General features: G+C 37.2%; 3 protein-coding genes and 1 non-coding gene across 6 annotated transcripts; 2 read left to right on the forward strand and 2 right to left on the reverse strand.

Moving 5' to 3' along the window:
• Positions 1–19,015: 19,015 nt before the first annotated feature.
• On the reverse strand, positions 19,016–19,903 carry LOC111898250 (uncharacterized). The gene is made up of 2 exons (XR_008226940.1): positions 19,570–19,903; positions 19,016–19,477 (listed from the first exon to the last, which is right to left on the reverse strand). It is a non-coding gene; the product is annotated as an uncharacterized LOC111898250 (transcript).
• Positions 19,904–23,687: 3,784 nt separating this feature from the next.
• Positions 23,688–27,125, forward strand: LOC111898217 (serine/threonine-protein kinase STY13). 3 transcript variants are annotated; one of them, XM_023894146.3, is made up of 7 exons: positions 23,703–24,053; positions 24,221–24,813; positions 25,263–25,395; positions 25,465–25,660; positions 25,753–25,877; positions 26,014–26,172; positions 26,441–27,125. In XM_023894146.3, the coding sequence occupies exons 2-7, from the start codon at positions 24,557–24,559 to the stop codon at positions 26,735–26,737; spliced, it is 1,167 nt and encodes a 388-aa protein (XP_023749914.1). In that variant the 5' UTR covers positions 23,703–24,053; positions 24,221–24,556; the 3' UTR covers positions 26,738–27,125. The 3 variants fall into 3 exon arrangements, with proteins under 3 accessions (XP_023749913.1, XP_023749912.1, XP_023749914.1); XM_023894145.3 differs by having other exon boundaries at positions 23,688–24,082; positions 25,263–25,660; XM_023894144.3 differs by having other exon boundaries at positions 23,688–24,053; positions 25,263–25,660.
• Positions 27,126–56,836: 29,711 nt separating this feature from the next.
• LOC111898215 (MACPF domain-containing protein CAD1) lies at positions 56,837–60,978 on the forward strand. Its single transcript, XM_023894141.2, has 7 exons — positions 56,837–57,810; positions 58,135–58,373; positions 58,465–58,660; positions 59,199–59,282; positions 59,649–59,832; positions 60,005–60,168; positions 60,269–60,978. Exons 1-7 carry the CDS (start codon positions 57,553–57,555, stop codon positions 60,875–60,877), a joined length of 1,734 nt encoding a protein of 577 aa, XP_023749909.1. The 5' UTR covers positions 56,837–57,552; the 3' UTR covers positions 60,878–60,978.
• Positions 60,979–62,795: 1,817 nt separating this feature from the next.
• On the reverse strand, positions 62,796–64,561 carry LOC111898216 (expansin-A4). Its single transcript, XM_023894142.2, has 3 exons — positions 64,392–64,561; positions 63,359–63,671; positions 62,796–63,271 (listed from the first exon to the last, which is right to left on the reverse strand). Exons 1-3 carry the CDS (start codon positions 64,522–64,524, stop codon positions 62,959–62,961), a joined length of 759 nt encoding a protein of 252 aa, XP_023749910.1. The 5' UTR covers positions 64,525–64,561; the 3' UTR covers positions 62,796–62,958.
• Between the last annotated feature and the right edge of the window lie 7,528 nt (positions 64,562–72,089).

Consider the following 72,089-nt stretch of genomic DNA (forward strand, 5'->3'; position numbering starts at 1 on the left):
CGAAAGTTGTAGAGTACGTCTTCACCTACGCGTGGATATAAAGAACGTCAAAAACGGAGTTCGTATGAACGAGTTACAAATTATAATAGCATATTTACGTATTAAAATAAAGTATAAATCATGTATACGTACACATATATATATATACATATGTATATATCATTAGAAAGGTATCGACGATGCGGTCATTATAAGACTAATGTTGAGTTCTTTCGACATTAGTTTAGTACAAATATCATTAAATCCATTTATAATAGTATTATAGAGGGGTGTTTAGTTGTTTATATAACTAAAAGGTCATTAAGTAATTATGGAGGGTAGTTTTTGAAAATTCAATTAGTATAAATAAGAGCCTTGGGCTCTCATATTTCTTGCACCATTCTCTTGATTCAAGAGTCTTTCTCTCCTTATCCCCCGAGCATTTCGGTCCCTCGTGATTCGACTTCTCTTTCTGTAGCTTAGTATAGTAAGGTGAGCGCTGAAGCGCTGCACGAATCTTTCTTAGAAAGATTCAGCGACGAAGTTCTGCCCCTGCAGAGCCCGACTCCTAGCTAAAACCCCCTTGTAAGTAAGTTATGCTTACCTTATTTTAATATAGCTTATATTTAAAATTAGTATTGTTATTATGAACTTATAATAAATATTTGAGCTATTATTATAACTTATATAAGTGTCGTTATAATATTTTTTTTAACTACTCGCGGTACGGGGAATCTGGTTTAAAGGGCCGCATAGGGTTGTTGGATTTCAGAAGTGCTATATGCCAAAATGTTCCTGCCCTCCGGTGTTTTATGTCTGGCCCCTGTCTGTACATAGTGGTTGGAAAATATTGTTTAACGCTTATATAATAATAATAATACTAATACTAATAGTTGGTCACGGTAAATATTAGACTAAAATTTAGCGATAATAATGCTAGGTTTCGTCGAAGGAAAATAGAATCGTTAGAAGCAAGCGCTGCCCGATTTTGGAATCATCACCTTAACAAGTGAGTGCATAGTTACTTTCAACTTACACATAGATATGAAGTATTTTATATAAATTACGTGCTATGTTTGCATATTATCTGAATACTTGCTATCTATGCTAGATGAACGTTGTTATACATGTTTTCAATGATTTAAACTGTATATGTATTTTATATCTACGAAAATGTTGGGGTAAAACATGGGTAGATGCAATTGGTGATGTGTGATAAAATGATGAGAGGCCTCGATGTTGATGTTGTTGATTCTGTCATCTAGCGGAGTATGGATGACGACCACGGACTCTTCTAGACAGTCCAGTGGAACACTAGCAGACTCGCAACCTGTAGGTGTTTGTGAACGATATATTCACCGGTGTACTCCATCCCCCACATGGTTGCCTTTAGGACATTTATTGCTGAGGAATCCCCTTAGCAGTAGTGTCCGTCCTGATGATGATCCTTAGGCTAGGTCCCTTATGATAGGTGTTTAGGGACGTAAAGTGAGGATAACGGGAACGGGTAATCGGGTTATTGTTGATCAATGAAATTAATAAACTTATTTATTGTGGGTTGAAAACCCTATGTGCTCACCAGGCTCCCAAGCCTGACCCACTAAGTTTTATGTATTACAGGTAGTGGCGCATGAGCATAGGTGTGATGTTTTGGACGAGGGATTACGGATATAGGCCTGTAGATATGAAATAATGTAGTAAGGCTTATATTGTACAGTTTATGCTTTTGATCTGTACGAACATGACATCCCGAGTCTTTTAATGAAATAAATTTCTATGGAAATGCTTTTGATAAATCTTTATCATATTTTTGTTTTGGGACAAATTCCGCAACACTTTCATTTAAAATGTAACTCTGATTTTTAAACAAAGCATAAACAAACCGATCTTTTCTGGCCGTGATTTTGGGGATGTCACACATTTTCACCAACTTTCACAGTTTGATTCTCTTTAAGCTTTTTCTTAGATGTGCAAAGTTCCTTGAGGAACTTAGAATATCTAGGAATATGTGTAATAGCATCTAAAAGAGGGATATTGATTTCAACCTTTCGAAACATGGCCATGATTTCATCATCTTCCCGCTCTCTTTTGGTGCTTGCTAACCTTGAAGGAAATGGAGCTGGTGTGACTTTCACTTCGGTCTCTATGGGCTTCTTTGACTTGGGAGTACTTTTCCTTTCCTCTTCTTTGATAGCTTCTTCCACCTCTATCTCTTTCTCTTCCTCTCCTTCATCCGACATCTTTGGACCTTCATAGCTTTTCCTACCTCTTAAAGTAATGGCACAAGCATTGTGTTTTGGGTTTTTCTTTGTTTGAGATGGTAGTTTGCCTTGTGACTCCATCTTACTTACGGATTGAGCAAGTTGTGACACTTGTCGCTCCAAGCTTTTTATGTTTGCCTTGGTTTCTTGTTGGAAGCTTTGAGTGCTTGTGGCAAGGCTTTTCACTTTGTCCTCTAAGGACATACTTGATGAACCCGCTTGTTGAGGAGGGTGCTGTGGTTGCCTTGGCTGGTAATTTTGAGGTTGGAAGGGTGGTCTTTGTTAATTTTGAGGAAATGGTGGTCTTCGCTGTTATTGATGTGATTGATTTGACTGATACTTTCCTTGTTGGTTTCGTCCCCAATCCTGATTATTGTTCCATCTCTGATCACCTCGTGGTTGCTCATAACCCCTCTGATGTGACCCGGAATAGCCTCCCATGACTTTTGTTCTTCGTAGTCTTCCTTTTGGAGTTATGGACACATATCGGTTGGATGCCCTACTTGAGTGGAAATACTACATGGGCGGGGTGTGGGTTGCACACCTTTATCTTTGGATAGCATCATAACCACTTTCGTAAGCTCGGACAATTGAGCTTCAATTTGAGGAGTCTGAACTTCTTTTACACCTCGGGGTGCATCCGTGTACCATTCTTCATCATGGCTTGAGTGTTTGGAATCTTCAACCATGTTCTTGATTAGATTGCGGATTTCAGTAGGAGTCTTGTCGGGTAAAGATCCACCACTGGAGGCATTAAGAAGCCTTCCTTCCATTGGATTCATTCCTTCAATGAAATATTGCAGAAGCTAATATTTGGTAATTCCATGCTTTGGGCATCGAGCACAAAGTTTCTTGAACCGCTCCCAATATGTGTGAAAAGCTTCTCTCTTGTGCTACTTGATTCCAATGATTTCCCTCCGCAGGGCTGAAGCTTTCATCTCATGAAAGTACTTATCCAAAAACAACCTTGCAAGATCTACCCAAGTAGTTACCGTCCCCGGTGGGAGGTCATAAAGCCAGTCTTTGGCTGCATCTTGCACCGCAAAGGGGAATGCCCTAAGCTTGATTTGGTCCTCCATGACATTGTGTGGTTTCATAACCACACATACTACATGGAACTCAACGAGGAACTTGTAAGGATCTTCATTCTCTAAACCTCTAAAAGTTGGGAGTAAGTGGATAAGCCCGGATTTTAGTTCAAGGTTTGTGGCAGCAAGATATGTGATACAAAGAGGTTGTTGGGTAACCTCTTGTCTTGACCATTGGCGGAGGTTTTGTTCAAGTGGTGGGTTTGGAGGTGGATTCCCTCCGTGGTTATCACTCGTGGTATGAGTAGTAGTTGATATTTATATGGGTGTAGTGTTTGGGATATGATGATTAGGTGAAGAGGGTGGAGTGGTATTTTTGGGTGAGGATGGTTGTGATGAGAGTGGGAGACTTTCTGTTTCTGATGCGGAGACACTTGAGAGGGGTATGTCCTCCCAAATGTTGATTACCGGGGGAGAAGATGACGAAGAAGTCCCGGAACCCGGTTGCTTCTTACGAAGCTTGGCTTGCTTCCTTTGCTTCTTTGCAGTCTTCTTTATCTCCGAGTCAATTGGCAATGTCGTACCTGTACGAAAAGATCTAGGCATAAACAATTAGTAGCACCGTGTCCCTGGCAACGGCGCCAATTTGTTAGGCATGTCAGACCCAACAACTAATGGGGTACGATATACTCCAAAGTAATCCCACTATGTTGCACTAAAAGGTAGTACAAGGCAAGCAGGGTCGATCCACAGAGACACGGGATAATTAGTCTATACCTCTTTGCACAAGGTACTATGGTCACCAACAGTAACAAGGGGGTTTTAGAATGCAATGACTAAACAAACAAACTAAAAACACACGCAAGCAGATAAATGAGTGAATTAGATTCAGATTTTGTAAGGACTCCAACTTCATGTATGACAACTTAGCAATGTGACTCAAAGATGACATAATATTCATTCAATTCTATCTAAGTTGGTACTTGAAAGTGCTAATAAGCTCTAACACTTCCCATTCACCATATTAATTAACCAAAACAAGCTCTTTGATTAACCCTAGCCTTATTAACCTAATCTAAACAAGCTCTTGGAATTAGATTATAAGATTGCATGAGGCTTTATGTGAATGTTCCCAACAACACCCAATACTCCTCATAAGCTCGGGAGTGTAAAAGTGTACGAATAAGATTTACACTAAATTCATTCAATGGAGATCAATTTAATGCTTGTTACTTGTTCAATTTCACAAACCAATTACGGATTTTGTAAAAGAGATAACTTGAATGACCTAACCCTAATTCAAATGGCCAATAAGAATCACAATTAGAATCAAACATTCGATTGAAGCAAAATCAAATTCATTAGATAGAAATTAAGAACAAACATCATGTCATATGATTGAAGTCACTACCAAGAAGTCAAAACATGAAATTGGATAAACTAGGGTTCTAGCCACACATGGCTAGATCAAGATCACAAGAATAAAAGATGGAATTAAAGTGCAATTACAACTTACAAATACTAGAAACAATGTTTCCAAATGATTTCTAATCAAACCCTGGCAAAAACGTTTGAAAATCCTCCTCCAAATGTGCTCTGATATGTTGTGTGTCCGCCAAAATGACCCAATTTCCCGTAATATGAAAAATAGAAAAACTGCCAAAAGTTAGTTTTCTTGGGTCAAACATGGCCCGTGTTCAGCATAGGGCAAAAAGGGCACGGCCCGTGTTCAACTTAGTCAACAGCTTTCATTTTTGGTCAACACGGCCCGTGTTGATTTTGCAATGTAAATCCAACACAGCCCGTGTACCTCTCTGACTCCAATTCCAAACTTGATTTTTCCGACTTTTTTCGTTCTTCGCCTGATCGTCCTGAAATCTTTACGAATGCTTCCCGGCATCTCCCAATGTGCATTCCAAGCTCCGGTTTACCTGAAAAAGACATGAAAGTGTGCAAATAAGGTTGTTCTAGAGACTAACATGAATATGATGAAATGCAAGAAAAAGGAAAGAACAATTATGCTAAATATATGCATGAAATAGGACTAAAAGGTGTGCAAAAGGTGCACAAAATGCACCTAACACTGTTCTTTTAATGTTTCTGGTTGTTGGTTCCGATAGTTTAGTAACTAGATCTGAACCTCAATTTTTATGAATAAAATGATGTATTATATTACTTTTATTAATTTCGAAGTCCTTTGTTGGTGCTAGGGTAATATTATTCTAGTATTCTTTTATCGTATTGCGTGTACTACTTTTTTTCGTTGAGGCGTTTCTTAAGAGTAGAGGATTAAGTTTAATAAGGATAATCTGAACTTGTTTCCTCCGGTTTGAGTATACTATCACTACTTGTTTAATTAGTAGTCTTTGATAGTTAGTTTTAGTTTTAACAAAGTTACTATGAGTTCCTATAATCGAACTATGATTGTTGAATTCCCCAAAAAACCACGACGCTTAATCGGACGTCGCAAATGTGTTTAGAAAGTTATGTCTGCTTCTACTTGCCATTAGGTTGTAGCTAGCAACCATAGTTGGGAGTGTCAATCACATATAGATCTATACATATCTCTCCTTCTTACTTAAGATTTACAATTATAGACTGGGGGTTAGCTGAAAATCTTTCATCATGTTGATGAATCGTGTCTCATCTAACTTTTGTCCCCCTAGTCCGTCGTGTTGTTATTCCTTGTAATATTTATACGAGTTACTTATTATATATATATATATATATATATATATATATATATATATATATTGTTCATCTTATACTTATATATAATTAGTGTGTTTTGCGTAGCCGAGTATTTGGGCAGAGTAACCATTAGGTACTAAGCTTATCCAAAGGGTGACTATAATAATGACTAGAGTATCGGTGTTTCCTGGCAACCGGCCAGCATAACAACTACGTATGATAATTATCTATCATTGTGAATCTGTATAAAAACTAGGCATATTATTAAGTTTTAAAAGTTGGGCAGATTATCTACCGGGTATAATATCATCCTAATGTTATGATCATAATTATCTGACTACAATTAGTAATAACTATGTAATATTGTGAATTTTAACATGTATCCCACCCTCCCCCGAAAAGGTTTGGAAAATATGGCTTTGAACTCACCTGTGAAGCATGAAACCGTTAATGTAGGGTTGAATTCAAGAATCTAGGATTCAAAAGGCGTTTCGGGAGTTAGTGGCACAAAGAGAGAGAGAGAGATAGAGAGAGAGGGGGTGAAGTGTGTGTTGAGGTGAGAAGAAAGATTAACCTGAGCTTGTTATTTATAGGAACTTTTAGGGTGCACGCCGCACAGTGATCATGAACCACCCAGGTGTTGACACATGTCCTCATCTCATGGTGCAATGTCATCCATATCCCGACGAATTTAGGTTTCAAATAGCACGTCTCACGCTATGTGTGGGTGCACGCGAGGTTATTCTATAAACATTGAAAATTCGTGTCTCTTACATACGAACTCCGTTTTTAACGACTTTTATATATCTTCGTAGGTCTCGATGTATACTACAACTTTCCTTTTGGTCCTTTTGGCTAATTCTTACTATCATTTTCAATACGTATTTTATAACTTTTATGATTTAAAAAAAATCATAACTCTCTCATACAAGTTTTATTTTAGGCATTATTCATTTTATAATTCCTACTTTGAGTAGTACTACAATTTTCCTCTTGGTGACTTTTTCCAAAGTCAACCATTCTCCTTGTAGTTTTCGTCATTGTAAATTCTTGCGTATGGTGGATAATTATTTACTACAAACGTTATATCACACCCATACTACGTCGAATTTTCCCCGGATATTTATATTTACGGGATCACGGTAGCTTATATAATCTAAAAATGTTAACCTTCTCCCAAAGTGACGCGACTTTTCGTGCACCTATTTTTGAACCTAAAGGTTGATGAAAATTTTGAATATGTTGAAATATATTGGGTGGTTATAAGATTTTCCTTATTATATTTTCGTGTTTTATTGTTAAATACTAACGGCGGTCGAATACTTGTTTTCCGGGTTATCACATCCTCCCCATGTTGAAGGAAATTTCCTCCTTGAATTTAACTTGTAGTACATGACGCGGAGGCACTCATTGGGAGGAGTTTGGTGGATTTTTGAACTTTTGAAACTTCCCATATGGCATAATGACCGGTTTATTTTTGCATTGAGATTTGGAATTGTTTCAGGTTCTGTTGTGTGACATCCCCAAAATCACGGCCAGAAAAGACCGGTTTAATTTATGTTTTTAAAATAATTTCAAAGTAATCCTTTGATTAAAACAATTGCGGAATTTGTTCCCAAAATGAAATATGATAAAGATAAGATTTACCAGAGCATTTCTTAAAGAAATGTATTTTTCATTATATTACAATACTCGGGATGTCATGTTCCGATAAACAGACCAAAAGCATAAACATTTCAATACAGACCTTACAACAGTTATATAAAACAACAGGTCTTTAATCCAAAAATAACTTGACAAGTCATCCAACTTATGCTCTGGCGCCACTACCTATAATACAAAGAAACTGAGTGGGTCAGACTTGGGAGCCTGGTGAACATATACCGTTTTCAACCCACAATAAATAATTATATTTAATTCCACCAACCAACAATAACCCAATTACCCATTCCCATTATTCTCACTTTACATCCCTAAAACAACTAACACAAGGGACCTAGTCTTAGAATATTTCATCGGGGCGACAACACATGCATTCGGGGGTTTCCCAGCAATATATGTCAAATAAGGCAACCATGAGGGGGATGGAGTACAGCGAATGAACACTCAAGTTCATTAACACCTACAAGTAGCGAGCCTGCTAGCGTTCCACAAGACTGCCTAGAAAAGTCTGTGGTCATCATCTAAACTCCGCTAGATGACTGAATCAAAAACATCAAGGCCTCTCATCTTTTTATCACAAGACAACTATCTATCCATGTTCTACCCAACATTTTAGTAGATAAAATATACATTTTTATACATAGTTTAAAACCTGTATAGTATGTTCATTCAAAACACATTCCAGATAAAAGATGAGACACATACACATAACACGTATTTCATAGAGAATAAATCATATCTATAAGATAGAAGAACGTGAATATACATTCACACATATAACAACAAATTATACATATAACACGTATTTCGTATAAAATACTTCATAATTATGCGTTAGAATAAAGTAACTACACACTCACTTGATCAGAAGATGATCGCACAACACTACGACTTGTAGAAGTAGTATTCTTCGGTGAAATTGGGTTTACTTCACTCACCGGGCTTCTCGCGGGCAGAGCTTCGGCTCGGAAACTCTTTTCTTCGTGGGATCTTCGAGCTCCGGGTCTCGGGATGAACAACAGGGATTCGGGGGGTTAAAATAGGGCTTAGAGAGAGTATCGAGAGTGGGAGACTAAGAGATGAGCAACCTAAATCGGCTGACCCTTGATTTCTATTAATAAGGTAAAAATGCTAAACTCACCTCGTGAGTTTTTAATTCTCACCTCGTGAGTTTCTAATATTCACCTCGTGAGCTCGATTCGTCATTGCGTTCGTCATGGCCACTTGCCCTGGAAGACGTCCATCATCTGCTCACCTCGTGAGCTCTGACACAACCTTGGGGTTCACGCCCCGAACTTCATAAATTCATAACTTTCGCATAAGAGCTCCGTTTTTTACGTTCTTTATATCCACGCGTAGGTGAGATTATGCTCTACAACTCTTGTTTAGACTCCATTGGCTAATTTTGACTTTAATTTTAATATATTATTTTTAATAGGCCGGGACAGGAAAACTCTGTTAGAAATTCATAACTTCTTCATCCGACGTTCGTTTTCGCCTATCTTTTTATCGTTTCGCTAATATCGATGAGATATTCGATTCTCATTTACATTGTTTTGGCTAAAAATCACTCGTCTCAAATCGAGGATTCGGGCTGCATACTGCTAAGTCGAAACTTCGGAAAATCATAACTTCCTCATACGAAGTCGGATTTGGGCGTTCTTTTTATGCACGCTCTCGGTTTAACGAAATCTACAACTTCCATTTAGATCACTAAGGCTAGATATCACTCTATCTTAAATTCATATTTTACGTCATTCAGCGTTGTGCCGGTTCTGTCGCGAAACTTCGACAGGTCATAACTTCTTCGTTATAACTCGGATTTCGACGTTCTTTATATCTCCGGAATCCTTGTTTCAACCACTACAACTTTATGTAAAGATATCAGGCTTATCTCACACTTTAATTTTGATGCTTATTTTTATCCTTTATTAATTATATCTTTATAATTAAGTAATAAGCACACAAATACACATAATTCACATAATACTCAAATATTTCATCATTAATACTTCAAAAAGAGTTACAAGGGTTAACCTAGGCTATTACATCAATGAAAATGCCTAGCCTGAAAAGGCGGGCGTTACATGTTGTGAGGGCAATTGGCAATTTCCATAAGTGTTTTGTAATTTTTCTTAGTGGTATCGATAATGATTAAATTTCCCCTTCGAAATTTAATTTTTTGGGTGCTTGTTGACTAGTGTGGTGTTGCTTCGGGAGGCAGTTTAAAGTGTGTTTCTACTTCTAATCCTACAACTGAGGTGTTTTTTATGCTATTTTTATTCTTTTCAGTCTGTTAGAGTTTAGCCTCATTTTTCATTTGTGAGGAGTTTCATTTTACATTAATAGGAAACCTGAAATTTCTATTGGTTAATTGTGCTAACGTTTTATTGATCCTCTACCTTTTTGTTCCATGATCTTGTCATTTTAATTTCATGGATGCTTATGAATTTTGTTCGTGTCATAGGAGGGCATATAAATCCTATTCTCTAGATCGTCACTAGTTCCCTGTCTTTTTTCCGGTGTCTTAAACGTTTCACACTAGATATGTTGGTCTTTCTAACAGGTTACCTATGTTTACATTACTTTTTGGATACTTGACTTATTTTAATTCCCATTTCATTTTTTAAAGTTGTTTGGAGCTCTATTTTAACAAGACGTGAGAAGAGGTTTGGAAAGAAATGGGTATGTTGTGGATTTAATTAACCTAGCGGCTTGTTGTGAATTTCTTAGCTTGCATTGTTTCAAAATGACTAATCCAAAACACTTTTTGACTAAGTCTCCGGGTAATTTCTCTTGAGGTGGTCTGGCTTATCACAATTGAAGCACTTTCTATTGGTTTCTGGTGTGAGTCGGGTTTCTATGCCTATTAGTTGTGTGGCCCTTCATGGCATAGTCTTTACGACTTAGTTTCCTATCACTTTGGCTTGGTGGTAAAAGTACGGATTGTAAAGTGGGAGGTTCCTTTAAGGTTCACAATGTGGCTTACTCTAGTTGGCATGTTTTAATATAAAAGGCTTGGGGCTTGCTATCCTAGTGAGGGTCGGATTGATTCATTAGAGTTTTACCGCTCAACGTATTTACTGAATTCCTGATTCTCTGCTCTTCACATTCCCCCCAAGGGGTTGAGTATGCAGTATCTATACTTTCTTGGCGTGGTTGTGGGTTTTCAAGGTCGTTCCCTTTTTCTTTGCCTGGTGGTTTGGACTAGTTGCTCCTTCGTCTTTGTAGAAGGCTCTTGGCACTGTTTATCCTGGGGATTGTGGTCGATGCTCCTTTGTTGGTTTCCATCATGCTAGAGGCATCAGGCTCTTTTGTAGATTTTGAGATTACTTGTGATCCCCGTGACTTGCTTTCTCCTTCTGACTTGATGGTGGTAAGGTTACTAAAGTCGGCCTTCAAGTTGTCATCATATCTCCCAAAGATAGTAAGTATATTGTTACTACGTTTAGTTCTTTTATGAGTTTCTTAATTTATCTTAACACTTAATGTTTGGTTGTTTCTTATATTTTCTTGACGGTTCATGGTTTATTTCTAGGCAATGCTTGCATAAATCTAATTCCTTAGCAACATGTCTGTGTATCAGCTTCTAGGTAGTTTTGTTGATTTATGTTGCTTTTATTGTTCCGCTAATTGTTTATTGTTTTGTTTGAACATTATTCTAGTTTATAGCTTATTGGTGCATCTAAAGCTCAATTAACCTAAGTAATGGGTACTCTAGGTAAATTTTATAGGGGTTCAGATTGAAAAGGTTCGTGTAAAATAGTTCAGGGTTTAAATATAGATTTTCAGATTTTTGGGGATGCACGCCGAGCAAGCAGGTGCGTCGTGCGTGCTGGGCCAGTCCTATAAAACGCATGTTGGTCCCCCCACTGTCGATCTACACCTCTGTTTTTCTTCCATTTTTCGTGATTTTGGGCCCACACGAAGCTTTCACGTTGTGCTTTCTAGGTTTTGTAGTTTTCTTCCTTTTGATTCCCTCCTCTATTCATGTACACATGTCTTAATCCTTATTACCTTTTTACTAGTAATGAATCTTAAATTCTTGTTTTTAGGTTTTTGGGACTTTTGGGATTTTGCTAATTTTTGTCGAAAAATATGAAATTGAATGGTTATTTTGTTAGTATATTGGCTGATTAACACGGTTCTGTAGTCAATTTCTCAAAAAATCCGACAATAAGCCTTCAATTTCGAGATTTCCTAGTTTGGGTGAAAAGCTAGGGTTTTGCTTAAATTCGTATTTCTATTGTTTTTTAAGCCAAATTGGTGATGTATTATGCTTATAAATATGTTGATTATCGAACCCTAAGACTTTTTAGGTTGAAATTTGGACATAATTGGGCACCAAGCTTGATTTGTCTCCGATTGTTCTTAGCACACGCGACGCATATGAAAATGCGTGCGGTGCATCTTCATCTGCAGGCGGGGCACTTTGATCTGCATGCAAGGGCCAAAAATTCCAGATTTTGTTTTTAAATTTTATTTAATATTTTCTGACATTTCCTTTGTCTTTTCCTCAGGTTCCATGTCGAATAGAAGACAACGTGTCGGGCCGTTTCATAACGATTGCCCGACACATCCGTTCTTGTCGTTCCTGGATACTCTTCCTGACCGGGTGTCTTATATTAGGAGGGGTTCAAATCTGCTGACTAAGCATATTAGTATTTCGTAGTCTCTAGACTGGCAGGTTGCAAAAGGTTTGGGTTTCACTGCTCTCTTGGAGCATTTCCTTGCTCGGATATTTCGTGATGAGGCGGGTCTCGTGATTTTTTTCAGTCACGCGTGGCACCATGTTCTGGGTTTTCAAGTGGTCGTCTACAAAGAGCTTTTTATAGACTTTCTTTCTACTGTCCGGTTCATCCGGGAGTCTAGGATTTGGTCAGACGATTTAGCCTTTTCTTTTAGGCTGGGTAAGGTTCTTCGTTCCGGTAGTTTGGTAGAGTTGGGGCAGCGATTTAGGATCTATCTCGCCGAGGATGCAGATCATCCTTTTCTGGAGTCATATTTAGATAGTTGTATTCTCTCGGAGTAGAGGGAGTACAACCACTTGGATATCTAGGCTTTAGCCAATGGGGAGTATGTATCTAGGACGGTGAAGGAGAGTAGTTTTAGCTCTCCTTTGCATAGGTTGATTCACCGCCAAATCTCATTTACCATTCATCTTCGTGAGGAGCACGATAAGGTTCCCATAGGCAATCTTTTTCCAATGTAGCTTCTTCTTCTCACCGATGTCCACCTCCACATTCCCTACATCATCGCTTCCTTCCTTTCCTCCAGTTTAGCTTCGGGTGCTCAACCATGGAGCAAGATTTGTGATAGCCACTTTATTAGTCATTTGGCTCGATCATATGGGGTTGATACTTATAGCATGATGCATTATTCCATCAGGGAACTAGACGAGACGACTTTGAGGAGGATACGGGCGATTGCATGTGGTGCAAATCAGATTTACATGATCCCTACTGACGATGTTGTCGTGCCTATTCTCCAAGTAGAGCCAGAGCACGGGGTGGGGAAGGATTTTACATCGGGTCCTTGCTAGCAGCGAGTTCGACGTGATCCATTGACTGCTCAGCAAGATACGATGCCCGATATGACTATATCTTTTCTTTTCTAGGTGCATGGATGAGTTGGGTAGGTAGGTTCATGAAATTCATCACTTTCAGTAGTGGATGGTGGGGGCTATGAGTGGCTGGTTTGTTTATCCTCTTTATCATGGACTGGGTGATGGGGTTGGTACGCGGGGGACGCACCATGACGATGATGATGACGAGGATGTTGATGATGTATAGGGGGAGTATGATGATATGAATCTTTAGTTATTTTTCTTTGTTGCTATAATGTATGTAGGTTATTTTAATACCCTACCTTTTGTATATGTAGGCTATGTGGTATGGTTACTAGTACTCCTTTTCATAGATTACCTTGTAATTATGTTTTTTGTCTCTTTTCTTATTATGGTTGTTTTGTTTATGCTTTTTGAATTTCACAAGTGTTTAGTTTATCAATTATTATATTTAGGTTTTATAGTGCATTAGATCCATCCAAATAAAACATAGTTGAGCAGTTCTATGTCTCGTCTTGGCGTGACCAATGCACTTTAAAAATTATTTAGGGTACTTGAGCTAAAATTTTGAATCCAAGGTAATTCTAATGTGTGTTTATATATTTTCGGTTTGTACTTTCAAGATTATCAAATAAGGATCAGCCAGGCGAGAAGTATCGGAGGGAATAACCATTTTAGCATATAGTTATTCTAAAATCCAGCAACCCAAACGATAGTTCAAACTAGTCACTTCTCCCGCAAGCAGTTTATCGATAATGTGATTAATAATAATACTTTTATTTGTAGATCTAATGATAGATATTTATAGAGTATATGTCCCTAGGTGACATTTTTATTTCTTAAAGAATTACTAATTCGCTATAACCTTTAGCTTTGATACCAATCTGTCACACCTTGGGCCTGGCGGCAGAAACGTTGGGCGGCACGATGTTAGGATGTTGTATCACCGATAAGGTTTTCAACTGTCATTCATGACATAAATATCATTTCCATTTCACAATTAACAACTTACAAAAAAAACTTTAGTTTTATTACATTGATTTTTGTCATGACAACCACACTTTTTGGTAGACTGCGATTCATTTCATAATCTTTTGCCGAAAGATTTTCTGTCTCTATTGGTGACCTCGGAATACATATGATTTTTGAAAGGTTAAAGTTCACGGGTTTTTCATATTTGAAAAAACTTTGTCGAGTTTTGTTATGTCAGCTCTTGTTGTGTTCTCAACTCACGTTAGTAGATCTGTTTGTATCAAACTATTATTTTAATGTTTCTGGTTGTAGGTTCCGATAGTTTAGTAACTAGATTTGAACTTGGATTTTTATGAATAGAAGGATGTATTATATTACTTTTATTAATTTCAAAGTCCATTGTTGGTTCTAGGGTAACATTATGCTAGTATTCTTTTATTGTATTGTGTGTACTATTTCTTTCGTTGAGGCATTTCTTAAGAGTAGCAGATTAAGTTTAATACGGATAATCTGAACTCGTTTCCTCGAGTTTGAGTATACTACCACTAATTGTTTAATTAGTAGTCTTTGATAGTTAGTTTTAGTTTTAGCAAAGTTACAATGAGTTCCTATAATCAAGCTATGACTGTTGAATTCCCCGAAAAACCACGACACTTCATCGGACGTCGCAGTTGTGTTTAGAAAGTTATGCATGCTTCGACTTGCTATCAGGTTGTAGCTAGAAACCACATGTGGGAGTGTCAATCTCATATATATATATATATATATATATATATATATATATATATATATATATATATATACATATCTTGAATTTTAAGAGGTATAAGTTACAAAACATTTTATACAAATCAATTATGTATAAATAATTCATTAATACTTGCCAAAAGTTTGAAGACTTGAATTAAGGAAAGTAATTAAGAAATTCAATTTGGAGAAAAATGAAAAATTTAAAGTAATAAATTCATATGTATAAATTAATTTTCATTTCTTAAACTAAACACCAATATTAATTAATTTACATCAATAGTATAAATATGTAATATAAACATAAGGTTTGAACATAAATATTTTATTTAAAACCGGTAATTTTTTATTACATAATAACCAATAATAAATTCTAATCATTATTTCCCCTAAGAAGTTATTTGTCAAAAAAACGAATAATCACTACCGCTTTGCGTGGGTGCATATCTAGTGTGTGTGTATATATATATATATATATATATATATATATATATATATATATATATATATATATATATATCCCGATTACTTAAGATTTAATGATTATAAGTCGACAGCTAGCTTAAAATCTTCCAACGTGTTGATGAATGGTGTCTCATCTAAGTTTTGTTGTGGTGGCCTCGCCTGGTCGGTTGTATTGTTATTCCTTGTTGTATTTATACAAGTTACTTATTGTATATATTATTCATCTTATATATATATATATATATATATATATATATATATATATATATATATATATATATTGTGTTTTACATAGCCGGGTATTTGGACAGAGTAACTAATAGGTACTAAGCTTATCCAAATGGTGGTTATAATAACGACTAGAGTATCGGTGTTTCCTAGTAACTGGCCAGCGTAACAACTAGGTACAATAATTATTTATCATTTTGAATCGGTATAACAACTAGACATATTATTAACTTCTAAAAGTTGGGCAGAGTATCTACCAGACATAATATCATCATAATCTTATGAGCATAATTATCTAACTACAATTAGTAATAACTATGTAATACTTTGCATTTTTAAAGATGTATCCCCCCCCCCCCCCCCCCCCCCCCCCGGAAAAGGTTTGGAAAACGGGGCTATTAACTCACTTGTGAATCGTGAAACTGTTGATGTATGGTTGAATTCAGGAGTCCGAGATTTGAGAGGCGTTTTGGTAGTTAGTGGCATGTAAATCGAGAGAGAGTGAGGTATGTGTTGAGGAGTGAGGGGAAATCAGCCTGAGCTTGCTATTTATAGGAAGTTTTTTAGGTGCACATCATGCAGTGCGCTTGAGCTACCCAGGTGTTGATACATGTTCTCTTCTCATGGTTCCATATCATCTATATCCCTATGAATCAGGGTGTCAGAATGCACGCCGCGCACAGGTGCACACGAGTTTATTGTATAAACTTCAAAAATATGTGTATGTCGCATACGAACTCTGTTTTCAACGACCCTTATATATATATATATATATATATATATATATATATATATATATATATATATATATATATATATATATATATATATATAGGTCTCGACGGATACTACAACTTTCCTTTGGTCGTTTTGGCTAGTTCTGACTTTCATTTTTAGTCTGTATTTTTTAACTTTTATCATTTTATAAGAAAATCAAAACTCTATCATATTGGTTTTGTTTTAGGCGTTCTCTGTCTCATAATTCATACTTTGAGTAGTACTACGATTGTCCTCTTGGTGTCTTTTTCCAAAAGTCAACTATTCTCCTTGTAGTTTTTGTCATTGTAAATTCTTACGTATGGTGGGTAATTATTTACTACAAAGGTCATATCACACCTATACTAGGTCAGATTTTCCCTAGAAATTTATATTTTCGGGATCGCGGTAGCTTATATAATCTAAAAATGCTAAATTTTGGTTTTTGATACGATATAAAAATTTGTTTTTTCATAAAAAAAATCGGCAACAGGAGATTTTAAAAATAATAAGTTTATTTTTAGTCCATAACAAAACTGAAACATCATGGATCCATTTATAGAGGTTAGAATGAAATAAAACCAACCGTAGGATGTTTTATAGTAACCTTTGAAGCCTTTGAACCCACTTGGTTTTGGGTTGTTGATGAAGATAACAAAAGATCAAAGTGTACGATCTTCTCTACAAGTATCCACCATCAAGAGTAAGACACTTGGAATGCTAGTTACTTCTTGTATACTTGAGTGTCTAAAGCCTTTAAACTCAATTAAGCACTAAAGGGAACAACTCAAGAGGTCTTCTAAACACCAAACTAACTTCAAAAGAGAGAGATGAGGAAGAGAAGAAGAACCCACAGTTCTAGAGAAAAAAGAGAGGAAGAAGAAGAAGAGTTTCACTCTTGCAAAATTGCAAGCCTCACGTATCTCTTATTTAGCCATGAAAAGTAAGGCCTAACCATTAAAATAATCTAAATTAATGGTAGTCTTTAGAAGCATGAGAGACAAAAGTTGGAAGGTTGAAAAAGCAACCTCCTACACCATCATTATGCGTTTTAAAAAGTAAGATTCTTTATTTTTTATAAACTCAAAGTTTATAAAATATAAACTTTGTCTTTAGGTAAAAGACAAAAGAATCCAACAGTCCAAAATGTTGTGCATGACTTATTAATTCATACCATATGAAATAATAACTACTAATACTCTCTTATAATTATTATTTTCACAAAACAATAATTATTCTCTAATTAAAATACAAGAACCGATATTATTTATTAATAATCGTATTAATAATAAATATACAAAATGTGTCAACTTAATAAAGGTGTGACCCTACAGGATCATATATTTTTAGCAATATCACTCCATAATGATTCTTGGGCATATAGATCCAACATTAAATTACTCCTAAAGTGACGCTACTTTTCGTGCACCTATTTTTAAACCTAAAGGTTGACGAAAAATTCGAATATGTTGAAATATATTGGGTGGTTATAAGATTTTCCTTATTACATTTTTGTGTTTTATTTTTAAATACTAACGGTGGTCGATGACGTGTTCTATGGGTTTTTACATATTAAATCTCCTACGTTTTAATGTATCCCCATAAATCAGGGATACATTCTCCTAATTACCTTCTTTACCTGATCCTCCATTTAAATTCATATCAAATACACGACGAACCCTTGCTTTTAATTCATAATAGGTTTTTTTTGGTTTCATAACTTCCATCAATACGAAATCCGCAATAGAGACCATCAAAAAACCAAGTAGTTCACCACTAATGATCACATGTTTCTAAACGTATTATTATGTCATTATATTGTGTTTGAACGATTGATAGATAGGTTTGAACTACTGTGATTGATTCCAAAAATAAAATAATTTTTTCTTTAAATTTGTCAAAATAAGTTTCATATATCACCATCTCAAATTATGTTGTTATTTTCACTGGTTTTCCAACTTCATGAATATGTCAAAATAGCAACCTACTTTGAAATATCTCTAAGGGTGCGTTTGGTACAGAGAAATGGAATTGTTGCAGAGAATGGAAATGCAGGGAAAGAGAATTAAGTTGGAGAAAGAGAATTGTCTCCCCTGTTTGGTAGAACTGAGAATCTACTAGAGAAATGTTTTTGAGAATCATTTCTCTTGTTTGGTTGTATTAATCAATGAAATGGAAATGATTTTTTTTACAATGTTAATTCATTTTCAAACAACATTTTTTATAAACATGCATTATAATGTACATCTTAATTAGTCAAAATATGCATCTTTTATGTCTTTAACTTTTTTTTATTTTAATATTAATTTTTACTAAATAATTTAATTTCTAATCAATTAATATTATTTTTTATACATCTTGTATGGGAAAACATATGCCTAATATAAAAGAATAACTTATAAAGAGATTTTATAGAAATATGCAAATCATACTATTCAAAAACTACGTGCAATGTAAGATATATGCAAAAAAATATAATTCAATATTCCTAACAACTAAAAAACATAACTATATCTAATACATAATGTGCAAAGAGTCAACTTCAATATTCGTAAAAGCTAAAAAAAACATAACTTAAAATAAGCTAATCATGATATTGATCCATCCCCAATCATTTCCATGTAACAAATCTTTTCTTCTTCTGTCATCTTAAATTACACTCAGGCACGAAATTGATCTTTGCTAAACATGTCAATCGCCTTAATTCGTTGTTTGACATTGATATTTGGCATGCTTTGTATATCTTCGATAACTTTATCTATCATATCACATGCCTCCTTATTTTCATGCTTTCTTATATTGTATATTGTTTCATTAAGTTTTTCACCAACCTCCTTGAAAGTCTCTTTCATTTCTTTCGCTACTTCCTTATAAGAGCTTTCCGTGTCATCCGTTGGAGGCCTTTTGCGTTTACTATTGACATGAGCAGTTTTTTGTGTCTCTTCAACAATCTCTTCCAACCCTTCCACATCAACAGGTGAGTTTCTTTGTGTCTCTTCAGTCACATCTTCACCAAGATCAGTAGCTCCATGACCAGTAGCTCTATCATTCCCGAAGATTTTACATAGGTTATCAAATTGGGGAAATGGTTTATTGCAAAGACATGCAGCACCTTTATGACTCTACAAGAATGAAACAAAATTAATTGGTTGCTGTTCATTTACAATATGTTTTAATGATGCTAAAAATACTACAAACATAATCATTGTAGTACCTTTATATACTCATCCCAAACTTCAGCATCGGCAGTAACACAACATTTATCCGTATCCCAACCGAATCCACTTGTGTTTTTTCCATATACCATGTCGTGCATGATGTTGAAATGGTTTTTCCATGTCTTCATCCACGATTTAAATATGAGGCTCTGCTTTCAAACCTGAGTTAGGAAGACTTACATCTAGTAATTGTTGCACTGCCTTTAAATAACCGGGTTTGAATCCGTTGTCGGCACCACCATACTTTCCGGATACATGTAACTCCAACAATGCCTCAATTAACTTTGCATCTTCTTCAGTAATCCATGTGTGTTTGTTTCGCCCTGCCATATCTACAAAATTTTTTACATAATAGATGCTTGAAATAGTAATTCATCATAACAATCATAACAACCTTTGTTTGTGGCTGTATAACTCAAACAAGACTTAACCAATTCAGCTGTTTTTTTTATTCTAAAACATAGACAATACAAAGGAATACAGTTTGAAAAAAAAATCGTATCATTCCGAGCATTTATGCAGCTTTTATGATGGTTTAAAGTTGAAAATTTTTAAAAAAAGTGTTGAAATATAATAAAACAATCATAACAACCTTTGTTTGTGGATGTATAACTCAACCAAGACTTAACCAATTAAGCTGTTTTTTTATTCTAAAACGTAGACAAGACAGAGGAGTACAGTTTGAAAAAAAATCGTATCATTCCGAGCATTTATGAAGCTTTTATGATGGTTTAAAGTTGGACAAAATTCAGAAAAAAATGCTGAAATATAATAAAACAATCATAACAGCCTCTGTTTGTGGCTGTATAACTCAATCAAGACTTAACCAATTAAACTATTATCTTATTCTAAAACATAGACAAGAAAGAGGAGTGCAGTTTGAAAAAAAATCACATCATTTCGAGCCTGTATGGAGCTTTTATGATGGTATAAAGTTGGACAATTTTAAAAAAAAAGTGCTGAAATATAATAAAACAATCATAACAGCCTCTGTTTGTGGCTGTATAACTCAATCAAGACTTAACCAATTAAATTTTTTTCTTATTCTAAAACATAGACAAGACAGAGGAGTGCAGTTTGAAAAAAAAAATCACATCATTCCGAGCCTGTATGAAACTTTTTTGATGGTTCAAAGTTGGACAAAATTTATGAAAAATGCTGAAATATAATACATCATAACAGCCTTTGTTTGTGGCTGTATAACTCAACCAATACTTAACCAATTAAGCTGTTTTTTGATTCTAAAACGTAGACAAGACAGAGGAGTACATTTTGAAAAAAAAAATCGCATAATTCCGAGCTTGTACGAAGCATTTATGGTGGTTCAAAGTAGGGTAAAAATTCAAAAAATTAAAAAAAAAAAACCTGCAATCGTTAAACACATTCCATTGTACTGTTAACAATCTTAAAAGCAAAATTCAAACACATTTAACGAATCGATCTTTGCAAGATTTTAACACAAATAAAAAAAAGAAAAAATTCTTTAAATTGGAAGAATTGATATCAAGATTAATTGGAAGAGTTTATATCAAAATTAACAATCAAACCTTGAATCACAAGAATTGATATCAAGATTATCAATACGTGAATAGAGAAACTGTTGACTTCGATCCTATACTGCCGACTTTGATCCTATCTATTGGCATATGCAGGGCAAAAATGATTGGTTTTGATCACTTACGTGGACTGATTGCATGAAAATCCAATAGCCACGTTTGAAAAATCTTGATCGATTGTAGGTAGTGAGGTTCGAATAGGCGGCAATTTGATTTCTCCGCTATTTTTCTTTTGATTCTCGATCATGCCTATATACTCGTTTCTCTCCTTTTCTCCTTTTAAAAATAGAGAATAGATTTGATGGAAAAGGAATTGATTTATTTCTCAATTCCTTGCTCTTTTTATTAACCAAACAAGAGAAAATGAATCAATTCCTTTTCCCTACACTTATTTCCCTGAACCAAACACCCCCTAAATGCTATCTGTTAATTTGGTAACATTATAAGTTTTGTATAAATTGTTAAAAGAAAATGCATTACGATATTATGGTTATATGGCAAAACCTTTCTTTGGAAGATATTATCAACATCAATAAGATCTAAAGGATAAATTAGTCTGAATGTTGTTTCAAGCAGTATTGCTTCTTTGTTACTAACTAGAGTAGAACAACACACTCTCATTTTGGTATTCCTTTAGATCTTAACGAAGATTCTTTTTGTTCTATAAAGCAAAATAGCGATGCCTCCAAATTACTAAAACAAACATCACTAATAATTTGGGATGAAGCGGCGATGGTTCATAAGCATGCATTTGAAGCATTGGATCGCAATTTAAAGAATGTTTTAAGTTCTCGTAATGTTAGCAACTCAAATATCCTATTTGGAAGCAAAGTAATCGTATTTGGAGGTGATTTCAAACAAATTCTACTAGTTGTTTCCAATGGTAGTAGATAATAAATTGTCAATGCGTCTTTACGTTCTTCATATATATGGAGCAATTGCAAAGTACTACAATTAACGAAGAATGTGAGGGAGACTGTTGGAAAAGATTCATTTGAAATACAACAAACACGGTTATTTGCAAATTGGCTATTGGATATAAGAGATGAAAATGTTGGTGGTTTAAATGATGGTGATGCGGTTATTTATATTCATGATGATCTTTTTTTTACTCAATCTTGTGATCCTATAGGTTCATTAATTAAGTTTGTATATTCATCATTTCTTTAAAACTTCAACAACCATTGAAGAAAGAGAAATACTTGCACCAAAAAATGAAGTCGTTTAAGAAATAAAAAATCGTTTGCTTTCACTGTTTCCTAGAGAAGAAAAAGAATACCCCAGTTCACATATTATCTGCTAATAAGAGTTTATTCATAATCATTTTGATGAGAGTTTATCTTCACCTGATGTTCTAAATGGACTGAAAATTTCTGGTTTGCAAAACCATAAGTTGATTTTAAAAGTCGGTATTCTGGTTATGTTACTAAGAAATATCGACTAGAAAAATGGCTTATGTAATGAGACTAGACTTCATGTGGTATCATTGGGTAATCGCGTAATAAAAACAGTGGTCTTAATTGGAAGCAATATTGGACATCAAACTTTTATTTCAATATTGTCTTTAACACCTTCAGACAACAAAATTCCTTACAAATTCTAAAGGAGACAATTTCCCCTAGCGGTTTGTTTTGTTATGACCATAAATAAAAGTCAATGACAATCATTGTCAAAGCTTGGTTGTTTTTACGAGAACCAGTTTTCACACACAGTAAGTTATATGTTGTTTTATCTATAGTAAAGAGCAGAAAATGATTGGAGTTTTTTATTTTAGATAAAGATGATAATTTGATCAATAAAACTTTCAATATTTTATACAAAAAAGTATTTCAAAATCTATGTTAAAGTATTATGTTTATTTTACTTAACAAATTAAATTATGATTACTTACAATCGAAAGTATCCAACATTTTTATCATATTTTTTTGTCTATATAATAATTTAAAAAATACTGATTTAGTTTTCACGGATTATAATCTAATTTAATAAATATATGTTAGTCATTTTGAGTTTGGAAAGAAACCAAACCATAACGAAACATGCTTATAAAAAATCCATATAAAATTCAAGGTTCTAAAAAGTTCGTTATGGCTCCGCCATAACGCGCCACGACTCCAAGGCTTGCACCTGTCACCAAGCTTTACCAAAATGTCGTCTTAACTTATATATGTGTATAAAAATGAATAATATTTGAAAATACATATAAAAATATTAATTATATAAAAAATTGTCGCCTTAAGTCACGCCTTACAAACGTCGTGACTCGCCAAAGCTCGGAAAAGCTTGAGGTTTGACATTGCCGCCAAGTCACGCCTTACGTTATTTAGAACCTTGATAAAATTAGAAGTTTATGAAATAGATCAATTTTTTGACAAATAAATTGTGCATAAATATATAAAACATCAACTTGTACAAAATAAATAAAAGTTATTATTTTCTTCTATATTGCTATTTTTTTTTAATTTTTTTTTTTTACATTTTAATGGAAAAGTAGATAGCAGATTAGCAGTCGAGTGAGGTGGGTGGGTGGGTGGGTGCTCGGCCGTACTCGTTCGGTTCTCCGCCGAAGCATCCATGTCCAACACGGCTGATGCTTCTTCTGCTATCCACGCGTCAATTGATCATTGGTCTATCAATCTGACAAGTACCTTCCTTTACCTTCTCTCACACACATTTCCACACTCGCTACGTGTTTGTGTAGTGCACAATACATGCCTTACTACTAACTCTTGCCTTTTTCTCACCTCTGACATCGGAAAAACAAGAATATCTTCACGACTTCACCGGAACGCCATCTCCAGAGTTAGAAAACACACCTCTCCTTTTTATTTTCTAAAAGAGAAACCAAATAAAGAAGAAATTTAGAGCAAGACCCACCGGTCAAGACGATTTCTTTGAAATAAAAAAATTTAGGGTTTATCCAGGTTCGTCGTCATCTTCGTTGTTGTTGCTTGTATGTGTTCCTTTCGATGCGAATATAGTCTTTAATCTACGCACAAACAAACACACGAGCATATTCTCTTGGATGCTTCTGTAAGTTTTATCTTTGATGCTCTTCCTCTCTCTCTAACAATCTTTTATATTTTTTCAGGGATTCAAAGTTGAATTTCCATCTGGGTATTTCGTATTTGGATGATTTCTTCAATCAATCCATCTGGGTTATTGGTACCTTTCCATTTTATTTTATTTTAGGTGAAAAAGCTACGATCTTTTCAGTCATCACACTGTTTTATTGCTCGTATGTGTGGTGTTCGCGAAAAAAAGATCAAATCTTTTATGTCTTCTAACCTCCTCTAAACGATGAAGAATCTAATCGAGGGTTTTAAACGATAAGTTTTTGAATGATGGTGTTTTATCTATGTGAGATTCTTGAAGGGGGTTTTTGAAGGTTAAGATGAGGAACAGGGGGATAATCTGAAATTGCAGTATGAGTAACAGTGAGAAGAACAACATCAAGAAATCAAAAGAAGAAGCGTCATTCGATAGTAGTAATAGTAATCATAATAGCAATAATAAATCTGGAACAGTTAAATCGGGATCAGGTTGCTCAAAATCAGTTTGTTCAAATGGGTCAATTACAAATTCAGACTGCACGATTGATGAAAGGGTGCTTGTTGATCCAAAACTCTTATTTATTGGAGCCAAAATTGGAGAAGGAGCTCATGGGAAGGTTTACGAAGGAAGGTAAACAATATATCTACTTATATCATTACCATTTACATTTCAATTCTCATGATAATTTTGCTTGTTTATAAAAAAAAATTGCTCATTTTGGCTGCAAAATCCAACATTAAGGTGAATCCCAAAAGCTTTAAGACAAATTTCATTTGAAAGAAATCTTGTAGTAAGTTACATGATTACCCTGTTTTGAAGTCATTCTGCCAACATGTACTCCTTTTCCTAGATATACTTTTTAATTTATTCTTCAAACATTCTAAAATTTAGAACAAATGACTTCGAATACTTTTAGTTGATTTTATTACATCATTTTTACTCGTATCTAATTTACATCTGACATGATGGTACCTTTTGCAGAAACACTTGAATAAGATTTTATTATTTATTCTAAAAAGGGTTTTTAACATTTAACATTTAACATTTAACATTTAACATTTAACATTTAACATTTATAGGTATGGTGATCGAATTGTGGCTATAAAGGTTCTCAACCGTGGGAGTAACACAGAAGAACGAGCTGCACTTGAAGGCCGTTTTGCACGTGAAGTTACTATGATGTCAAGAGTGAAACATGACAACCTAGTTAAGGTATATTTGGTTATTACAAGGTTTAAACTCGATAGATTTATTACTTATTATTATTTATTTTTTTTGCAGTTTATTGGAGCTTGTAAGGAACCTTTAATGGTGATTGTCTCCGAATTGTTACCCGGAATGTCACTTAGGAAATATTTGGGAAGCATTCGTCCAAATCAATTAGACCTTCGTTTGGCTTTGAGTTTTGCTCTTGATATTGCTCGAGCCATGGATTGTTTGCATGCTAATGGGATTATACACAGAGATTTAAAACCCGGTATTTTTTTTTTCTTTTTATTATTATTCCAAAAAAGGGTTATATTCAAAACATATCAACATTGTGATTTGTGACTTGTGACTTACTTCCAGATAATTTGCTGTTAACTGCAAATCAAAAGTCTGTGAAGCTTGCAGATTTTGGTCTTGCAAGAGAAGAAACCGTTACTGAAATGATGACAGCAGAGACTGGTACTTACCGCTGGATGGCCCCTGAGGTATTTTTTTTAATTTTTTTTTTGTTGATGTGGTGCTGATGTGGACGTGTCACATGACAGGTTTATTGAAACAGTTTTATTAAATTATAGCTGAAAAAATAAATAAAAAGAAAAACTGAAATTGTAAAATTTGCAGTTGTATAGCACAGTGACATTGCGTCAAGGGGAGAAGAAGCATTACAATAATAAAGTTGATGTCTACAGCTTTGGAATTGTGTTATGGGAATTAGTCACAAACCGAATGCCATTTGAAGGCATGTCAAATTTGCAAGCTGCTTATGCTGCTGCTTTTAAGGTCTTTCTTTCTATCTGTCTATTTCAATGATGAGGGCATTTACGTCTTTTGCTCAGATAAAAAATCACCCTGTCCTTGTCCCTGTCCCTGTCCCTGTCCCATCTTTTTGAATGGGACGAAAGACTGCAATTTTTGTCCTATTCACATCAGTCTCAGTCCATTGCATGTCAAATACACAGTACAATTTGTTCTGTTCTGTGCATATCAAATACAGTACAATGTGTTGTGTTTTGTTAAGGATTGATTTCTAACTTTTTTTTTGAAACAGCAAGAAAGGCCAAATCTTTCGGAAGACATATCACCTGAACTAGCGTTCATCATACAAGCATGTTGGGTTGAAGATCCAAATCTAAGACCAAGTTTTGACCAAATCATACGAATGCTCAACACGTTTCTCTTCACCCTCCCACCACCACCATCCGCCACGTCACCGGAAGAATGTGATGCCGCCGATGACGTGGCGGCGGCAGCAGCAAGTAATGGCGAGCTTTCCGCACGCTCAAGACGCAAGTTTTCTTTTCTTCGTCAGATTTTTGCTGCCAAAAAAACCAAGAACTCACAATGAGTCACCATTAAGATCTTCATTTGACTCAACAGATACTTACTTGATCGTTGAGTGAAGTGTATGTAAAAGCCCTAATTATCAAATAGATGAAACAAAAAAAGATTATATGGTAAAAATAGGGCGAATAGGTTCAATGGAAGTGTCTTAGTGGACATTGGTTGTAAATGAGGCACATAAAAACTCTTAGATTTTTTTTTTTTACTTATGTTAATATGAATGCTGCTGTAGTTTTAGCTTTAAAAAAGGCTTCCCCTTTTGACGTGATTGTTGGATTGAGGGTGTTGTACAACTTTTTCTGCATGAGGTACATGTTACCTTGTGGTTTGTTGGTTTTGCTCAAGTGTAAGGAACTAACATATGAAGAACTTATGCTATGTTTTTGTATCAATCCTCTTAAGGGTGATTTGATTGTTTTGGCTTTTAAGTTACAATAATGGAGTTAATTTTTAGTATTATGGCTACTTGTATTTCTTGGTTATGTATATCATTAGAATGGGTTAAATTTGATTTTGATTATGTTTTTTTTTTACATGAATATTGTACTTCATTAATTAAATGAATGTTGTACTTCATTAAATCCTAGGAGGTAAAATCCTAGGACAATGTACAACTATTATCACACGTGGTGTAACTGTTGTTTTACATTGTTGTTCTGTTTATGGCAATTATTGCTACGTGAAAAAGACTTGCTATCTAAAACATGTCGCTTTTTTTTTTTTTTTTTTTTTTTCTAATTTCTATTTATTAAGAATGTTGCATTATAGTGTGCATCTCAAAAAAAGAGACCTATACAAAATAAATAAATAAACTAATGTGATATGTCTAAAAAAAACTATACATATAAACTGGCTTCGGTCTAAAAATAGTATGTCTTTTATAAAAAAAGAATATATAAAAAAGCCTAATTTTCGGGATGGGTGCACACATGGAGAGTTCTTTTGCCACTTAACAAGCTTACTATGCATTCAAATATCCACATTTATGAATCCACCGAGAAGTTGAGCTTCCCACCTATATGTAACAATCTATTTTCATTTTCTTCACGTTTCAAATTTTATATTGTGTTATCTTTACTAGTTTTTTAATAAAAAAATATATCTTGATATGAAATCGTATTGAAAATACAGCACCATGAATTATTGTACAAAATAGATTACAAATAATCATTTCATAATTGATAAAAAAGACCATGGTTTTTTCAACCATGTTCACATAAAACTATGCTAAGCATTTTTGGCTTTGACAATATGGACAAATAAAGTTTGGGCACGATAAAGTTTAGTGTTTGACAAATGTCCATTATGTCTCTTTCAAGATTAATTTAATGTTTTTAGGTGTCTTTCATTATATCTACTTTTATGTGAGCCCAACTTACTTTTTGTTTTTCCTATTTATTGTTTTTAGAAATTGGTAGATTGATTTTGAACTTTTATAATCAATTTAAAACAATTCATTTACTACGAACCCAATTCAATTGAATCGTGAAGTTAATTTCCAAAAAAATAATGTAACTTCTATTTTTTAAAAGTTAAAGTTTCGAAAATTTGTTTATTAGTATGTTATTGATAATTTATTGTGATGGTATCTTCATAATCGTATTTGAACGTCCAAATTTCATTAAGCTAAGTAGCTAACAATTAGGATAACAAACATTGCAAAGAAACAATAGTTACTTTTGGGTTTTGCAACTAATCCATCCAATTTTCACCTTCAAACTCCTATTAGATAATCAAAACTAAGAATGCGTGACTATTATCGAAAATTACATCTTTCATTGGTATAGTGGAACCAAAGAGAAATGCATTTCGGAAATACAAAATCACCCAACATGCAATTAGCATGACAACATCCAACACGTATGCTACATCACATTGAACTCCAAAGTATATGTCTATAGAATATGATCCACCACTATACCAACTTGAGGGATGTGTAAATCCCACCACCGAGCAAGTTGTTTCCCAATAGAAAACGTCACATGACAACTCATATATATATATATATATATATATATATATATATATATATATATATATATATATATATATATATATATATATATATATATATATATATATATATATATATATATATATATATATATATATATATATATATATATATATTATCAATGTGAGAATCGTGCATCGGGGAAAAGTAGAGTGAGCATCCAAATCTATTACTTCGAGTTTATCCATGTAAATCCTTGAAGAAAAAACATTATATTTGATTGGAAATGGATTTTTTCGTCTTGTTGGTCCTTCTCCCATGCACTAAAAAAGTTAATGTCAAGTCAACATCTCAAACTCCAAGTATCCAGTTAATCAACAAATAAAAGAACTCCCATAAAATCTCTAAATTAACCAATTATAGTATATGTGACAAAGATTCTGTACATATAAAGAACTCTGAAATCCGACTTCGTATGAAGAAGTTATGATTTTTCGAAGTTTCACGATTAAACCGACACGACTCTACGTATCGTAAAAAGATAATTTTTGATAGATTACTTATTAGCCTAAGTGATCTAAACGAAAGTCATATTAGTCGTAAAAACCGAGAGCATGCAATTAGAGAACGTCCAAATCTGACTTCGTGAGAGGAAGTTATGATTTTTCTAGTTTCAGCGCAGTTGTGTGGGCATAGAAATCGAAATTCAAATTGGTTGATTGTTAGTCGAAACAATCTAAACGAGAATTGAAGATCTCGTAAACATGAACTAGTCGATATAAAGATAGTCTGGATCGGAGTTCGTATGAATGATTTATGAATTTTGCACAAACTTTATCAGTCTAGACCGGTCTAAATATGAATTTTAGTTAGAGTGAGAATTAGCTGATAGAACCTTAATGAAAGTTGAAGAGCTCGGCGAGAGGATTCCGGGGATATAAAGAAAGTCAAAAACGGAGCTTGTATGCGAAAGTTATGGTCGTCCGAAGATCTACGAGAAATACACTAGGCTGATGGCATGTCAGCACCGGAGTGCCACACGTGGCCATGTCGGGTAGCTGACCCTTTCACGAGACCAAGCGACATGGAACGACGTAGGCATGACATGTGGCGACACAAAAAGAAGACATGTGGCAACCTTCTAGAAGCGATGATGTTGCAAGTTCTCGGCGAGACACGTGGCAAAGGCTGAGAAGAGCCAGCATGACAAGAGGGCGCGATGCGCCTCTCAAAAGCTTATTTATATCTGCGTGATTTCACTCCATTTCTCACCTTAAACACTCTAAAACCTCCATATTTCTTTAGGTCTAATTTTAGGGGTTTCCATTGGTCAGTAGCGAGGATCTAGTGTGTAAGAGGGTCCAACAAATAGAAGCTTTCAGGTCAAGATTCTGCCCGCGTAATTTCCCGGTTTTCGCTAAAATCTCTGTAAGTTAAACTACATTTATTTTATTTCAAGTGTAACTTATATTTATGTTCATAGTCGTTATTATGAACATATAAATAAGATTTATCATTGATTCCAAGTCATTATACTGATTGATCTACTTACGTGGATAATGTTTAGGCTGGATTTAGTGAGGTATTTAAAGTGAGATTTTGTCACACCCCAAAACCACGAACGGCGGAAACGTTCAGGGGTAGAGGACGTCATGTACAGTATCACCACAGTGTAATATAATAAACAAGCAACAACATCATCCATTGCATTATAAGTAAAGTTTAATACATGTGTGTTCTTTCATTGTAATAAGACACCAAAAATATAACATCAAAATAAAAGACGAGACTTGTCTGCTCCGTCTTCTCAAAACCTGGCCTTCATACCTGTCTACTGATAACCTGAGAATACAAGTTATTTTGAAAGCGAGTATCACCTTTAAAGCTGGTGAATTCATAAGTATATAAGTGTTGTTGCCTTGTTTGTGAAAATCTGTTATGAAGGCCATGAAAACCTTTAAATGAGAATGTTAAGGTAAGTATGAAATCCCTAGAAAAACCCTTATTTTCTATAAGTATGAAATGTAGTCTTCTACCATGACCCGAATATTCTGTACGTATGAAGTGTAGTCTTCTACCAAGACCCGAATGTTTTGTTTGTAAAATGATAGTTTTCCTTTAATTGTTTAGTACTAAAGTACTTAGTCTAACTCATCGTTTATGTGAAAGTATCACAAAATAAAGTAAACAGTAAAATGTACTACTGTAAGTATTGTCACTGGGTACTAGGACCCACACAGCCTAGGTAACTGTTATCCCGAGGTACTAGGGTTAACATTACCTATATAACCTAATGAACATCCGAAGATTGTCCAATTGTCCTCTGTAGCAGCAGCAGGTGGGAGGAAGGGTTAGTCCCTGTAAAGGTACTCCTAGTATAAGTAATAACCGTAGGCATCTTTAGATGTTCATTACCCACTGTTGCTAACAGATGGGTTCCGGAATGGTTAGTCCCGTCCATATATCCCGAGGTACTGGGGATAGAGCCCTATTCTAGATATCCCGAGGTACTGGGGATATGCAGGATAATTTACACAGAAGGTACTAATAAATTATCCTCGCAAATTGTGATACAAATATTCAAATAAGTATACATAGGTAAAGGTATCAACGTAAAGGTACTCATGTAATGTGTTCATGTATCAGGTAAACATATGTAAAGGTACTCATGTATCAGGTAAGGTACTAGTAAAGACTCATGAATGAACTGACTCTTGTGTGATTCCTTGTAATAATGTTTTGTTATCTTCAAATTATCCCTATGATAATTTACTGTAATCTAACTAGTTGATCATGTAAGTTTACACACTCTTACTACTCAAGGGTGTGGGAAAACTAAATGAAAGATGCAAACTTATAACATCAATACATATATAAGGGTATAAGTGTATATGCATAGTTTAGTTCAAGAATGAAAAATGGTTTTGTAAGACATCTTATGTGTTTTGAAACAATGATTAACAATAACCTAAGGTCATTTCAATATACATTTCAAAGGTAAAACCTTTGATAACAATGTGTTCTTAAGATTTGAAACCAATTCATGCATCACATTTTGTAGTATGTGAAAACTGTTTATAAAAATACGTATCAATGATTTAATAACATGTTTGTTTCTACTTGTATTCCCCCTACTAAAGCATTTAGAATCATTTAAAACATTGATTAGGGGTATGAACTCACTTGGAAGTTTGAAGATAGCGAGATGGAAAACCGGGCAGAGTTTCGTCTCGGGAAACGGATTTTTCTCGGGATTCTCGGGAATCTCGGGAGTAAAATCGACTCTCGGGACTTGAGCAAAAAGACCAGAGCTTCGGGTTTGAACGGGCACGGAAATCGAGGCAAGATTGTGAGAGAAAGGAGAGAAATGAGCATTTTTTTCGGAAAGCCTCGCATTCTATTTATAGGGGGGTCTGAGAAGCCTCGTACGCGGGGCGTACACTCGTACGCAGCGCGTACGCGTACGTCATGCATGAGTGAGTCCTCGACTGCCTCGGCTTCGGATGGGACGGAACGAATGGGACGGGTCGGATGGGGCGGGTCGGAAGCTTCGCATAGGGGGACGTGGACGATCCGAGGCCCTTGATCTGAGTACGCGGGGAGTACGACGGTACGCAGGGCGTACTCCGGTCCTATCCGCTGACTCCCCTTCGGATAATACCGGGAGTTTATAATTAAATTTATATTTATTTTAAAGAAACTTCTAAAATTCATATCTCCTTCATACGAACTCCGTTTTCGACGTTCTTTATATCCACGCGAAGGTGAGACTAAGATCTACAACTTTCGTTTAGATTCCGTTGGCAAATTATGAAATTATTTTTATTATTTATTTATTAAAATGACGTGATTAAGGAATTTCTTCAAAAATTCATAACTTCTTTATCTGACGTCGGTTTTTGCCAGACTTTTTACCGCTGAAATACCATTGACGAGACCTTCGATTCTCGTTTAGGTCATTCCGGAAAAAAGTCGCTCGATCTCCGATTCGAGTTTTTAGTTGTCTGTTGCTAAGCTGAACTTGAAAAAAAAATCATAACTTCAATATACGAAGTCGGATTTGGGCGCTCTTTTTACGTACGATCATGGTTTAATGACATTTAAACATAGAAGGAATTTAAATAGAACTTTTTGGACATTTTATTATCAAAGTTAATTTTTATTAACTCAAAAGTGGTTACAATACTTGACTTTTTAGGTCATTACAAAGAGCTGAAATATCGGGTTGTCACAGATTTTCAAACAGTATATTATACATACCAAACGTACCCTAGCTACGATATGATCCTACCTGGTTATTTCTTACTTGATAGATCTTGATGAAAACATTAGGATTGTTGAAGAATCTAGACTATCATTAGTCATAAGGAATATCAAACTAAGACTTAGTAATAAAAAGTCAAGGTGTTAGGCGAAACTCTTCCTAAATCATCATTCATCCACTTTAACAAGTATTGTAAATTAATTCAAATGGAGTTTTGTATTGTAAAATCGAACTAGGAACTCTATTAATAAAAAAAAAGTTATAGTGAAAATATTATGCCTCTATAAATTCAAAGACCTTGCCACATTCATCAAATGTATGTTTTTAGCTTCATAACTTAGCTTTGTTATGGAGTATAAATACATCAACTTTGATGAATAATGAATTTTAAAAATAATTAACAACCTTTGAAACTACAAACTCAATGTCATTATTAGATCTAAAGATAATTATGGATTTTGAAAACGGTTTATTGTAAAAGACAACTATTTTTCAAAAAAAAAAAAACTAATATTTTCCCTTTAATAAAAAAACTAAACATTCCTCAAAAAATTATCTACAATTGTTTAAAAAAAATTATAAACCCTAGTCTAATAAATTTTTTATATGAAATCCACATATCTAGATGGACAGTGTTTGTTAAGTTTGTAGTTTTATGGACAACAAACAAAAAATTTCTATCATGTTTGCTTTGTACTTTGAAAATGTAACATAAAAGGAGGTCACAATTTGCATATCCAATAGTGCGTTTTAGAACACACAAGACTAGATTATAGGGATGACCAAGCCTATTATGTCACACAAATTTAGACACATAACATGAAGTATAGGATACATAATTGTTTGACTTACTTTCCTTATTAGCATTTACTTAATATGAAGCTCCTGACTTTCTGACAATCTCATTTACATATAAATTCTAAAAATAACAATTATTTTCATCAAATTATATATCAAATATGTTATCTCTAGCTATTTATAAACAAATAGTAAATAAATATCAAAACATGGGACAACACAAAGTCACAAACATCAACTAACATGATTGAACTCAAAATCTTTAGATTGTCATTTGGTAAATTTTACACCAACCCATTAAGATGATTGACTTTTAGTTTTATTTCAAAAAAATCTATTATATTTTCTAACTTTTTATTAGTTCTAGTCATATGATGTGTTGCACTAGAATCAACTATTTATTTTCTTTGAGTTTTAGGTAAAAAAAATTTATACATGTCATATTAGCATAAGCTATTATGCCTAACATTTTGATAGAAGTTTCTTCGATAAACGAATTCTCAATTAAACTTAAAAATTTTGAAACGATATTATTTGTAAACTTTAGTGATATTTGAACGTTATTCAACGAAGAAACAAGTAACCATAACATATTTTTATACATGTCAAATGGGTAGAAGCTTTTATACCTCTCATATTAACAAAAGCTTCCTTAATAAATGATGTATGGCCGTTATGCAAAGAATAAGCAAGTAACCCAACCATATCCTTAATAAATGATATATGGTGCTTATGCAAAGAATAAGCAAGTAACTCAACCATATTATTGTTAGAAACTATTTTATTTTGAAAATTCAGTTCATTATTAAACTTGAAAGCTTAAGGAAAACAATTTAACTTGTAATACCTATAAATAGTATGGACCTTTAGGTTAAAGGGTTTCAAATTAGATTAGAACCATTGTCCCTTTTTTTATCAATTCCTTTAAAAAAAGTAGATGTATGAATTTTATTACTATGTCCATAAGTACTCCCTTACCGTTACTTTGGATATGATGGAAAACATAGTTTTAACACTAGGAAAAGGCTTATGTATTAGGATATTACTTCTAATTTGACTATAACAATTATTTAGTCCCATAAAAAGTTATATACAACTTTGAAAATTATTTGAGGTATTATAAGTACATACACCAAGGTTAGTGAGCGAGTCAAACTCTTTCAAAAATTCATTTAGGATGTAGTAATACAAAACACTATTAACTCCTTGTATAAGTGAGTTGATTTGTTGATAAAGATTGAAAAACAACTAGTTTATCAATCTTTATAAGTTTCTTTAGTTCACACTATACCTCATATGAAACTTTAGATAATACATGATTAGCATAAAAATATGAAGAAACATAACTAATTAACCAATATGTTACATCAACATTACCATAACCCATTTTGTATTTTTAAGGTCATCCCCTTTCAGTCAAAGATAATCACCAATTACAAAGAATATATTATTCCTACCCATAAAGTACGTTCATTAGTCATGACCCATGCCTTATAATTTGATGTTCCTGCCAGTTTAAAGCTAGTTTATATGATGATTGATTCATACTTGAGAAAATAAATATTGTTCATTAAGTCATAAGGAATGTACTTTAGAGATGTCATGGAAGTTGTTCATGACTTAAGACTTAAAATGGATGATTGATGCTTTTATGAGTTTTCCATTGAGCTCATGCGACATTAAGATATTTGAGAATTAATATAGGAATGGAATTTGATGCATTTATGTATAAAATAAGTTCTTAAGACTCAATACATCACTTAGAGTTATTTAGGAAAGTTATTGGAGGTTTGGATTCAATAGGACCAACATATAATTGTTAAGTTAGACTTTAAGGACATGTTTGCTAGTTGGGCATCATATAGGCCATGTGATTGCCAAGGAAAATATACGCATGTCATATGGCATCATGTTGGAAATACTTAAAGTACACATAACTATTACATTCAATATCCAAATCAATCCTACTTTTCACTTATGTTCTTCTCTGAACTTAAGGAAGACTTTAAATCAATAAAAGTTTACTTAATGAATTGATAAATTAATAAGTTAACTATGCAACAATTATATATATATATATGTGTGTGTGTGTGTGTGTGTGTGTATGAAAAGTATAGAGACACATATATTATGAAGTAGAAGTAGACGGTGAGATAAACACTTGATTAAGGTGAGTACTCTACCTTTGGATTAACACATCTCTTTATTATATGATTTACTTTGATTTGTGTTTCCATTGTGTATAATATTATAAGTACATAACTGAAACAACCCAAAAATACGACCCAAAAATTTCATTTTTCAATATAACCGAAAACCATAATCTGAGTGTCATATCATAAAACCATAAGTGATGTATCCCAAACATAATAAAAACACTGTGTGAAAAACTGTATCATATCTATGTCATATCAAAATCAAAAACTAAATCAACTCCCAGGATAAAAGCTGAAGCTGTGGTGTGTGCGATGCCATCATCCCGAGCTCTTCCCTCTGCTTGCGGAAGTACCTGAAACCAAAACTGAAACTGTAAGCACGAAGCTTAGTGAGCTCCCCCAAACTACCACATACCATACAATAACATATCAAGCACATACTGGGGCCTTGCCCCCTCCATCGAACCGAAGTCCGAAGCTGACTGACTGGGACCTTGTCCCCTACATCAGACCGAAGTCCGAAGCTAACTGACTGGGGCCTTGCCCCCTCCATCGGACCGAAGTCCGAAGCTGACATCGGACCGAAATCCGAAGCTGACTGGGACCTTGTCCCCTACATCGAACCGAAGTCCGAAGCTGACATCGGACCGAAATCTGAAGCTAACTGGGACCTTGTCCCTACATCGAACCGAAGTCCGAAGCTGACTGAACATAGCATAAACATATCACTAGCATGAACACACATAAATCATGTCTGAGCCACGAAGGCATCAAACATGCTAACTACTGCATCAGATCAAAGTTCGGTTACTACTACTAGCTAAACGGGTCGGCATTGTGGCCTTAGACCCGTTCCTACTGGAAGGAAACTCACCTCGTGAACTGGCTGCTGAGTGAATGGCTCTGAGGGCTAACTGTTGCTGCTCCGGTATCTCCCCGGCTACAAGTCCATAAACACACTCAATCAAATACTAAACACTGTACTGGGTAAAATGACTCGTTTACCCTTGGTCAAAGTCAACTCTAGGTCAAGGTCAACTCTTGGTCAAAGTCAACTCTAGGTCAAGGTCAACCCACAGTTGACCTGACTCACCGAGTTGGGCCGCCAACTCGCCGAGTCTCTAATCTCACTTCTCAATCCTACTCGTGGCTACTCGTCGAGTATGACATCGACTCTACGAGTACCCTCTCGATCCAAGAACTCAGACAATCTTCATCCGACTCGCCGAGTCATATAAACAACTCGACGAGTTGTTCTTGAGCTTAAGAAGATTGCCTTGGACTCGCCGAGTTGTATGAACAACTCGCCGAGTCCCTCCATTACTGAGTCTACCCTCAAACTCGCTGAGTCCACTCCACTACTCACTGGACCCACTCGACACCGCTCAAAAGGAAGAAATCAGGGACTCGCGACTCGACTCGCCGAGTCGTTCTTCCGACTCGCCGAGTCACCGCCATGCAACTATTCTACACTCGATTCTGCTCGAATCCAATACATACACAAGATAGATCTGAGTCCAATAAGCTGATTTACCACGTAAAGTTTCCAACTTTACATGTACAAACACATGAACAAGGGAATAAAGACTAAAAGATGCTTAAAAGGGGTAGATCTAGGGTTAATATGCAAAATAGCTCCATAAAGGCAATAGATCTGGGTGCTATAACTCCTAAATAAACAGATATAAGGATATCTCGGCATAATAGGGTTTCCATATCAACATAAGGCTTGAGAAAAGCATCAACTAGATCTAGAGGGGGGGGGGGGTTTAAAGCATAAAAGGGAAGGAAATCTGAAGAATACCTCAAAGAGCTCTTGCTTCCCCTTGAATCTCTGCTCTACAATCCTTCTCCTTGCTCCTTTCTTCTTCTCCTTCTTCAAGCCTTCACAAATGCACACAAGATCACTTAAAATACTCAAGAACGAATTAGGGTTTTCTCACAGCTTCTGAGGGTGAAGGAGGCGAGAATGGAGGCCATAAGGTGGCTTAAATAGTGGGCAACCCGGGGATTTAGGGTTTCTCCCAGACAGACAGACTCGCCGAGTCGCCAGCTAACACGTGCTCGAAATCCCGTCCCTACTCGGCGAGTCAGGCTATCAACTCGCCGAGTCCCTCTTGCAAAACTTCAAAATAAATACCAAGGAATCATCATACCGGAGACGGGTCGTTACAATTCTCCCCCACTTATCTCAGACTTCGTCCTCGAAGTCTGCTACGGCTGAATCTGCAAATATCTCTGGGTAGTGCTCTCTCATCTCCTCCTCAGCCTCCCACGTCCATTCCGATCCCTTTCGGTGCTGCCACTGCACCTTCACTAACTGAATTTCCTTGTTCCTCAAGGTCTTGGTCTTCCGGTCCAGAATCGTGACCGGTCTCTCAATATAATTCAGGCTGCTATCAACCTGAATATCCTCTAGGGGAACGACTGCCGACTCATCTACCAAACACTTCCTCAACTGAGACACATGGAAAGTGTTGTGGATCTGACTAAGCTCCTCAGGAAGATCTAACCGATAAGCAACCCGACCCACCCGGGCCAAAACCCTGAAAGGACCAATAAATCTGGGGCCCAACTTGCCCCTCTTCCGGAATCTGATGACACCCTTCCAAGGTGAGACCTTCAGAAGGACCATATCCCCCACCTGGAACTCCAAGTCCGAACGCCTCCTGTCGGCGTAGCTCTTCTGCCGACTCTGCGCAGTCTGCAGTCTACTACGGACCTGCTGGATCAACTCGGTCGTCTTTAGCACCACCTCTGTGCTCCCGATGACCCGCTGACCGACCTCGCCCCAACAAATCGGGGTCCTACACTTCCTCCCATACAGCATCTCAAAGGGAGGTCGATCAATGCTCTCATGATAACTGTTGTTATACGAAAATTCCGCCAACGGAAGATACGTATCCCAACTGCCACCGAAATCTAGAACACATGCCCTAAGCATGTCCTCGAGAGTCTGAATCGTCCTCTCGCTCTGCCCGTCTGTCTGAGGGTGGAAAGCGGTGCTGAAATGGAGACGAGTACCCATCTCGTCGTGGAACCGCTTCCAGAATCTGGATGTGAAACGGACATCTCGGTCTGACACCACCGATACCGGCACTCCATGACGTGCCACAATCTCTCGCACATAGATATCGGCTAACTTCTCCGCCGATATACTCTCCTGGATCGGGATAAAATGGGCACTCTTCGTCAACCGATCCACTACTACCCATATCGAATCCACTCCTCGTGCGGTCCTGGGGAGCTTGGTGACAAAATCCATGGTGATGTCCTCCGATTTCCACACGGGAATGTCTAACAGCTGCATGTTGTCGTGAGGTCTCTGGTGATCCGCCTTGACCTTCCGGCAGGTCAGGCATCTCTCAACGTACCAGGCGACGTCCCGCTTCATGCAGGGCCACCAATAATCAGGTCGAAGATCTCGATACATCTTCGTCGCCCCTGGGTGGATAGAAAACCGAGACTTATGAGCCTCATCCATCAACACTTGTCGTACTCCACCCCAGTACGGTACCCACACCCTCCCGTGAAGCGTCAACAATCCCCGACTATCATAATCAAACGAGGCTACTCGGCCCACAATCCTCTCACACTTCTGTCTCTCCTCCTTGAGGCCCTCCACCTGAGCCTCCTTGATCCGCTCCAACAACGGAGTGATCACTGTCATCCTCAAACACAGATCTCTGATAGGGGCCGCCGACACTTTGCGGCTTAGGGCGTCGGCCACCACGTTGGCCTTCCCTGGATGGTAAAGGATCTCACAATCATAATCCTTTAGCACATCCAACCACCTCCTCTGCCTCATGTTCAGACTCGGCTGATCCATAAGGTACCTCAAACTCTTGTGATCCGTGTAAATAGTACAACAGACCCCATAAAGGTAATGCCTCCAAATCTTGAGGGCAAACACAACTGCCCCCAGCTCCAAATCATGGGTAGGATAATTAGCCTCGTGAGGCTTCAACTGTCTCGAGGCATAAGCTATCACATGGCCTCGCTGCATCAATACTGCTCCCATACCTGTGATCGAGGCATCACAGTAGACTACGAAGTCCTCTACTCCCTCTGGCAAGGTAAGAATCGGGGCCTCGCACAATCTCTGTCTGAGGGTCTCGAACGCTGCCTGCTGCTCAGGCCCCCAACGAAATACCACCGACTTCTTGGTCAGTCGGGTGAGCGGCACTGCTATCTTGGAGAAGTCCTGAATAAATCTCCGATAATACCCTGCCAACCCTAGGAAGCTCCGAATCTCAGATGGAGACTTCGGGACCTCCCACTGCATCACGGCCTCTATCTTGGCCGGATCTACCAAAATACCCTTATGGTTGACGAGGTGACCAAGGAACTGCACCTCGCGCAACCAGAACTCACATTTGGAGAACTTTGCGAAAAGTCTCTCCCTCCTCAAAGCCTCCAGCACCTCCCGCAGGTGCTCCTCGTGCTGCTCCTGCATCTTGGAATATACCAAGATATCATCTATGAATACTATCACTGACCGATCCAGCATCGGCCTGCACACGCGGTTCATGAGATCCATGAACGCGGCTGGAGCATTGGTGAGCCCAAATGGCATCACCACAAACTCATAATGACCATACCTGGTCCTGAAAGCAGTCTTCTGTACATCCTCATCTCTAACCCGCATCTGATGATAACCGGAGCGTAGATCGATCTTGGAGAACCAAGACGCTCCCTGAAGCTGATCAAACAAATCATCTATCCTCGGAAGTGGGTAACGGTTCTTCACCGTTACCTTATTCAACTCCCGATAATCTATACACATACGATGCGACCCATCCTTCTTCCTCACAAACAGGATCGACGCTCCCCAAGGCGAACTGCTCGGCCGAATGAAACCCTTGTCTAACAGCTCCTGCAGCTGTGTAGACAACTCCTGCATCTCAGGGGAAGCTAGTCGATACGGTGCTTTGGCTATCGGAGCCGCACTAGGAATTAGGTTGATCCTGAACTCAACCTATCTCTCAGGAGGTATCCCCGACAAATCCTCGGGAAACACATCCGGGTAGTCTCGTACAATAGGAACATCATCAACTTTCGTCTTGCCTTTCTCCCGGGCATCCAAGACGTAAGCTACAAAACCGGTGCAACCCTGCTGAACATAGCGCCTCGCCCTTGCGGCGGAACAAAAGGTCGGTCCACGCTGTGGCCTCTCGCCCTGAATCACTAACTCTCCCCCACTGGGAGTGCGAACCCTCACTAGCTGAAGCTCACAATCAATCACCGCCCTATTGGGGCTTAGCCAATCCATGCACACAATAACCTTATTCCCTCGCAGGGGAATAGGTACCAGGTCCACTGAAAACTGCTCATCAAAAACCTGAAGGGAACACCCTCTATGCACTCTGCCGACCCTCACGGTCCTATCATCTGCTATCTCAACCTCTAATGGACAATCCAGCTCCCCAGGAGCTCTACTAAATCTCTTGCTAAGCGCAAGCGATACGAATGATCGGGTAGCCCCCGAATCGAACAATACCATAGCAGAAATGCCGTTCACAGAGAACGACCCTAAATAAAACATACAATCATAAGCAATATTCAAACGATAATAATAATAATTAAAGAGATGAAGGGAAGATACATACCCGTCACCACATCAGGAGTCGCTCGCGCCTCCTCTGCTGTCATCTGAAACGCCTTACTTTTCACCACTGGCGCATCAGCTCGGCCCTGCCGGCCATCTGTAATCCTCAAAGTAGCAGGGGCAGGTGCAGCCACCTTCCCTGCTACGGCTAAGCTCAGACACTGGGACTTTTTTATGTCCCCTCTGATTGCACTGAAAGCAAATCAGATCTGATGCTGCAACGGCAGTAGCAGGGGCCGTACAATCCCTACTCAAATGCCCAATCCGACCGCACTTGTAGCAGCCGGAACTCCCTGCCTTGCACGCTCCATCGTGCATCTTCCCACATCTACCACATCGACCGTGGCTCGGCTGTCCCCTTGACCTGTGATCTGAAACCCTGGGCTTTTTGCCCGAACCGCCTGACCCCGAAACCGCCTCCGGTTTCCTCTTCTTCTCCATCTCGAGATCAATCTCCCTCTCCCGAGCCCTAGCAATCATATCTTCCAGCGTTTTGCAGCTGGACCGGCTCACAAACTGGCGGATATCGCTCCGCAACATCTTATGATAACGGGCCTTCTTCATTTCCTCATCAGCTACGTACTGAGGAACGAGAAGAGCCCTCTCCCTGAACTTGGCGGTGATCTCCGCCACTGTCTCTGTAGTCTGGGTGAGGTCCTGAAACTCCCTAGCTAACTGCTGCACCTCAATGACCGGTGCAAACTCCGCCCTGAACCTGGTAGAGAAATCAGCCCAGGTCATGGCGTCCAATGTTGTATCATCCCCAATGGCATGCCCGACCTCCTCCCACCAATCCCGTGCCCTGTCCTTCAGAAGACAGGACGCCAATCTGACCTTGTCCCCCTCGGGACACCTGCTAGTGCGGAAAGCGTTGGCCACATCCGCCAACCATCTGGTACTCGCTATGGGGTCTCGCGCCCCATGATAGTCCGGAGCTCCACATGCCCTGAACTCCCTGAAAGTAAGGGTGCGCGACCCCATCATGGCCGCCACCTCGGCACGGAAGGTGCCCAATCTCTTATCCATCAGCTCTAGAATCCCCTCCTTGATCGAACCGAAGATCACAGGAGTCTGGTCTATAATGATGCGCGTAATCTCCGAAGAAAGAAACTCTCGGGTCTGCTCATCCATGCGCTCATCCCCCGAGCCTGAACCTGATCCCTCCCCTGCACCTCCACTACCGGCTGCTGGTCTCGAACGTAAAACCACCATTCTGAAACACATCACAACTACATCAGAAAACTGAAATATCTCAAGGGATCATTGATACTACAACTAGCTCCCTGGTCTTGTCTCAGCCTTTCTTGATTCGAGTACGGATCCTCTGCTTTCAGTAGTACGGGCCCATACTACCTTCCACATCTATCCGTACTTTCTTCAAGAACTGCCTTGACTCCACCAAGTCACTTCTACTACTACTGATCTCTGCTACTCTCATCCTAGGCTTGCCCTAGGGAAACCTCATACTCAACTCGACTAGTCCTCAGCTGCTGAAGGTCTCCTTATAATACTAATTAGCTACCACCTGAACACCATCACATGTGACGAGGATCAGATAATCCTTCAAGTAAAAGACTCGTCCCTATAACGGTTGGACTCAAACGAGAGCTGCGCAATAGGGCCAATTCCGGCACTCTGGGATTATTCAACCCTGATCACATGTGGTGTGACGTGTTCACCTAATGGCTAACTCCCATTACTCAGAACCCCACAAAGCACGAAGCAAGCAGCATTCGGATAAAGGAAACATACTCAGGCAAAACTATTCTCATAACGAGAAACTGTACTAGCATACAATGCTAAGCTCATACTATCAGGCATAACCTAAACAGGCTATCCTACTGCTGTCTACTCAATACTAGCATGCAATACTCATAAAGTTGTAACACATAAAGCAGGCACATAAGGCATTCTCCTAGATCCTTAGTCCTATACTAGCATGTTGTTCTACTGAAACTGAAACTGAACAAATAACTTGTATGGGTAATTTGGGAGTACTTACTTGAGCTCGGCTGATCGCATGCACCACACCCTAATCTCGTTTAAAAATTTCTTTCTTTCTAAGTGCTTTCAAAATTCTTTAGAAAACATTTTCCTTTTTTTTTTATAAAAAAAAATCTTTTTATTTCCCCTTAGTTTGAGTTCAGATACACCCGGAAGTGTATCCGAATCCCTCAAACCAGGGCTCTGATACCAACTTGAAACAACCCAAAAATACGACCCAAAAATTTCATTTTTCAATATAACCGAAAACCATAATCTGAGTGTCACATCATAAAACCATAAGTGATGTATCCCAAACATAATAAAAACACTGTGCGGAAAACTGTATCATATCTATGTCATATCAAAATCAAAAACTAAATCAACTCCCAGGATAAAAGCTGAAGCTGTGGTGTGTGCGATGCCATCATCCCGAGCTCTTCCCTCTGCTTGCGGAAGTACCTGAAACCAAAACTGAAACTGTAAGCACGAAGCTTAGTGAGCTCCCCCAAACTACCACATACCATACAATAACATATCAAGCACATACTGGGGCCTTGCCCCCTCCATCGAACTGAAGTCCGAAGCTGACTGACTGGGACCTTGTCCCCTACATCGGACCGAAGTCCGAAGCTAACTGACTGGGGCCTTGCCCCCTCCATCGGACCGAAGTCCGAAGCTGACATCGGACCGAAATCCGAAGCTGACTGGGACCTTGTCCCCTACATCGAACCGAAGTCCGAAGCTGACATCAGACCGAAATCTGAAGCTAACTGGGACCTTTTCCCTACATCGAACCGAAGTCCGAAGCTGACTGAACATAGCATAAACATATCACTAGCATGAACACACATAAATCATGTCTGAGCCACGAAGGCATCAAACATGCTAACTACTGCATCAGATCAAAGTTCGGTTACTACTACTAGCTAAACGGGTCGGCATTGTGGCCTTAGACCCGTTCCTACTGGAAGGAAACTCACCTCGTGAACTGGCTGCTGAGTGAATGGCTCTGAGGGCTAACTGTTGCTGCTCCGGTATCTCCCCGGCTACAAGTCCATAAACACACTCAATCAAATACTAAACACTGTACTGGGTAAAATGACTCTTTTACCCTTGGTCAAAGTCAACTCTAGGTCAAGGTCAACTCTTGGTCAAAGTCAACTCTAGGTCAAGGTCAACCCACAGTTGACCTGACTCACCGAGTTGGGCCGCCAACTCGCCGAGTCTCTAATCTCACTTCTCAATCCTACTCGTGGCTACTCGTCGAGTATGACATCGACTCTACGAGTACCCTCTCGATCCAAGAACTCAGACAATCTTCATCCGACTCGCCGAGTCATATGAACAAATCGACGAGTTGTTCTTGAGCTTAAGAAGATTGCCTTGGACTCGCCGAGTTGTATGAACAACTCGCCGAGTCCCTCCATTACTGAGTCTACCCTCAAACTCGCTGAGTCCACTCCACTACTCACTGGACCCACTCGACACCGCTCAAAAGGAAGAAATCAGGGACTCGCGACTCGACTCGCCGAGTCGTTCTTCCGACTCGCCGAGTCACCGCCATGCAACTATTCTACACTCGATTCTGCTCGAATCCAATACATACACAAGATAGATCTGAGTCCAATAAGCTGATTTACCACGTAAAGTTTCCAACTTTACGTGTACAAACACATGAACAAGGGAATAAAGGCTAAAAGATGCTTAAAAGGGGTAGATCTAGGGTTAATATGCAAAATAGCTCCATAAAGGCAATAGATCTGGGTGCTACAACTCCTAAATAAACAGATCTAAGGATATCTCGGCATAATAGGGTTTCCATATCAACATAAGGCTTGAGAAAAGCATCAACTAGATCTAGAGGGGGGGGGGGGGTTTAAAGCATAAAAGGGAAGGAAATCTGAAGAATACCTCAAAGAGCTCTTGCTTCCCCTTGAATCTCTGCTCTACCTTCTCCTTGCTCCTTTTTTCTTCTCCTTCTTCAAGCCTTCACAAATGCACACAAGATCACTTAAAATACTCAAGAATGAATTAGGGTTTTCTCACAGCTTCTGAGGGTGAAGGAGGCGAGAATGGAGGCCATAAGGTGGCTTAAATAGTGGGCAACCTGGGGATTTAGGGTTTCTCCCAGACAGACAGACTCGCCGAGTCCAGAATATGGACTCGCCGAGTCGCCGGCTAACACGTGCTCGAAATCCCGTCCCTACTCGGCGAGTCAGGCTATGAACTCGTCGAGTCCCTCTTGCAAAACTTCAAAATAAATACCAAGGAATCATCATACCGGAGACGGGTCGTTACAATAATTGCTTGCAATTGGCTACAATATATACAATGTGCGCCTTCTTTTTTCTTTATGTTATTGTTTATGATTCAAGGACACCCTTTATTAATCCAATACAATATTTTGTTGATGAGTTTTATTGAGCGGGTTTTCCTTTTCCTTTGGATTATGGGTTATTAAACCATTTTGTTATAGATTATGGGTTAATATATCCCTTGATTATATATTTTAGGTTCACATACCCTTGACTTGAGATTATGGGTTTATATACCTTTTGACTTTTTATTGTGAGTTCATATACTCTTTGTTGATTATGACTTTTAATTTGGATTATGTTTGGAGTATGATTTTGGATTTTGTTTGGAGATTAGTTATGATTTTCATGAAATCATGCATTGGTTTGGGTTGATACTTGTATGGTCCTTGTACATTATATACACGACTTAAATAACTTAAATGAGAATGATACAAGTTTGATATGATAATATTTGTCCATTAAGAGAGAGTGACTTTTTGTAAGATTCTGACTTGGGGTTTTGGGCACTTGGTTGTAGTGCATACTTTGAGTTTATACATTGTTTGATACTTTATGTTGTTTATATGAGATAAGTTCATAATGATAGTGTACTTAAACTTATGATTATGCTTTTCCCTAAGTTTGAGTTTTGATGTTTTGTTGATTTTGATGATGTACGAGTCTATACATTAGTATAGAAATAGGATGTTCATTTATATATTATATGTATAATGTCTAACCTTAAAATGTACTTGCTAGGGTTCCCAAATCCTAACCCATTATGTTGATACATTTTTATAGGTTAGTGACGGTTCTTAGAAGCTCAGAAAAATGAATAGTTCAAGGTTATCTAAAAGGCTTATTGATTAATGTACAAATTATAATGTCTTAGATCTTTGCTTTGATTTTGAATGTTACACTCTTTCATGAGCTTTTCCAAACTAATTTTGGAATTATGCTTTAGGATTTTATTCCACACTTAAACTCTAAATTTTATAAACCATTTTGGATGTTTAAAACTTTAGGACCATTTTTTGCAAATAAACTCTAAGAATTATTTTGAAATTGATTTTAGAGAAAACTGCAAAAACGGTCTTTATGGTTTGTAATTTTCTTTGACTAAGGTCCAAACAAAATCTTTTTGCAAAAATGGTCCTTATTTGGATTTTATATGATTAATTTATCAGACCCATATAAAGAGGCTAAAAAAACAACGGACAAATAATATTCCTGTAACGCTTGGTCTAGGTATAAAACACTTCTCAAAATATTAGAAGTCTTTGTTGGAACTCGACGAGTTGGGGAGCTCCAACTCATTGTGTTGAGAATATTGTGGTCGCAGGTTTTAATGACCTAACTCGTCGAGTCGGGGTGTCCCAACTCGACGAGTTGGCGGCTGGGATGAAATCATAATTTTAGAGTGTTGCACCCTATTTAAAGGACCTAAACCCCTTGGTTGGCCTCCTTACCAACCTCCCTTTGTCTAGAAACTTTAAGTTCGTTTATCCTTGCAAGGTTTAGTGTGTATGAGTTGTGGTGTGCTTGGAGATTTGATTTTGGTGATTCTTTGGAAGGAGCTTGGAAGTTGGAAGCATCTACCTTGGAAGAAGGATTTAGATACGGAAACTCTTCATTAATAACAGTCTTCTTAAGGTATAAAGTCGACATCTTGTCTTGTATTCATCTTGATCTATTTGTTTGAAGTTTTATCATGATTTTCGGATTTTGGTTGGGTTGTCCAAGATGTTGAGGTTTCCAGGGGTTAATAAGTTAGATCTGACCCCTTCATGACTCCTTTTGACTTAAAGTTGCAAACTTTATTGCTTTCTAAGTTCCATTCATGCAATAAGTCCCTTATTAAGACCTAGAGTGTATTTTAGCTTGCATGGACATAAAGTTGGAAAATTTACGTGACTTTCCAACCTTTGGATACCAGATCTATCTTTTGGGACTATGCTGTGAAAGTATAAGGGCTTAATGGATTAAGACTCACTCTAATGAACCTAGAATTTGGGTTTAACTCATTATGGACAGTTCTTAAGGGCAAAGTTGGAAACTTTACCCTTCTAGACATCATTTTGGAAGAGATCTGAGATTTGGAGTCCCTGGATTCGTTGGAATCAGCTTAATGAATTAAGAGGTTGGATTTCTGGCCAACTCAATGAGTTCATTAGTGAACTTGACAAGTTGATGGGATATTTCCAGACCTGTTCGGATAATGGAGGAACTTAACGCGTTGAGGGACAACTTGACGAGTTGAGTCAACTCAGGTCGTTGACTTTGACTTTTGACCTTAGTCTTTGACCAAACTTGACCTTTATGGAGTTTTGGGGCATTTTGAATTGTATTTAAGGAATTTTTTCTATTATAGGGTTTGTGTAGAGTGAATATTTGGAGTCTCGACCTAGTCAACTACCGTTCAGTATTGAGGTGAGTCTTCTCATCAAACTCATGGGTCGAAGGCACGAAGGCCGACCCATTACTGATTATGAAATGTTTTGTATGGTAATATGTGATTGTTTGTTAGTGGAATTATATGTGGACTTATGTGCAGACCATGGGGGGAGCCCATGGCACTTGGCAGGACCATGGGAGGAGCCTATGTCATGGGGATATAAGACCATGGGGGTAGCCCATGGCATCCCATTGAAGACCATGGAGGGAGTCCATGGTAAACTTGTATGTTTATGTATGAGCATGACATTATGTTATTATATGATTTGTGTGATTGGGAAACTCACTAAGCTTGTGCTTACAATTTTTTTGAATGTTTCAGATAATTCTACTGATACGAACAAGGGACCGCCTTGATGGCGTGGCGTGTATTCTCAAGTGTTTTCACATTTAGCTTTTTGTACTCTAAATTTCTAAAATAATATGGATATGTAAAGGGATTTTTGTACGCTGTGGATGAGGAGATGAAGAAGAATAGGTATCATTCCATGTTGAGAGATGATATATAGGAGTTTGTGAGTTTTTCAGGGTGTAAGACCATGAATGAGATGGTGGAGAAGGCCCGGGAACAAGAAATTGAGTTAGAGCTCCGCACGAAGCGGAAGCCAAAGCAGGTTCAGGCAGCAGTGGGTCAGCCCAAGAAGCCTAAGACCTCCGATCCTTCCAGTTGGGGCCAGCAGCGCTGTAGCCATTGTGCCAAGTACGGTAAGCTGGACACTGGAGCCTGCCGAGTAGCGGGCTCAGCATGTTATGCGTGTGGCCAACCGGGTCAAATGAGCTAGGATTGCCCCAAGAAGGGATTGATTTGTTTCCGCTGCAACCAGACCGGTCATAAAAGGCCGATTATCCAAGGTTGGTTAGAGGAGGAGCAGTGGCGACGCCTGCACCCACCACAATGAGGATTACAGATAGTCACCCGATCAAGGCAGATGCTCCTGCAGTGTAGAGCCGCGCATTTCCGCAGACTACTGAGGAGGTCCAAACAGCGCCATACGTCGTTACTGATATATGATCTATTTTTGTCTTGTTTATTTTATTGTCATGCTTATGTTATTATGATCTTGTATAGGGACCTTCTTGGTCAATGGTTTGTTGGCTTATGTTCTTTTTGATTCGGGGGCTACCCGATCATTCATATCTCTTGTGCTCAACAAGAAGTTTCGGGATGCTCTGGGGACCTTGGATTCCCCACTTGAGGTGGATATTGCAGATGACCGCACCGTGAGTGCTGCGAGGGTATTTTGGAAGAGCGTTCTGAATGTGTTCGAGAAGAGGTTTTCTATCGATTTGGTTCCAATTCCTTTGCGGGGGGTGAAGGTGATCATCGGGATGGATTGGTTGGGGCCCAATGGGCCATGATAGACTGCGAGCATCAGTTGGTGAGAATTTGAACCCCAAGTGGGGGAGAGCTGCTTATTCATGGAAAGAGAGCCTCACATGGGACAACTCTCTGTTCGGCCGCGAGGGCTAGGATACTTTTTCAGCAGGGTTGTTTTGGGTTCTTGGCTTATGTTTCAGACACAAGGATTGAGGCCATGCCAGAGTTGAGGAGTGTTTCGATTGTTCAAGATTTTCCTTATGTATTTCCTGAGGAGTTTTCAGGTGTGCCTCCAGACAGGCAAGTGGAGTTCCGTATTGATTTAGTGCCTGGTACGGCTCCGATAGCCAAGGCACCATATCGCCTACCTCCGCCTGAGATGCAGGAGTTGTCTACGCAGCTTTAGGAGCTTCTAGACGGAGGATTTATTTGTTCGAGCAGTTCCCCGTGGGGAGCACCAATCCTGTTCGTGAAAAAGAAGGATGGATCACACAGGATGTGTATTGACTATCGGGAGCTGAACAAGCTAACAGTGAAGAACCGTTATCCGCTTCCGAGGATTGATGATTTGTTTGACCAGCTTCATGGCGCATCTTGGTTTTCCATATTGATCTTCGGTCTGGGTATCACCAGATGAGGATTAGGGATGAGGATATACTGAAGACGGATTTCATCGTTATGATCACTATGAGTTTATGGTGATGTCATTTGGGCTCACCAATGCTCCAGCGACGTTCATGGATCTCATGAACTAGTTTTGTAGATTGATGTTGGATCGGTCTGTGACCGTCTTCATTGATGATATTTTTCTCTATACTAAGACCAAGGAACAACATGAGCAACATTTGAGGGAGGTGTTGGAGACCTTGAGGATGGAGAAGCTATACACCAAATTCTCCAAATGTGATTTTTGGTTGCGTGAGGTGCAATTTTTGGGGCACATCATTAATCAAGAGGGTATTTTGGTTGATCCATCCAAAATTGAGGAGGTAATGCGTTGGGAGGTTCCGAAGAACGCATATGAGATCTGGAATTTTTTGGGTCTTGCAGGGTACTATCAGAGATTTATTCAGGATTTCTCCAAGATCGCAATACCTTTGACCCGGTTGACCAAGAAAAGAATGACCTTTCAGTGGGGTCTAGATCAGCAGTCAACATTCGAGACCTTGAGGCAAAAATTAAGTGAGGCCCCGATTCTAGCACCGCCCAAGGGATTGGATGACTTTGTAATGTATTGTGATGCTGCTATCTTGGATTTAGGAGCGATCCTAATGTAGAGGGGGCATGTGATTGCTTATGCTTCTAGACAGTTGAAGCCCCATGAGGCGAATTACCCCACTCATGACTTGGAATTGGGGGCGGTTGTGTTTGCCCTCAAGATTTGGAGACATTATTTGTATGGGGTCCGATGCACCATTTTCACTAATCACAAAAGTTTGAAGTATTTGATGGATCATCATAATCTAAATATGCTACAGAGGAGATGGCTTGAGCCTTGATGTAGTAAAGGATTATGACTGTAAGATCTTGTACCATCCCGCGAAAGCCAATGTGGTAGCCGATGCTTTGAGCCGTATGACGACAAGTGCCCCGATACGAGATGTTTGCTTGAGGATGCAGTGATTTCACCTTTGTTGAATATAATTAAGGAGGCACAGGTGGAGGTTTTAAAAAGGGAGAACTGGAAGATCGAGCAGATACGGGGGCAAATTTCGTTGTTTGTTCGAGATGGTCAAGGGTTATTGACTAAGTGTGGCAGAGTTTGGGTTCCGACGTCTGGGGGTGTGAGGCAAAGAATTTTGGAGGAGGTGCACAAGTCTAAATTTTTTATCCATCCGGGAGCCACAAAGATGTATTGAGACCTGGGATTGAATTATTGGTAGCCCTGCACGAAGCAGAAGGTTGCATGGTTTGTCGAGTGGTGTTTGACATGCAGGAGGGTCAAGGCCAAACATCAGAGGCCTCATGACAAGATGCAACCGCTACCTATTCCCATGTGGAAATGGGAAGACGTCTCTGTGGATTTTATCACGAAGCTACCTAAGACATCGCGGGGTGTGGATTCCATTTGGGTTATTATGAGTAGGTTGACCAAGAGTGCACATTTTATTTCGATTTCCGAGAGTATCTCCGCTAAGAAATTAGCATACATTTATGTGCGGGAGGTGGTGGCCAGGCATGGGGTGCCGGTATCTGTGGTCTCGGACCGCAATGTTCGTTTCACCTCTAGGTTCTGGAGGAAGTTTCATGAGGAGTTGGGTACACAATTGCATTTTAGTACTGCTTACCACCCCTAGACCGGCGGTCAGAGTGAGCGGACGATTCAGACGCTTGAGGATATGCTTAGGGCATGTGTATTAGATTTCCGAGGGAGTTAGGATACTTACCTTCCACTAGCAGAGTTTTCATACAACAATAGTTATCATGCTAGTATTGAACCGACCCCCGTTTGAGGCGATGTATGGTCGAAGGTGTAGGACTCCAGTTTGTTGGGGGGGGGGGGAGGTTGGGCATCGAGTTATGGGAAGCACCGAAGTTATGCTTAAGATAGTCGAGTTGATCAAGCAGGTTTGCGATCGAATTCAGACAACACATAGCAGACAAAAGAGCTATGAAGAAAGACACAGGTCAGACTTGGAGTTCCAAGTTGGGGACATGGTGCTCCTGAAGGTGTCACCCTGGAAGGGTGTTATCCAGGTCAGGAAGCGGGGCAAGTTGGGATCCACGTATATTAGCCCGTTTCGGATTATCGCTCGAGTGGGCAAGGTTATGTATCAGTTAGACTTGCCTGAGGAGCTTGGGCAGATCCACATTACATTTCACGTTTCTCAGTTGTGGAAATGTGTGGCTGACGAGTCAATGGTTGTATCACTAAATGATACTCAGATTGATGACAGCCTGAATTATGTGGAAAAGCCTATTGCAATTATGGACAGAGAAATGAAAGCCCTTCAGAACAAGGAAGTGAAGTTATTAAAGGTGCAATGGCAGCACCGAAGGGGCTCCGAATGGACTTAGGAGCCGGAGGACGAGATGAGGAAGCACTATCTAGACCTTTTTGCATCAGTAGACTTCGAGGATGAAGTCTAGTTCAAGTGGGGGAGAATTGTAATGCTTGGTCCAGGTATAAAACACTTCTCAAAATATTAGAAATTTTTGTTGGAACTCGACTAGTTATGGAGCTCTAACTCAAGAATATTGTGGCCGCAAGTTTTAATGACCCAACTCATCGAGTCGGGGTGTCCCAACTCGACGAGTTGGTGGTTGTGATGAAACCCTAATTTTAGGGTGTTGCACCCTATTTAAAGGACCTAAAACCCCTTGGCTAGCCTCCTTACCAGCCTCCCTTTGTCCAGAAACCCTAAGTTCGTTTATCCTTGCAAGCTTGAGTGTGTATGAGTTGTGGTGTGCTTGGAGATTTGATTTTGGTGATTATTTGGAAGGAGCTTGGAAGTTGGAAACATCTACATTGGAAGAAGGATTTTAGATGCAGAAACTCTTCATCAATAGCAGTCTTCTCGAGGTATGAAGTTGACATCTTGTCTTGTATTCATCTTGATCTCTTTGTTTGAAGTTTTAGCATGATTTTGGGATTTTGGTTGGGTTGTCCATGTTGAGGTTTCCAGAGGTTAATAAGTTAGATCTGACCCCTTCATTACTACTTTTGACTTAAAGTTGCAAACTTTATTGCTTTCTAAGTTCCATTCATGCAATAAGTCCCTTATTAAGTCCTTATTAATCCCTAGAGTGTATTTTAGCTTTCATTGACGTAAAGTTGGAAACTTTACGTGACTTTCCAACCTTTGGACACCAGATCTATGTTTTGGGACTATATTGTGAAAGTTTAAGGGCTTAATTGATTAAAACTCACTCTAATGAACCTAGAACTTGGGTTTAACTCATTATGGATGGTTCTTAAGGGCAAAGTTGTAAACTTTACCCTTCTAGACATCATTTTGGAAGAGATCTAAGACTTGGAGTCCCTGGATTTGTTGGAATCGGCGTAATGCATTAAGAGGTTGGATTTTTGGCCAACTCGACGAGTTCATTAGTGAACTTGACGAGTTGATGGGATTTTTCCCGATCTGTTCGGATAATGGAGGAACTCGACGAGTTGAGTCAACTCAGGCCATTGACTTTGACTTTTGACCTTAGTCTTTGACCAAGCTTGGCCTTTATGGAGTTTTGGGGCTTTTTGAGTTGTATTTAAGGAATTGTTTCTATTATAGGGTTTGTGTAGAGCGCATATTTGGACTCTTGGCCTAATCATCTATCGTTCAGTATTGAGGTGAGTCTTCTCACCACACTTTATGGGTCGAAGGCACTAAGGCCGACCCATTACTGATTATGAAATGTTTCGTATGGTAATATACAATTGTTTGTTAGTAGAATTATATGTGGACTTATGTGACGACCATGGGGGGAGCCCATGGCACTTGGCAGGACCATGGGAGGAGCCCATGACACGAGGATATAAGACCATGGGGTAGCCCATGACATCCCATTGAAGACCATGGAGGGAGTCCATGACAAACTTGTATGTTTATGTATGAGCATGACATTATGTGATTATATGATTTATGTGATTGGGAAACTCAGTAAGCTTGTGCTTACAGTTTTATTGAATGTTTTGGGTACTTTAATTGATAAGGGCAAGGGCCCGACTTGATGGCGTGGCCTACATTCTCCAGTGTTTTCACATTTAGCTTTTTGTACTCTGAATTTATAAAATAATATGGATATGTAATGGGATTTTTGTATTTCCTATGGATGATGTTATGATATTAAAAGTTTAAAAATTTTCTAAAAATTGGGTTGTTACAATTCCAACTCAAGTTCATAAAATAGAGACAAAAACTTAAGTAGTAAGAACAAAAGTCACAAATAATGAGTAACAAACAACTATCATTTAATACTAGATCTCAATTCTATAAATTGAGAATATAGAGTCAAAAAATGAAGTATAGAGGTTACATGAAATCAACCAGATTAATACAATCGTATTATATGTTTCCATGTATTTCAAGAACAACACTTAAAGGAAGGAAATATGTACCAATAAGAAAAGCAAAAAAGCACACACAAGATACCTCTGTAATATGCCAAGAACAGAGCTAGACAATCTGCTAAGGTGATCTTGCTACCATAAGAGAGAGAAAATAGCTTATAATGGTATGTCTTTGTCTCTTTGATATGCAGAATAAACCAAAAATGAAACCAAAACAAACATAGAGCCTATAATAGTAGGATAATAACATAAAACTCAAATTGAGTCTAATTAGAACTAGTAGTTCCACTATGGAAACTAGAATTGAGATTAACGAAAAAATCTAAGCTATAGTTACAATGATTTTAGATACAAAATCCAGAAGGAAGTTGAAGCTAGAACCAAGTTATACATTAAATAAAAAGAGCATTATAATAGTAAATCAAAGGTTACGGTTACTTCTAACTTATAGATTCATAAGGAAATTGGAGATCTATAACAAAGGAAAACAATAAAAATAGTAAATTAAAGGTTACATTGATTTTAAAGTCAAGATTTACGGTGAAATCGAATATCCATAATCAATGCAAACAATGGTAGAAATATAAAAACTAGATCTAGGATTTCCTTTTTTTGGAAGAAACCATAATATGAAATAAAGTGAAACCTGAACAAGATCTTTAAGAGGAAGATGTATCTTAGGGTTATAGTAAAGAAACCTAATATAATATTAGAAAACAGAAGATCTTTGAATGAATCAGGGTTTTGAGATAACAACAAATTTAAAGCAAACCATAAGTGTTTAAAGCTTGAATACATGATATTTTCAATTCATAAAATGGAAAGATCCGGTAAGATAAACAATGTCCACACCGAAAATATAAATAAGATCTATTCATAAGTGAACAATATCCGTTAAAAAAGATCTAACTTGTATAATGACGGATCTACACTGAAACGTTTAATACGAATGACGATTTATCCTTAACAATTGTCGATCTACACCTTAAATGTAGAAACAATTGATAAGTTGATGTATATTGAGTGATTGGTCACCTAGATACCTCGATGCTCTAGAATTAACAATATGAAACTACAAATATTCTTCAGGGTAAGGATTCAACTAAAACTCTCTTATCGATCTTCATGTTAACACAAAGAATAAACCTCACAGACGATACAATCACACTTACTAAGAACATATATAAACTTGAAGAATAATATACCATGGCGATATATCAATTTTATGAACAAGATGAAAAGAACTCTCACACTCTTTGATTAGGGTTTGAGATAGACGGAATAATTTGGAAAATGTGAACAAAGCATCCAGACGTCTTGCATTTATAGTCCGCATAATTTGCACTTAGCTCCATCCCGCTTCCAGACTTTTTAACCAGCACCCAAATTTCATGGATTGTCACTTCCATCCCTTCATATTCTAGTAGCTTAACATAATATATCCCGTAGTTGGTGTTTGTGAATGCTTTTTAAAATGACTTATTAACTTATTGATTTTTTTTCTTCAAAAAACCAATAAATTAAAATAGTGTTTGACTTTTTCAAAAGTTCTTTTCAATTGGCTTTTTGGTAAAGACAAAATGTAGAACTTTTAAATAATTAGTGATTCCTGATTTTTTCAAAAAGTCAATAATGATTTTTCTCAAAAGTATTTTTGAGGTTAAAAAACACTCCCAAGCACTCCCTTGTTCAAATGTCTACACAAAACCAAACTAAGTTACTATTATATCATATACATTAATGCTATTCTAAGTTAACCTAACACAAATGGAAAAATGTTAGACTTTTCAACATAAGGTTACCGAGGTCAACGGATGAGGGAGGGGCTCATTTAAAGAAAATGGAAGAAAAGAATTGACAAGGATAGGATAAGTACGAACGGAAGGAAAAATACTTGTTGGGAGTTGGGGAGGTTATCAATTAAAGTTTCTATGTATAGGAAAAACTTCAATATTCTTTGTAAAACCTATTATGTTGCTATACACATAATAGTTAAATCTTGATTATTATTTTTAAAACCTATTATGTTGCTATACACATAATAGTTAGAACTTCAATATTATTTTTAAATCCTAACAATCAAATTAAAAAATAAGGCAAACATAGATTATATCACAATTTTTGATATACATAAAACAAAAATAAGCATGGTAATTCGAATTCCAATTTCCAAGTACCAGGTATGGTCACGTGTACAACCGTACGTGGCAATAAAAAAAATATATATATATATATGGAAACTAAAATCCTGAAGAGTCAATGGCCGTGTTTTGGACTCAATACTGTTGAAAACTGGTGTACCAAAAAATACTTGGCAAATTGAGGGAAAGTACATAGCAAAGAAATCTTGAGTTAGACTTTGATACGCGAAGGGTAGTCATCCGACGACTATGAATTCAATCAAACAGAAATCATTCAGATATTTCCTTCTTATCTGATTTAGATATCTGGGTTTGATTCAGTTCTGTTGATGAAATCGAGATGGGTCTATTAATCAAGTTTTGATCTTTGAAACTCGAGTTAATTTCTTGGTAAATCTTCAATCTTTTTTCACTACTACAGCTTGTATGATTTTAGGATCATCTTCTTATTCAAGAACCCCAATAAAGTATCGGTTTCCGAGTTTCCTCTAAATCAGATTTTTCCTCATGGGTTTACTTAGATTTTAATTACATTTTGCTGTCGGTCTAGTTTAAGAACCCTATTTTGAGTAAAAAAGGGCATTCGTATTGGGCTATTCTGGATATTGGGCGTCTTTTAGATCAGATTTCGCTTGACGGTGTACCGATTTCTCCCCATTTTGGTGTTGAATTATTTCAATTAGCCCTAATTCGAAAAGGGTTCCCGATTTAGCCTAATTATCTGATTCTAAGAGCTGGAATTAGAATCTAATCACGCATTTCCTGTTGAATGGAAGCACCAAATTCGTAAGTGATTGTGTGTGAAAATCGGATTCTGTTTTTGAAATTTGATGAGATGGAGGAAAATGCAGCTGCTTTGCATACTGCTAAGAATTCGGTTCAGGCATTGGGTAAAGGCTTTGATGTAAATTTTGACACAAGGTTGCTATACTGTAAGGGAGTTGCAGGGTCTAAAGTTGTGGAGATTGATGAAGAACACAAAAGGGATCTTTGGTTATATGATAACTTGGTTGTGCCAAATGTCTCAAGGGATATAGAGAGTTATCAGGAACCAATTAATCGTAATAGTTCTGGTGTTTGCAATTATCATGAGGTATATCATTCATTCATCATGCCTAACTTTTTTTTTCTTTCACTTTTGCATATTATAAAATCTTTGTCTGCTTAAACTTCAACGTGGTTTTAATTTTTTTTCTTAAATAACGTTATCAAAATTTAAGTTCAATTGTAGTTATTTGAATTGTAGAAGTCTAAATTGAACCTTAGGGGGTGATTAATCCGACGGATCCCGTGTGATTCCGTCGGAATTGGAATTCAATTACATTCCAAATCCATGGAATTCAATTCCCAGTATTTTTTTTCCTTGTTGTATATACTAAATTTTCTTACGTTTTGTTAACTAACTATTTGATTGCAGATGGTTGAGTATTTTAACAAGAGAGCCAATCTATCAGGCAATGTTCCTCTTGGTAGTTTCAATGCTGCATTTAGTTTCACGGGTTCAAAACATCTTGATGCTGCAAACACAAAGACACTTTGTACAGATGGTTATTTCATCCCACTTGCTAAATTTGAAATCACAAAGTCATCTTTAATATTACAAGAAAGTGTTAAACGAGCAGTGCCCACATCGTGGGACCCACCAGCCTTAGCAAGGTATACCCCTTCTTGTATTATGTACAAAAATCTAATTAGTTTTGACCTAACATTGCCACTAATGGTTCTTTTATTGTTTTTTTCATGATAGTTTTATCGAGAATTTTGGAACACATGTAATCACATCTGTCACAATCGGTGGTAAAGATGTTATATATGTTAAACAACATCTATCATCACCTTTGTCAACTGTAGAAATAAAAAACTACGTTCAAGATATAGGAAACCATAGATTCTGCAACACCGAAAACCTAACCGATTCTGGTCTTTTGAGATACAAGGAAAAGGTCAGTTTCCTATTTTCCCATTTTTCTTATAACATATTGTATCAGGCATATGTGCCTCATCTATATTGTATGAGGCAGAATGTGCCCCATACATACTGTATGAGGCTCAATGTGCCTCGTACATATTGTATGAGACACATGTAATTTGCCTGATATGAGGCACCATGTGCCTCATATAATATATCTTTTATGAGGCACATTGTGCCTGATACATATTGTATAAGGCACAATATGTCTCTGTCTCATACATATTGTATGAAGGCACAATGTGCCTCAGACATACTGTATGAGACACCATTTGTTTCATACATACTGTATTAAGGCACCATGTGCCTAATACATACTGTATGTATGAAGGCATTTGAAAGGCACTATGTGCTTGAGACATACCGTATGAGGCACAATGTGCTTGATTCATAAGACAAGGGACATTTAGATGCTTATGTTGTTATTTTATTATCATTATTTTTTTTGAAGTTGTGACTTGATATGATTATGGTTTTTTGGTGGCAATTTGGTAAATTTTTTGTTATGATAGGGTGGTGATCCGTCATTGTTTAGTAGCCAAGGCATATATCCTCAACCCACAAATGCACCGTCACTCGGTGGAAATGCAAAGGAAGTATGTAAGACTGTATGCTTTGTGCTTTTTCTTTCACATGAATATAAATATTGGGAATAAATTGAAAATTATATATATATATATATATATATATATATATATATATATATATATATATATATATATATTCCTGACAAGTGTTATATAATACAGTTTGTATTTTTAGAACCGGAAGAAAGAAAAGAGAACAACGAAAACTGAAGTGGCCTGTGTTTCTTTTAGTTGATAGAAATTAGAAGATCTTGTCTTAGATTTAAACATATCTATACTAGAAGAATCTTTAAACTTTTTGTATTAATCAAAATCTGAAACTATATCTAAAACATAATTTAGATTAATGATTAAATTTTTTTTTTCCTTATGCAGGATGTAACGGTTATTTTCAGAAGAAGAGGAGGAGATGATCTGGAGCAAAGCCATACTCAATGGGAGAAAACCGTAAAATACTCTCCAGATGTCATCAGCATGTCATTCATTCCCATTACTTCTCTTCTTGAAGGATTACCCGGAAAAGACCATTTGACCCGTGCTATTGCTCTCTACCTTGAATGTAAGCCACCTTACCTTCGAAGGGCATTTTCGTCTTTTACACAAACAATAAATCAACCGTCATTCCCTGTCCCACCTTCTTCCTACTTTTTGTGTCAGACAAAAAGCCACACTGTCACCATCACTGTCACTGTCTGCTATTACTAATCTTTTTTTGTATATTTGGCGCGCAGACAAACCTCAGGTAGAAGAACTAAGATACTTTCTAGAGTTCCAGGTGGCACGAGTGTGGGCCCCGTTACAAGATCGGCTTCCAGGTCATCAAAGAAAGGAACCTGTTTGTCCATCTTTACAATTTAGCATGATGGGCCAAAAGCTTTACGTTTCTCAAGATCAGGTATTCACTTCTCATAGTTTTCTTATTACTTACTTTTTTTTTTTAAACTATAAACATTAATATGCAACAAATAAATTACATTCCTATAATTAATTTATAGATATCCGTGGGGCGTAAGCCAGTAACGGGGATCCGATTATGCTTAGAAGGATCAAAACACAACCGATTAACCATTCATCTTCAACACCTCCAATCACTCCCAAAAATCCTTAGACCATATTGGGACACACATGTAGCCATCGGTGCACCCAAGTGGCTAGGACCCGAGGAGCAAGACAGCCGATGGTTTGAACCCGTGAAGTGGAAAAACTTCTCACATGTCAGCTCCGCACCAATCGAAAGCCCAGAAGCTGCTTTCATTGGTGACTCGTGTGGGGTCCACATAGTCACTGGGGCCCAGCTTGGTGTTTGGGATTTCGGGTCTAGAAATGTTCTTTTCATGAAACTTTTATATTCATGGTTGCCCGGGTGCACCATTCGAAGATCTTTGTGGGACCACACTCCCAATAATGCTACTGGATCGAGCCTGGGCTTGGGCTCGAGCCCAGGCTCGAGCAGTAGTAATAAGTTGGCTAAGTTTGTTGATATGGCGGAGATGAGTAAAGGGGCGGTGGATCCGCCAGGGCATTGGGTGGTTACTGGTGGCAAGCTTGGGGTTGAGAAAGGGAAAATTGTATTGAGAGTTAAGTATTCTCTGTTGAACTATTGAGTGTGGTTGTTTGTGTTGGGAAAGCTACCGGGCCGGGTCGGGTCGAGTTTGGTCGGGCCGGGTCATGGGTGTTTTTTTTTTTTTTTTTTTTTTTTTTTTTTTTTTTTTTTTAGAGTTTGTAGAAAATTTGGAAATGTTTGGTTATAAAATTGCGTATTGTGGATGGATGGTTGATTTGTGCAATATCGGTTTTGTTTTAGGATTGTAAATCGGAAAGTGTAGCTTAAAGTCGGTAAGTTTCATGTTTGTTTTGGGTAAATCACATTTTAAAAAGTCATGGGGTCGAAATGAAGTAAAGTAAATAATAATGTTACTATAGCAAAGATGTTCGATGGAACATATTTAAAAAATCATTTATTTGTTTATCATTTAATATTAAAAAAAAAAAAATTCATTTTTATCATTGAATTGAACCGTTCGATAGTCGTTGTAACACATATTTGTTGAATGTCAATGTGACATTCAACTATGGTTTAGTTTTGGATGCTAACTAATTCAACCATTTCTTTAAATTAAACATTGTGGATGCTTAGATTGAATGATCGGTTATGATATATATATATATATATATATATATATATATATATATATATATATATATATATATATATATATATATATATATATATATATATATATATATATATATATATATATATATATATATATATATATATATATATATATATATATATATATATATATATATATATATATATATATATATATATATATATATATATATATATATATATATATAGTGTTTGGCGAAACAATTAAACTAGCCGATAAAACTAGGTTTTTAAAAATCTTATTGAGATAATTTATTGATAAACTCAGGGTCTTTCAAGAATATTTTCAAATATACTTTTATATATTCATTAAGCTAATTTCTTTTATATCATTTTACATATATCATCGTGCTTGTTAAATAATTTACTAAACATTTTTACTCTATAAATCAACTACATTAGACAAAAACTATATTTCAACTATCATGCTAACACAAGTACCTTAGTCCATTCCATTTACTCATTTTAATTGTTATTAGCCTTGTCTTTTCTAGGTCTGTTGAAGAAATTACCTGATACTCGATTATCTGACCCGGCTCGTTTTGAATTCAGGTAATTCGGGTTAGGTAATTTGGGTATTGGGTATATATTTTCGGGTATTCGGGTTGCCTGATTTTTTTAGACCGGATATACAGTAAATGTATAGGGTTTCGGGTATACCCAAAATATCCGATTTATTTAAAAAATAAAGAGTCCTTTGGGTAGTATCCGTACTTATCCATATGTTGTTTACAACTTTATCCTCATTCCCGATCATTGATTTCAAAAATAAAAAAACCCTTGTCTATTTCTTGAGTCTTCCATCGAAGTATCGAACCTTATGAAGACAAAGAGAGGTCTCCAATAGACTTCAAACTTAACTCAACTCGTCATCACCGGTCGTCAAGTTGTCACCAACACTCACCGATTTAGACTTCAAACTTCAAAATAAGTGATTTTCTTGTAAATGATTTCGAAAATAGGGTTTGCATTTTGTTTTCTTGTAAATGGTATTATTTTTGTGAAAGATTACTTGATATCTAAAGTATTATTGACTAAAAAATCTCAATGTTCATAATTTGAGTAACTTCGTTTATGTCTCATTTGTTTATATAAATAAGACTAATAGTGCATGACATATTTACTTCATTACATTTATTTCGGATAATACCCGAATTACCAAAACCCGACCTACTACCCGAATTAGCCAAACCCGAATTTAATTTGGGTCCGGTAATGAGTATTTTTTAACATGAAAAACCAGAATTACCCGACCCAAATTACCCGAAACCCAAAAATTTTACCCGATCAATACCCTGGTCTTGTCTATGCATCTTATCATGATTCCAAAATCCCTATAACAACACTTGAAACATATATTCTCCCACTTTCAATTATTTTAACAACTTTTAGTATACAATTATATATAATACAAACAAGATTCAATGCTTTTTTTCAACATCACTAGTAACACATAAATCCCCTCTTTTATTTTAATCTTAATGGGATTTCAATTATAGTTTTGTTGGTTCAAAAATTTTCATATTGGCCACCTTGAAACGTCTGCCCAAACTGCCAACCAGCAGGCACCACGTTATAGCTGGTGACTGTTCTTCCGTCACCTGCCGTTACCCTAAAAGAGAGGCGTTGACCATCAAGATACGAGTTGCTTTGCCAATTTTGACCCCAGTTTCTGGTCATCCTTTGCCACCCTGTTTTCGACCCTTTGATTGAAACCCCATGAATATCTCCTGCACCTCCGACGTTGGTTATCAAAACCAAGTTAAAGTAAGAGTGACCATTAATGGTGAACCTCATCCCTCCTCTCTTTACACATGGTACCCTGAAATACGCTTATCAAATTATAAAAATATATAAAAAAAGACTCGATTATTTTACGTTATGCACAGTTACTGGTGTGTTATTGTACCTTCTGTACGCAACAGGGACTATTCCGGCGCGATACTGTGCGATCTTTAAGAAAGCAGGCTGTGACAGATCGAAGTGGCGGAGCGGTGGGTTGCACCACCCGCCGTTGTCATTAGCAAGGGCGTAATTTGGTGGGCAATAGTTGGTGGCGGTGATGGTGATGATTCCATGAAGACACCATTTTGGGTCGTCGATACACCGCAGTTGGTAGCAGGAACCGCAGCTCTGGCCGTTGTTGAAGAGGGTGGTGCTCAACGCCGCCGTATTTGTGCCGTAGCCGTCGCTGTAAAGATTGCCGTACCCGCATGCACCACCTGCGTATTAAATTTGGTCACAGAAAAGTGAGTCATGAGTCCACTAAGCCAGCTAATTGCTAAACCCTAGGAGGTTGGTTGCCACCCATGCAACAATACAACCGTGTCTCACAATAAATATGGATTATATATCCATATTTCATATAGTAACATGAGTAGAAATAAGGTCCCCACAAATGGAGAAATAAAATGTACGTATAAAATGGTTTAAAGTTTAAATTAATAAAATAAGTTTTTTCTAGTAGGTAAGACGAAAAAAAATCATTCAACTGAACTTACCATTACCATTAAGTGTTTCAAAGCCAATCAAATTAGGGAAGATCCTAAATTCATATTGAAAGATCATATACTTTGATGCAATCTTTAATCTATAATTCGTACTTTCACAACAATTGTGTAATTTTAAGTGTATCTTAGACGTTATAATTGTAATCAATGAAAAATATAAATCGATATAATACAAAATGAAACTCTGGACCATAGATTATATATTAATTATAAACAAAAATGTGGCATGAAGCATAATTTACACATCAAATAACAAGTGCCCATCTTAATTTGTCTCCAATGACCTCAATGAGTTTGTCCTTCATGATCTTGATTATTCAAAGGGTATGTAAGCATTAATTTGTCAATTAAAAGTCGATTAAAAAAGCCCTTAGGGTTCTAATAAACACAAAATCATATGTACAATGTAAATGCAGATACAGGAAAACGTACCCATGGTACCAGAAGCATCCTCACCACCGTAGAAAGTTGCATGAGCCTTTTGCCAACCCCCTTTATTGGCATGGATGGTGTGGAGAGACAAGAGCATGATGGTTAAAAGGAAGAGAATAGCCATGATTTGCATGAACAAATTTACAATGGGAGAGATGGTTTGAAAGACAGGAGAGAGATAATGAAGGTATAAATAGGGAAGTGAGTGAAGGTTGTGCATGTAATGGAATCACGGTTGAAGGCGGCAAAAAGCCCAATAATTCAATTCAAATCATATGCATCCATGCATCCTATGCCTTTGACTTAATTGAACTCAAATCATGACTTTTTTTAGTCACAAGTAAACTCTATTGTGAAATAAAAACTGTTGTTTTTGTTTGTTGACAAATCAAATAATTAGTTAAATGTGTGGCTAGCGTGTTCTTGTTTATGATTATTACTTGATTTAAAGGTTCAATACTTAGTTGTAAATAATCATATTAATATTATCATTAAGAAAACCATATTTAAAAAAAAAACTTATGTACCTTTTTTTTATCTATTACTTTTTAAAAATTTCAATTTTTTCACACAAATGACATCATCAAGAAAATTTGTTAGAAATAAATCAAAACACTATAACCATTATAGGTTGTAGGGATGATTGATTATTTGATTTTAGTAATTTAATATTTTTTTCACAGGTGAATTGTTATATATATATATATATATATATATATATATATATATATATATATATATATATATATATATATATATATATATATATATATATATATATATATATATAGAGAGAGAGAGAGAGAGAGAGAGAGAGAGAGAGAGAGAGAGAGATATGGGTTCAAATGTTTTCACTATCTATTGTGTGTTTATATGATTGATTCTGGACCAAACATTTTAGCTATTTTAAAAAAGTAATAAATGCATATTAAATGATGAAGATGTAATTAATAGACATTATATCTTCAACATGTAATATGCATTAATTACTTTCTTAAAATAACTAAAATGATTGGTCCATAATCAATCATACATGCACACAATAGATAGTGAAAACAAAATAACCTAACCCTATATATATATGTATATATATATATATATATATATATATATATATATATATATATATATATATATATATATATATATATATATATATAAAAGATCAAATGAGAATCCTTAAAGATTTAGAACCATTTGAAAACCATTTTCATTAAGGTCGTTTTGGTTAACCTATATCTTTTTTTATCATTTAACATCAGATTTAAGATACATCATCATATTTGAACAATTCTTACAAAACCTCATACCCTTAATCTCTCTCATCAGTGTAACACTGTCTTAAATCGTTTCCTTTGGGGTGCAGGTGAGGTAATTTAATTGATCTGAGTGTTCGGTTGTGTTTTGGAGCCAAATGCTATTTTGGTAATATGTCAGCTCAAGCTCTTGTGGGAATGGGATGTTTGTCCGGGAAATTGTAAGGTGAAAGTTGCTACGTATGAGTTGATTAAAGCATAGAGCTTCTTGTAATCTTTTCATGGATATAAGGATCGTCGAAATTGAATTTATAACGAAGAAGTTATGGCCTTCGGAGTTTTCAGAGTGTAAGAAGAAACATTAGTATGCGGGGTGTACATAGGAAGTACGCAGGGCATACTAGTGTGAAGGGCAGTATGTTGGGCGTACATTGGTGTACGCTTAGCATACCCAGAAGGAAGAATCACAAACCTCGGCCTCATACGCTAGGCGTACGAGGGGTGCTTTAACCCTAAATTTTGATCATGTGTACCCTATTTAAACATCCTTATTCCTTAGGGTTGGCCTCCTTATCAGCCTCTAAAGCCCCAAAACCCTAAAAATGAGTCTTAGCCTTCATTGTTGGGTGTTTGAGCCTTTGGTGAGAATTTGGTGATCATTTTGTGGATCTAGAAGAAGAAGGAGAAACTTGAAGACTTATTGTTTGAAGGAAAGCTTTGAGATCCAACATTTGTTTCTCCTTTTAGTAGCTTGGGAGGTATAAAGTCCAAACCTTGCCTTTTCATTTCATGGATCTTCTTCTTGGTTCATTTTGGTCATTTTGGCCCTTTTGGTTGATAATTGAGAGTTAAAGTCGTTTTTGAAGCTTGAAATTGTAGAGCTGGATATATCATGGGTTCCTTGGGCATACAAGTGCAAACTTTATGGTGGTTTTGGTTCCATGCATGTATTAAGTCAAGTATTAAGCTCTTTTGAGCTCTAGAGTCCCATTTAGCCATGCATGCACATAAAGTTGGCAGCTTTATGTGATTAACCACCTAGGGGAAGTCAGATTTGAGTTTGGATCTAAGTCTTAATGGATTAGGTGATAAATTTGGAAAGATGGCCATGGTTGGTGAATACGCAGGGCGTAGAAGTATGTACACCGCGCGTATAAGCCTTCCATGTTGTACGCTGAGTGTACTGGCTGAGTACGCCCCGCATACTCGGCAGACTTGGGCCTTTTCGTTTTGGGTTTGGTTGTGCTGGGCCATGTTGGGCCATCTAGACTTTATGGTTGGGCTGTTGTGACTTGTTGAACTTTCTTGGGTAAAGGCCCACGAAAGGAATTGGGCCCAATTTGGAAAATTGAGCCATGTTTGGGCCTTAGATGTTTATTTTTGGATTTTAGGCCTTTGGTCATCTAGTTTGGGCCAAGCTTGAGGATGGGTAAAAAGGTCTTTTACCCTGATTTGGATTCATAGTGTGAGTCAGGGGCTAGATGTTGAGGGGTTGTCATTGTGGTATCTGATAGCGCGTGAATTTTAGCAGATCTACAATCAAAGATGATTCGTGGGACTAACTATTGATGGGGTATTGTCTTGATATTGGCGGTTCGGGGATTTGTCAGCCAGCAGCCAAGGATCATCTGTATGATTCAGCAGTACAAGGTGAGTTTTCCTCAGTGTACTTTCAGGTCGAAGGAACCAAGGTTGGCCCATTGGTTGGATAACCTGATATTGTTGATATGCTGAGTATGGAATAGATATGCATGCTAGTCTTGATATGCTAGTCTGGTAGATCAGTAGAACTACCTGTGTTTCTGTCTGCATGATTACTTGTATATATTTCTTAGCCGTCGCCATATTGTGTTGGGTTGAGGCTGTACTACTTCATGATGTAGCCAAAGAAACCCTGGAGCATTCCATATATGAGTTGAGGGTCAGGTAGGGAGTGCTAGACTCATACTAAGGTGTAACAAACCGTTATTTCAAACTTATGTAATAGTGGAGGTCAATTTGTTCTTCTTTTTAATTAAATAAAGAGAAATTTTGGCATACTATGTATATTTACATAATTGACCCTCAAAAATAAATTATTAAATAATCTCAATTGGGTTGAACCAAGTGATAGAGATTGTAACAAGGTTTCCAAAAATATAAGGAACACTAAAATCCGAGTTATAACGAAGAAGTTATGACCAATCGAAAATCCGCGACAAAACCGGCAAAACATTGTTCAGTGTAAAAACTGAATTTTTGATAAAAGGCTTTCTAGCCTTAACAATCTAAATGAAAGTTATAGTTTATGTTAAACCGAGAACTTTCATAAAAAGAACGCCAAAATCCGACTTCGTATGAGGAAGTTATGATTTTTCGAAGTTTCAATATAGCAGTGTACAGCTAAAAACTCGAAATAAAGATCGAGTGGTTTTTAGCCGACATGACCTAAACGAGAATTGAAGGTCTCGTCATTAGTAGTACAACGGTAAAAAGACAGACAAAAACGGACGTCGTATGAAGAAGTTATGAATTTATAACGGATTCACGTCCCGATCTGTTTAAAATAATAATATTAAAAATAAATTCAAAATTAGCCGACGAAGTCAAAACGAAAGTCGTAGAGTATAATTTTAGCTACGCGTGCATATAAAGAACGTCAAAAACGGAGTTCGTATGCAAAAGTTATGAATTTTACAAGTTTTGGCAAAAAAATAAAGAAAAATAGAAATACCCGGGAAAATTCGCATGAACAGTAGCGCCACCTCACCCCTCGCATGCGAGCCTCCACGTGTCGGCTGCTGAGTGGACCGAAGTCTCGCGTGTCACCTCCTGATTCGGCCACTGCTGCGGTCCAATCCCACTCGGACAGCCTCGCAAGGAGACACACCGGGGATGCTCCTCGCACACGCCTCGCACCACCCTCGGACACCCCTTCGCACGTGGCTTCTTTGCATTGGACCGAGGGCTAGACCAATCCGAGCCTACCACCTCCGAACCGAAGCTGCTTCCCTTCGCAGAATGTCAGCCTCGCATAGCCTCGCACAAGCTTCGGATCCGAGGCTTCGGCCTATATAAGGCATGCGAGGGTTTCCGGATTTTTTACACTTTTCACCCCAAATTTTACTCTCTTTCACTTTTTCCACATCCTTAAGCTTATATACAACCCTTAAACCCCCGGTATCAAGACTCGAGCCCGAAGTAAGCCGTGAAGCCCCGAAATTCTCGAGAATTCATCCTCTCTCCTGTCAAAACTCTGCCCAATTTGAGCCGGTTTCTCGACAAATAAACTCCTTTTCGTGAAACGAAACCCTGTCCGAATTACCACCTACCAAGTGAGTTCATACCCCCGTATTTTCATAATTTCTATTGTTTTAAGGGGGGGAATACAAGTATAACACAACAACTTTGTGTTATAAATAAATGGTTTCAAATCACGATAAAATGATTTTAAAGCATCGAAAATACTTCAAATTTTGAACTCTTTTATAAACTTATATTTTTCCCAAATATACATATTTGTATATATAATTTAATATAAATAAGATTTAAAAGGCTTAGGACTAATAATTCATGCTAGGTCCTTTTCCTTGTTTGGATGTGGACTTATAGTACCAGTTATTTGTCCGAAGGTCGTTCAAATTTTACTTATTTATAAAATTGTATATGTATATAAAATTAAAAGTTATTTCATCAGTTTAATCACCCTTTGTAACATGTTGAGCAAAGGATTACATGCAAAAATAGTTATTTACCAATTCATAAAGTACATATAAATTATAATAGGTATAGTTTATGATACATAGAGCAATAATTCATATGAATACATTGTTTTACATGCAACAAGAGTTTTAACTCAAAACAAATTAAGGGTTTACACTTATCAAATACATGTTCGGGATACTAAGTCAAGAACATAATGTCAATCATTTATCTCAGAATGATTGGGTTTTCATAACTAATATACATGTAACGTTTATATGCTTTTTATGAGACATTCAATTCAGGTTGTTTAGATTCAGTCTAGACAACCAAGGTAAAGCCCTGACATTATAACCAGAATCTCCAGTCCGGGGATCGAAACAAGTTGTGTGTAGATCTATATCGGGATTGACAACCCCGCACTCAGGCTGCTAGCTACAGTCAGGCATACATGCCAATGAGTGGCAATTGTTATCAACAGTTTAAGCGCTCATCAGGCGTTTGTTTCAGGCGTTCATGTCTTAGTATGGTTATAATAACTCATTAAAAAGATATTAACAACACGTTAGTGTATAAACAACTAAACGTAAGTATATCTTCAAAGTACCAGTTTACAAAATGCAAAGTACAATGCTATACTATAGTTTTCAATAACAGCTGGTGAAGCCAGGCACACTCTCAAATACAAGTTTTACAAATACAATGGTTTACAAATAAGACGGTTTTATAGGAATAAAACTACTTTTCACATACCACAGAAAATATGGGATTTTCTAGAAGTGTTTTCATATTCAAAATACAAATACACCCATTCAAAACATAAAGACTTATGTACTCACTCAACTTATTGTTGATACTCTCTTTTCAAATTACTTGTATTATCAGGGAAATAATAACAGGTACTCCCCGAGCTTTTTGAGAAGATGAAGCCATTAGGAGTCTTATCTTCTTCCTTTGTATAACTGTTTTGATTTCAATATACAATGATTGAACACATGTAAATATTACACTTTTAAATACAATGGTTGTTTGTACTTTGATTACTATGATGCATGTGTTGTGATACTACAAATGAAATCCTCCACCCCCGGACGTTTCCGCCGTCTGGTTTGGGGGTGTGACAGATTGGTATCAGAGCATTGTTTATAGTGAACTCAGTATATCAATCCATAAAAGATATACAAACTATAAATACATTGGGGCTAAGAGCTCTGACTACAAGTATACTTTTAAGAATTTTAAGTATTTTTACAAGAAGTATACTAACCCTCATCCCTACAAGTACATAGTCATAAGAACTTAAAAGTATTTGAATGTTGAACATTATAGTTAAACCCAAGCAGTTATGTAATCATGTCTAGAATTAATATAGCCTGATCAACTATATTGATTTCAGACATGACCAACATATGTTTGGGAGTGATAGTAGTGTTGTGACGTATCTAAAACTTACCAACTACCAAAGAAACTCTAAGAACAGAACATAAAATACTATAAGAATATTATAAACGTCGATATGCTTTAGTTTTCTTTTCAAGCATTTCTCATAACCTTATTCTCGTACAGACACAATGGCAGGACATCATCCACCAGGGGACCCTTATTTTCCAAATCATGGCAATCAGGAATGGATAGTGGAAGATCCAGAAGAAGACTCAGATGAAGAACCATTTGAGGACAGCGAGTCAAGCGGTACCGATACAGAGCCACAAGTCTGCAACCCGGGGATACGTCCCCCGAGACAAGAGGAAGCAATACCTATACCCGAGTGGGGCCAATACATAAACCATTGGAGTCGACAAGACGGCCAACGCCCTCCCTACGGAATGCAACAGGAAAGGGCATACTGCCCGATTCTGTAGAACACTGCCTCAACCCCTTAACCAAGTACCTGCCGCTGGAGTAAGTCGAGCATGCTACCAATGCGGTGATGTGGGGCATTTCAAGAAAGATTGTCCAAAAGCTGGAAATGCCCGTGGGGTTGGGAGAATTCTAGCACTAGGTCACGAAGAAGCGGTGGCAGACCCTGCTGTGGTCACGGGTACGTTCCTTCTCAACAATACTTATGCATGCATTCTTTTTGATTGTGGTGCCGAGAGGAGCTTCGTGAGCCATAACTTTAAACATCTACTAAATCAGAACTCCCAACCACTAAATAAAACCTTCACAGTAGAAATGGCTAACGGGAAATCAGAATCCACCAACGATATATACATAGGATGTACCCTTATGTTAAATGACTTGCCTTTCCCAATAGACCTTATGCCGGTCTCTATCAAAAGTTTTGACATCATAATAGGTATGGATTGGTTGTGCCCCAACCATGCCGACATCCTATGCTATGAAAGAGCTATTCGTTTGAACTTACCAACTAACGAAACTCTTATTATCTATGGTGACAAACCCGGAACAAACCTTCAGATCATTTCAAGCATCAAGGCACAGAAATACCTTCGCAAGGAGTATTGTGCATTCCTAGCTCATGTGGTAGATAAAAAGCAAGAAGTGAAAGACATCGCAAGCATTCCTGAAGTCTGCAACTTTCCCGATGTATTTCCCGATGATCTTCCAGGAGTGCCTCCCGAACGACAAGTCGAATTCCGAATCGACTTAATCCCTGGAGCTACCCCTGTAGCCAAATCCCCCTATCGTCTTGCACCTTCTGAAATGCAGGAATTATCCAGCCAACTTAACGAACTCCTAAGCAAAGGTTTCATAAGACCGAGCTTCTCACCTTGGGGAGCACCGGTTTTGTTCGTAA

This window comes from Lactuca sativa, chromosome 9 (assembly GCF_002870075.4).
Source record: "Lactuca sativa cultivar Salinas chromosome 9, Lsat_Salinas_v11, whole genome shotgun sequence".
NCBI lineage: Eukaryota > Viridiplantae > Streptophyta > Magnoliopsida > Asterales > Asteraceae > Lactuca > Lactuca sativa.

What these genes read in the sequence shown, in the direction of transcription:
- LOC111898217 (XM_023894145.3), top strand. Translation starts at nt 24,557, where the DNA reads ATGAGTAACAGTGAGAAGAACAACATCAAGAAATCAAAAGAAGAAGCG. An exon ending in ACACAGAGATTTAAAACCCG is followed by an intron (nt 25,661 to 25,752) that starts GTATTTTTTTTT and finishes ACTTACTTCCAG; the next exon opens with ATAATTTGCTGTTAACTGCA. An exon ending in CTTATGCTGCTGCTTTTAAG is followed by an intron (nt 26,173 to 26,440) that starts GTCTTTCTTTCT and finishes TTTTTGAAACAG; the next exon opens with CAAGAAAGGCCAAATCTTTC.
- LOC111898215 (XM_023894141.2), top strand. Translation starts at nt 57,553, where the DNA reads ATGGAGGAAAATGCAGCTGCTTTGCATACTGCTAAGAATTCGGTTCAG. An exon ending in GACCCACCAGCCTTAGCAAG is followed by an intron (nt 58,374 to 58,464) that starts GTATACCCCTTC and finishes TTTTCATGATAG; the next exon opens with TTTTATCGAGAATTTTGGAA. An exon ending in TCGGTGGAAATGCAAAGGAA is followed by an intron (nt 59,283 to 59,648) that starts GTATGTAAGACT and finishes TTCCTTATGCAG; the next exon opens with GATGTAACGGTTATTTTCAG.
- LOC111898216 (XM_023894142.2), bottom strand. Translation starts at nt 64,524, where the DNA reads ATGCAAATCATGGCTATTCTCTTCCTTTTAACCATCATGCTCTTGTCT. An exon ending in GGATGCTTCTGGTACCATGG is followed by an intron (nt 63,672 to 64,391) that starts GTACGTTTTCCT and finishes TTTAATACGCAG; the next exon opens with GTGGTGCATGCGGGTACGGC. An exon ending in GTCCCTGTTGCGTACAGAAG is followed by an intron (nt 63,272 to 63,358) that starts GTACAATAACAC and finishes AGCGTATTTCAG; the next exon opens with GGTACCATGTGTAAAGAGAG.